The following is a 72,089-nucleotide window of genomic DNA, read 5'->3' on the forward strand; positions in this document are numbered from 1 at the left end:
TGAAATTTTTTTTTTTTAATAGAACATTCTGCCCTGAGTGGCAGAATGTTCTAATAGTCTTAGAACCCGCCGTAGCAGGCTCTACCGGCTATTAAAGTCCCTCTCCCTTGTTAAATGCCCTCGCCTTCGGCTCGGGCATTTAACGTGGAAGCGGGCCTTTAATAGCCGGTAGAGCCCGCTACGGCGGGTTCTAAGGCTATATTATGTCTGGACTTGTATTATATGATATCGGGGCTTGTAGGATATCATGTCAGGTCTTGTAGAATATCATGTTGTAGGATATCATGTTGAGTCTTATAGGATATCATGTCGGGGCTTGTAGGATATCATGTCAGGTGTTGTGGGATATTATGTCGGGTCTTATAGGATATCATGTCAGGTCTTGTAGGATATCATGTTGGGTCTTATAGGATATTATGTCGGGGCTTGTAGGATATCATGTCAGGTGTTGTGGGATATTATGTCGGGTATCGTAGGACATCATGTTGGGTATCATAATATATTATACCAGATATGCATAAGAAAGTGGAGATGGCTAGAGCTACAGAAACCTTACAAGCTGGTCACAGGTTCAAAACGTTGCTGCTTCAGACAGGTTTGTACATTAGATCCTACATTTCTATTTATGTTGAATTAGGTAGCGTTTCAACTTTTCATTTGCTCTTCAGATACCGATTGGTGTTTTTGGACACGATTACAGGTATTCTACAGATATGCACAATAAAAAGAATGTAAATGTATTTCTTTCCTATGAGGTGTATGTTGATAAACCTGTTTGTGTTGTACCTGAATTATGATGATCTATGTAAACAATGTGCCATATATATAACACAAACTTTTCAAATAAATTGAAAAAATGTAATAAAGTGTTCATTGCCTTCTTTTCGAGCAGTCACAAATGTGTAATGCCTTGCATTAATGAGAAGAGCTTGATAGCAGGGAGGCCTTAGAACTCTGAGAGCTTCATGGAAGTGAGAACTTCAGCTTTGGAAGGAGCCCAAACATGAGAAGATAAACTATGGAAGCGGAACACAGAACGTCTCACCATCAGAAAGTACAGTAGAGACAGCAGCCTGTGACTGTGTGACTCTGTGTCTATATGTGAACGAAAACCAAAAGTGTTCTTGGCCCGGCCCCGCTTTCAGGCTTTGCCACAGCACCTCGATTATGTGAATACCTTTGAGTGGAAGAGAATGAGGCGTCCCTCACATGGAATCTATAATTCACCATCCTATCCAGTAGATTTACATCTGCCTCAATCAGACATCCTACAATTTACAACAGTGCTTGTGAATTTATGATAAGAAAGGGGTATCTTACTGAGGCAGACTGGTAAATTGATGATGAGAAAATTGAAAAGTGAACTTTCGCAGTAATGAAGTGAACAGAAAATGGAAGGCCGGACTGTCTGATCACCTCGATAATCCTGACCTAAAGTTCTTTAAATTAAAGTCTTTACGTAGTTCGAATCTAATCCAATCTTTAGGAATTCTTCCAGTGATTTCAGCTCACAGATGATCATAAGTAAATCTCTTTATCAAGGCTAAAATGTATTTCAATAAACCATACTTTAGAGGAGAAGATTTGTATCATCAATCAAAGATAATAATCAATATAATGACTTCCTTATAGGTGCATAATCTGGAAATATGTTTTAGGCTTCAATCGTAGCTTGTTCTTTATAAAGGTACATCGAACATGCTAATCAAACATGTCAGTTGTGTAATAATTACTGTTCAGTTTTGCCCTTTCGCTGATGCAGAAACCAGTTGAAATTTGTCAACATACGCAGTAAAAAGATTATGTCTTACACAATTTTCTTCTGGCTAGCCAAAGTCAATACAAACTTCATGTCTGTTCTTCAGCACTTCCCACGGTTGAATATTATCTGCAATGAAGGGCCTGATTTAGAGGTTGGGGAGAGGTTACTCCGTTGCCAACATGGTGGAAATCCTGTTGCCTTTTCACAAGTGACTTAGGATATAATGGACTTGAAATACCGCAGATGAGATATCCGCCACACATGTGAGGGAGTAACCCGTCTGCCAAAACTACAAATCGGGCCCATCGTTTTTGTACGTATGTAATAGTAAATAAGATACTAGCCAAAAAAGTATCCACAAAAAATGGAGACAAAGTTTCTCCTTCTTTCTTAAACCTAGTCCAGGTAACATGCTTATCTAATGAACAATAATTTAGGGTGTGACTCTCACAAGGCTACAAGTGAGAGCACTCTCTTCCATTTCAGGTACATTTTCCCAGAGACGAGGGTGCCAAGCACACCCAGATGTTCACCAGCCTCGAAGCGCTGCAACAAGACCTTCTTGGCTCCTGCTACAAAGAAAGCCATTGTGAGCTGAAAGATGCTGGAGCAGCTTGCTTGGGTTGGAAGAGCATCAAAGGTTGTCTGACTCCATCCAAGAGAGTGAACATCTTGGTAACCGATCTCTGCACTGCCTGTGCTCGCTAGGAGAATCACGCAGTGGGATACCCCCAGGGCTGGACTCTATCCGCACTACCTGCCTCTCGAGGAAATATCTGATGAACATTTCATAATTGTACATACGCCTCTTGAACACACACATTGGGGCTGATGTGCAGATATGACTTATGGCTGGAAAAGTCACAGTCGGTAATTTAGAAGGGACAAGTCTTTCAGATGTCACAACAAATGTTGAAATACGCTTCCCTTATATCTTAAAGCATCCGCCACCCTCTTGCAGTTGAGGAAGCAGCTTAAACATGGCTGTTTTCACAAAATCTGTTTTAACACCACCATTCTGACATATAGATCAGTTTTTGTATTTACAGGTGCCTGCGCCAAGACGCCTTATGGCATTCAAGCGCTTTATAAACATATCAATATCAATTCAAATATGAAGTGAATGGCTAAAATTAGGTCAAACAGTAGATACTTTACACTTTCTGTTCACATGACTTGGCTGGTCACTGTAATCTGGTGCAGCCTCGCTGTGCTTGATGGGATGAAGTCCGAATAAAGCTTTAGTGATTCATCAATGGGCTGAGACTGGTGGATCACCACAGACAAGCTGAGCGGTGCGTGGCTGTATGTAAATGTGGTGTCATGCCTTCACTCTTGGGAGGTCCACCAACTGACCAGACACCTGCGATTCACTTCACTCCTCCTCTCAGACCCCCCGGGTATGTGCACTTGAATATCCTGGTGTTGGGTAAAGTGTAACGCCAATCTTGAAGTATCAAGGCTTCATTGGTTCATTGGAGAAACCATGCCAGATTTCATAGGTTTTATCTGTTCATTATGAAACTTTATGACAAAGACGGTAGGTCTAACCCACTTCTTGTGAAAAGCATGTGTTAAAGGCAATAGTCTTTTACGGGTGGGTTGTTATTACACTGTGCTAAAGCCTGTAGGCAGGTAATTTGTAACATAGAATTTCAAAGATTTCTGTAGCAGACAAAGGGTTTGGTGATCTACCCAAACAAACTGTGACACAAAAGATCTCCACTACAGTAATCTTTGCGAGGCTCTCTTAGGAGCGATAGTAACTTGCTTTGCCAACTGTAATCCTCTACGCATTTGTACTTTTATGCCTGTATGCAGAAGGCTCCCCTACAGAAAATGTACGCTCAATACAATGAGCTTAAGTTGGTTATGGTAAGAAGCCAATGATAACGCCTATACACCTGATTGTTTAGTATGAAAAATTATGATAAAGGCAGTACGCATGGCAGATTGACTGTGAAAAGCATATGCTTAAGTCAATAGACATTTAAAGATGGATTCTTATTACTCTGAATAAAACCGTCCTGGCAGTTCTCTGTTACATGCTGTCTTGTAGCTCACCGCAGTAGGCAGCGGTCTGGGTGTTGGTCGCCCACTCTGACAAGCACTGAGAGTATTGGGGATTTTTCTGTGATGACTGTTGTTAGGCGTTATTGGAAGGAGTTTAATGTTCAAATTGCTCACTGTAATTTTGTACATATTATATTATCAGACATCTACAGGTTTATAGTTATGTTCCGGGATTAAAACCCGCAGGTAGGTATTTTGTTGCACAAAGGTCAGATTATCTTTGTAGGGATGCATTTGGTGTTCCTCACTGCCTGTAACAAACCCTATGGGGAGAAGATTTGCACTGTGATAAGTCTTGTTAGAATATCTTCTTAGATGTCTGCCAGGATCTTGTAATAAAATCAATAGTTAAGTAACACGTACATCCATATTGACATATATGTCCACATAGATCCACAGAGGGCCTGCGGGTCCACTCCGCTCTGCCACTGCTCTGAGTGTCATTTACACTTTGCTTCCGTACATAACAGCGATCCACATGGGGAACTGGTCCAGTCTAGATCACTCATTGGCTTCCTTTCTCTCTGAACGATGGCACTGTCTGATCACGTGTGTGCATCCACCTCAAAAACTCTTTGCTTCAGTATCAGGGCTGGTTTGGTTCCTTTACCTTTCAATTGTCTCATTTTGAGGTTCCCCTTTGACTATTGTTTCTCATCTTTTTATTGTATTGTTTCTTAAGAGGATACCACAGCTCTCCAGGCAGTGCTAACGTGTTGCTTGAATGCCGCTGATTTCATGCGTGGTGTGTCGCATTCCGTTATGGGATGCGGTTGTTTTACCATTCTGCAATAATAAACACGCTGGTTCTAGGTGTGGCGGCTGTGCTTGAACTTTAAAACAACGATAGACTGTTTACAATACCTTTGCAAGATGGACCCGCTGCTGCGTTTAGTTTTATTATTGCAAACATGTGTCGGTCGTGCTTAGAAGGCTGCATGTTTTCTTTATTCTACTTGTATTCTTTTAATTTATCTTGCATAAGTTGTTGAGTTTGTGTGGCTGTTTCAAAGGGTGAATGGAAGGATGAGGAAGAGGCCGAATGGATGCATGAGTGCAAAGATGAGTGATAAAGTGCTTGGATAATGGCCTATTGGGGCATTATTTACTACGCCCCTGGTGCAGGGCTTTCCTCGCTGCCACCCTGCGCCACCAGGAAAGGGCAGCCACACAGCTTCCTGCACAAAACACCTCCTTCCTGCACAAAAGCAATCACAAGAGGTGTTTTCGTCTTTCCATGTGTGTTGCACAATGCAGCACACATAGAAAGAGGAACAAATGGGAAGAAATAAAGATATTTCTCCCCGTTGCGTCACTCTTACAACACCCCTGAGGTGGTGTAGGAATCTAACACTTCCTAGACTTGTAAACCTGGGATTGCATCAGAGTCTTTTGGGTTCCATGGGTGTTGTGTGGGAACACCCTAAGCAACACGCATGGAACGCCCCTTTCACACATGCGTGAAAGCGGTACATATTTATAAGGGCATGAAAAGCCATGCAAGGTGGCTTTGTGTGGCCTTCTAAATATGGACTGGCACACTGCTCCACTGGAACGCCCAAAAAATGACGCTCCGGTGGCCCAGTGTGCCGCTAGTGCCTCATAAATGAGGCCCTGAGTGTCTACACCCATAAGTGACACAAAAGGCACTTTCATTCCTGAGCAAGACTCATTGGCATTGCCAATGCTTGTCTATTTTGTTTGCAAGATTTATCATATTTATCACAAAGGATGAGACAATTTTTTTGCTTTCCCTCCCTGTCTATGCACAGAACCACCCTGCATGAGTGAATTCACTCCCATGACATCATACTACCTATTAAGAGCCAGTGTTGATTCTAAGGTCAGTGCTGACCTCCAGAGTGACCCACGTCCAGCTCCACTCTGCGCCTTCATCAAGCTTCCGTCTCTAATTAATGAAGGTGTGATACATGCTCGCTTGGAAAAGGAAAAGTGGACCCTGTCCCTTCGGTCACCTACTCTCCCGCCAGGGCCACCTCCCTTCTCAGGCCCGAAGGGTGGACCGCTCCTTTGGAAACAGCTTTGTTCCTTCATCAGTTCGGTATTGGCTGGTTGTACCCCTGTCCGCAGGATGGACATGTGCCAGTCAGTGCATTAGACTATCTCACGACTGACTCTGACAGAGTCAACGCTTAGATCTTAGCAGAGCTTTCTGCGGCACCGGACACTGGATCACCCCCTGCGGCTGGACGGGCTGCAGCATCTCCACCCTCCCACCACACCCTCTGAACATCTACACCACACCCCTGGGCTCTCCCTCCCACTCTGTGCTCTCCAGCTTCATACATTTGCTGATGGCTCTCATCTCTGTTCCCACTGAGCGTCTGTACAGTCAGTAATAACAGCAGTGTAGGGTGGACAGGAGGATAGTCACCCAAGCATAGGGCTAAAGGCCCAGGTGAGGCCCCCGGGGGCATTCCTCAAAACCCTGTGAACTGGGCACCAGCCTCACGCTTCTGAACCACAGATGACCTGCCTGGTGGGCAGATTACCTCTACACAGTGGATCACCTCCGTGGACTATATTGTCTCTAGGGGTGGATCATTTTTACACAGTGGATCGCCTCCGTGGGGTGGAGTTTCTGTAGGAGATAATCACCTGTCTCTGCTAGGTGGATCGCCTCTGCCAGGTAAATTGCCTCTTTTGGGGTGGATGGTGTTTGCCAGGCAGATCGCCTCTACAAGGTAGATCACCTCTGTGAGGTGGGTGGTCCTCCCCTCCTGTGTGGATTACTTCTGCGGGCTGATCTTTCCCACCCTCTGCACCGTCTGCCCTCCCTCAGAGTCTGGCTTTATTTCACATTGCCCACAGTGGGGCTAGTGAGCTCAGACTGAGTAGCTGACAGAATGACAGGGGCTAGGTGCTCCTAATCGGGAATCATTGCAAAAACCCAGGTTAAAAAGATGTATTCCATTTAATGGTTGTTTTATTACAGGATCCTGGCAGACATCTAAGAAGATATTGTAACAAGAATTATTACACTGCAGACCTTCTCCCCTTGGGGTTTGTCGAAGGCCATAACCAACGCCAAAATCATTCCCTACAAAGGAAATCTGATATATCTTGCATCAAAATACCTAACTGTGGGCTTTACTACAAAGAAATAACAATAACACATACATGCCTGTTGGTTTTAGAATATGCTTGTCTTACAAAAATGTACATAATTGCAGTTAGCAAAACAACATAAAACCCCTTTCTGTGGGGCCTGACATGAATCATCACAGTGAAATCCCCGGTACTCCCAGGGTTTACCAGAGGAACCACACAATATGATAATCCGTGAGATTACATGTAATCAAGCAATCCACTGCTAGAGGCCTACTGGCTTTATCATACGCTTTCCACAATAAATAAGCCAGGCCCCCAGGCTACCATTCTTGGCCATCCCGAAACTTGCCAACATAGCAGCTAGAGTTGGCCTGAATGGATTGCCAGACAAGGGAATATGCACCATCGGTGACATTTATAATGAAGGACGCCTCCTAACTTTTATTACACTAACTGATAAATATAAACTGGGGCGTGGAAGCTTTATAGCATTCGGAGCAGTGCGACAGACACTATGGTCCCGCTGGAATAGTGGAAACTCCGAACCAAATGTTTCCCCCAGACTGCACGAATTACAACTTCCTGCCTGGAAAATAAACAAGAACAAGCAAAGAGCAGATGGGATGCAGTGCTAGCAGAACACCTATCGCAACCCGCTTGGAATCAGGCGTTGACAATGATAAAAGAGGTATCACGCAACGCGCCTTTCCGCTACACCCAGTTTAATTATTTACACCAAACATACTTATCACCTCATCGAATAACCCGCATGTTCCCCCAATCAAAGCAAACATGCCCCAGATGCGCTACTCCCGAAGCCACCTTTTACCATATGACTTGGGAATGCCCCCCAATCCGGAAAGTATGGGGCGACATAGTAGAATTGCTTGCCGACTGGACAGCTGTTGCACTGTCCCCACCCCGGAGCTATGTTTGCTGGGTATAGGCCCAGGCCTTAAAAATCGGAAACAAACTCTAAGATGCATAGCGATGGCGCTGGTGTTGTACAGACGCCTTATAGCCATGCACTGGAAGGCCCCAGTCACGCCGGGTATCGAACAATGGCGAACGGAGCTGCAGCGTTGGGCCAAGGCCGAGGCCGGCATGCTGCAGCTCCTATCAATAAAGGGCGTTCTGTTCAAGGGTCTCGACACCTGGAACTCTTTTGTTGCAATAATAGAAAGCAAAGATGACAAACGCCCGCCCTGAACACCCTCCCAAAAAATACTAAAATCCAAGCGACAGCTGCACCGAACACCCCCAAATAGCTGCACCCCCCCAGGAATAGCGTGCAACCGCCCCTCATCAGTCTTTAAGCAAAATAACACATAGTTGAACCTAACCACAACGCAAGCCCACGTACAAGTAACAAAAAACAAAGCAGGCACGAGACGCAGAAAGACAAAGCAGCGTAGAAATACAAATAAACAAAAATAAAAATAAAATGTGGACAGGGGCACAGGGTGACTGCACTAAGTAAGTATAACCTCACAGGAGGCTACCCACCAACAATAACAGTAGCTCACTAAAAGGCCTACGACCAACCGCCCGCGCGCTTCCCCTCCTCCTCTGCCCCCACCTCCCCGTCCCACGGGCCCCATCGGCCCTCATCTCCCCCTCACAGTATCTCTTCATTATTTCTCCATCCCACCAGCTGTTTGTTAGTGCAACAGGGTGCATTAGTAAGATGCTCGGCCCGGACCGTGCTCGCCTGCCCTGGCTCGCAGCGTCACGGGATCCCCGGCAGTGGCGCTGAGGCAGGCGGAGGGCATATTAGCTCTGGCATGGTAAAACAGCCGCCTTGTGCGACGCGATGAATGCACCTCTTGCAAAATGTTATCCCCCCTGACAATTTTCATTTGTGTAACTTTGTTGTGTGATAATAATTAATAAAAACACATTTAAAAAAAAATTATAATAAGCCAGGCCCACTGCCTTTGTAATAATGTTTCATAATAAACACACCAGAGCTATGACATTGGGCCTAACATTTCCCTCCACACCAATCAAGCCTCTAGCTGTTATTATTCGCTTGTCACCATAACCAGATCAGGCATTCTGTGCAGAGCATAAGCCTTCCAGCAAAGCAACCATCAGAAATGCCCTCATGAAATGGCAAATGTATGCAAAATTACAATTGGAATAGCAAAATATGTCCACTCCTAAGAAGGTTTCCCACTGTGTGAATCTATACCCATGGTGTGTCAGAGGGGGTACCCAGCAGTAAAATCCTTCCCTACTAAGGTACTCAATGAGTTTCCATAAATCAAAAAAGTGACGCCCAGTGTCTTCAAATAAAAAATAGAAATAATCTCCCTCCACCAAGGGTACATTTTGAGAGCTTCTGTGGACTGCAATGTAGTTTTGAAAATTAAGATAGGATGAATTCAATCCCCTTATTGTATATTCTAAAAACAAGAAAGACTTGACCTAAAAAGCGAGAACAGGAGATGTCTTATGGGAGTGTGAACAGAAGCTAAAAACATGCTCTCGGTCGAGTCACTTCCACGAGGAACAAAGGTGTTTTTCAATCAAGGAACTGGATCCGAGGAAGGTACAGAAGGACGCTGAGTATAAAAGCTTGAGGTGTAATAAGAGCAGGTACTTACACAAGCCTTTTCATCCTTTAATGTAGGTGACCAATCAAATGTCAGAAACAAGTCAAATTCCCATTGTAGCCTGAAAACCTACCAGCCTGACACGCGTCTGGATATCACCCCGGCAAAAGGTTACTCAATCAAAGAAAGAAAGAAAGGCAGTAAGGCTGATCCATAAAGGCATTTAAGAGATTAGAAGCAGTACTTCAAGAGTATGTAAAGGAGTACTATAGAAGTATGTGAAATAGTATGATAAGAGTATCTGAAGTAGCACTATAGAAGTATGTGAAGTAGCACAATAAGAGTATGTGAAGTAGTACTATAGAAGTATGTGAAGTAGTACCATAAGAGTATATGAAGTAGCACTATAGAAGTATGTGAAGTAGTAAGATAAGAGTATCTGAAGTAGCACTATAGAAGTATGTGAAGTAGCACGATAAGAGTATATGAAGTAGCACTATAGAAGTATGTGGAGTAGTAAGATGAGAGTATGTGAAGTAGTACTATAGAAGTACATGAAGTAGAATTGTAAGAGTATGTGAGGTGGTATTATAAGAGTACATGGCATGTACTTTAAGTGAATATGAAGTATTTTGAGTATGTGAAGTAGTACTCTAAAATATTGTGAAGTAGTACTTAGAGAGTATCTGTAACAGTACTATAGAAGTATGTGAAGTAGTATTATAGGAGTATGTGAGGTAGTATTATAACAGTACATGAAGTGTACTTTAAAAGAATGTGAAGTGTTTTTTGAAGTGAAGTAACACTGGAAGATATTGTGAAGTAGTATTTAGAGAGAATGTGGAGTAGTATTTAGAGAGTATCTGTAACAGTACTATAGACGTATGTGAAGTAGTACGGTAAGAGTATGTGAAGTAGCAGTATAAGAGTATGTGAAGTAGAGTTCAAGACTATGGTGGTCATTACAACCCTGGCGGTCGGTGTTAAAGCGGCGGTAAGAACGCCAACAGGCCGGCGGAAAAAAAAATGGAATTACAACTGTGGCGGAAACCGCCAACATAGACAGCCACTTTAACACTCCGACCGCCACGGCGGTACAAACAAACAGCATGGCGGTCACCGCCAACAGACAGGTGGAGGACAATGTACCGCCCACAGTATCACAACCTACCAATCCGCCACCTTTTCCGGGCGGATTCACCGAGGACAAAAACACGGCGGAAACAGGACTTCGAAGGGAAAGCGCTCACCTCTACACACCCCACGAGGAATCCGGACACCATGGAACCCGAGCTCCAGATCCTGCCAGCCCTTATCTTCTTGCTCCTCTACCAGGAGCACGAACACCGGGGGCAAAGACCACAGTGAGTATTGCACCTACGACACAGGGGAGGGGGAGGGAAAAAACGGGGACACACACACGCAATACGCAACAACCCCCACCCCCACCCTCACCCACGACAACACACACACTAATACATATTGATACATTACAGTTACACCCCCCAATCCCCCCGGAAGAATGCAAAGACAAAAGGAAATGAGTGTAACCATTGTAATATATTAAAATCCAGTACGCAAAAATATTTATACACTATTAACTAATATATACACCAAGAATAGTAGTCCAGGTATTGCTCCATTGAAGTCCGTGGAACACTGGGCCCACACTGCATGGGCGAGGCCCACACAGCATGGGCGAGGCCCACACACAATCCCCGAACATGACGGAGAGAACACTGCAGAGGCATCAGATAGCAATAAAACAGGCACCTCAGGGGGAAGGGAAAGGGGGGGCAACTCAGCTGGTTGAGTGCACAACGCCAAATCCACGAGGGGGCCACATGCCCACTGTTCAATCCTGGGGAGTGCAAAGCCACAGTCTCTCAAGTCTCTACAGTGGGTGGGTTTCCCACTGTTCTATCCTGGGGAGTGCAAAGCCACAGTCTCTCAAGTCTCTATAGTGGGTGGGTTGCCCACTGTACCATCCTGGGGAGTGCAAAGCCACAGTCTCCCAAGTGGATAACAGTCTCCACTGGTTCTGGAGGGGGCCTTGTGCCCAGAGTGCGTCATCCTGCCAAGGACTGAGGTAGTGGATGCCTTACTTCACTGGTTCTGGAGGGGGCCTTGTGCCCAGAGTGCTTCATCCTGCCAAGGACTGAGGTAGTGGATGTATCTCTCCACTGGTTCTGGAGGGGGCCTTGTGCCCAGAGTGCTTCATCCTGCCAAGGACTGAGGTAGTGGATGCCTTACTCCACTGGTTCTGGAGGGGGCCTTGTGCCCAGAGTGCTTCATCCTGCTCGTGACGGACTCAGTAGCGTCAGTGCCCTTGGCGCTCATGGGCCAGCGGTGCTTGTTGCGGCGGTGTCCTTGGAAGCGGTGCTTATGGCGGCAGTGTCCTGTTCAGCGGTGCTTGTGGCTGCGGGGTCCTGTTCAGCAGTGCCTGTGGCGGCAGTGTCCTGTTCAGCGGTGCTTGTGGCGGCAGTGTCCTGTTCAGCGGTGCTTGTGGCGGCGGGGTCCTTGGCAGTGACTCAGCTGCTGGCGGTCCTGTCTGGCCCAGCAGGGCTGGTGATGGCAGTCCTTTATGGCCCAGCGGGGCTGGTGCTGGCGGTCCTGTCCTGGGAAGCTGGGCTGGTACTGGCGGTCCTGTCCTGGGCAGCTGGGCTAGTGCTGGCGGTGGCCTCCTGGGCAGCTGGGCTGGTGCTGGCGGTCCTGTCCTGGGCAGCGGGGATGATGGCGGTGGCCTCCTAGGCAGCGGGGATGATGGCGGTGGCCTCCTGGGCAGCAGGGCTGGTGCTGGCGGTGGCCTCCTGGGCAGCGGGGATGATGGCGGTGGCCTCCTGGGCAGCGGGGATGATGGCGGTCTTCTCCGCCGTGCTGCTCTTCCCAGACTTTCCTGGTTTCCTGTGTCCCTTCCCCACCTTGGAAGGTGTCGCAGCTGACTCCACACTCCCACCTGTACCCCTGGGAGCGGCTTTGGTGGCTGGAGTCTTCCCTCTCTCCCACCGGGCACTGGCCAACTTTTGATGTTTGACAGGTGGGGGACTGTCCGTGCTGTGGCTCCGTGCCACACTGGCTGCCCTGCTGCCCGGTGCACTCCAGATTCCGGTGACTACAGGCACCACTGGTCCCGGAGATGTTGTGGCTGAGGTGCTAGGTTGGGACCTGGAGAGTCGGCCCTAGGAGACTGACGGGGTGGGGGAGGTGAGGGAAAGAGGTCAAGGGTGGACAGGAAATGTTTCTTGGGAACATTGGGACGGGTAGCTGGAGGGGGTTTGGGAGTGGAGGAAGAGGTTGTGGTTGTAGGAGGTGTTCATTTGGTGACTTTGGGTGAAGGTGCATGCGCTGTAGGCTGTCGTGAGGTGGATGGCTGTTGGGTAGGTGTGTGGTTGCGTTTGTGTATCTTGGGAGGTGGTGCCACAGACACACTGGGAGAGGACACAGGGGACTTGTGAATGGTAGTGGGGGTTGTGAGTGTACGTGAGCGGGGTGTGGTGGTGTGTGTGCTGGTGATGGAAGTAGTGGCTGTAGATGTAGTTTATGCAGGTGTGAGTGTAGACGAGACTGGGAGGGAGGAGGGTGACGAGGAGGAGGGGGACACAGTGGAGGCAGTGGATGTTGGTGTGTCTGCATGTGTGTGATGCTTGCGTGAGTGCCTGTGGGATGTGTGGTGCTTATGTTTGCCTGAGCTTCCCTTGTGTGTTGACGTGTGTGCATGTTGGTCTGAAGGTGTGCTTGGGATAGGCTGAGGTAGAGGGGATTGGGTCTGGGTGGAGGAAGTTGGAGGGGGGAGGCTAGAGACAGGGACAATAGCTGCCATCAGTGCTGAGGCCGGAGTCTGAAAAGCTCGCTGAAGGGCCACCTGACCAGAATGAATGCCCCCCAGGAATGCATTTGTTTGTTGCAACTGCCTTTCTACACCCTGGATGGCATTCAAAATGGTAGACTGCCCAACAGTGAGGGGCCTGAGGAGGTCAATGGCCTCCTCACTGAGACTGGGTGGGTGACTGAGGGTGACTGGTGCAGGGGCTGAGGTGCCTGGGACGAAGGTGATGCCCACCCTTCTGGGTGAGCGGGCACGGGGCAAAGGCTGAGGGGCTGCTGGGAGGGCGGTACTGGTAGGGGGTGTGGCGGCTGTACCTGTAGATGCGGGGGGCACAGATGTGGCCGCCACCACAAGGGAGCTACCATCAGAGGACGAGTCCGTATCACTGGTGTCAGCTCCTGTCCCCGCCGTGGAGCTCCCCTCGCCCTCCGTCCCACTGGTGAATTCCGAGTCCGTAGTCTCGCCCTCCAGGGCCATGTGGGATGCAGCTCCCTCCTGCTCCGGTGCCACTGCTCCTCCGCTTGATGATGCTAATGCACACAAGAACAGGGAGACCACAAAAAGGGGCGGGACGACAGAAGAAAGACATGTTGAGTGCCTGCATTACCGCTACCGTTGGCGGACACGACAGACACAGAAGCCCCATGCACTACGCCGCACACTTGGGCTCCACTGTTCAATCCCTGGGACATGGACTACAAGGCTATGGCTGACATCTGCACACATGGATGTCACAGGAGCCTGACTAGGTGTACTTGGCACTGTACACAGATGGGGTGGGGTGCCACAGGGTCTGCCAGAACAGGGAGACCTAACTAGCACACTCGCCCTGGCCTAGGGAAACCCACAGCCCACTTCCCCCACCCAGACACCTCCACTGCGATCAAAATCAGCAGAATGAAAGTGTACTCACCCCCTTGTGGCTGCTGTGATGCCCTCAAGCGCCCATCCAACTCCGAGTACGCCACCGCCAGGATCCTGAACATCAGGGGGGTCATGGTGCGACGGGCACCCCTCCCACGTTGGGAGGCCATCCCCAGCTGGGCCTCCGCCATCTTCTTGCTCCAGCGGCGAATGTCCTCCCATCTCTTACGGCAGTGGGTGCTCCATCTGTGATAGACCCCCAGGGTCCGGACATCCTTGGCGATGGCAAGCCAAATATCCTTCTTCTGGTGGGCGCTGACCTACGTGAATTGTACAGGGGAAAAAGGAAAGTTATTACCAACTGCACCGTCACAGTCATTGGCCCCCATCCCTACCCTTGCCATGTGGCATATGCACTCACCGTCGTTTCATGCACGCCTCAATCTCCTCCCCCCCATCTTTCACCCACCCCACTCCACACAGGCATAGCCCATACAGCATGCTCCCAGTGTACTTACCTGTTTGTCTGGAGGACCGTAGAGTAGCGTGTATTGGGGGAGGACCCCATCCACGAGTTTCTCCAGCTCCTCTGATGTGAAGACAGGGGCCCTTTCCCCAGACGCACAAGCCACTGTCTCTTCCAGACTGAGGTCACAGCAGCACTTGCAGTGTAGGTCCTCTCCTATCGAAGATCAGGTATTGAGTGATTGAACAGATAGAAAATGGCGGTCACGTCCGCGCCGGTGCGTACCTTCACCGCCGGCGTACATCGTCATTGGCTCCTGGGACCCATTGGGTCCAATGTTAACCAATGCAGGATTGCGCAGCGGTCTTCGACCGCCTACCGCGACGGTGTACAACGCCAGCACAGTCACCTCACATCCCATTGTCCCACTTTACAGGTCAGGCAGCCGCCATTTCAGGGGCCCACATGTCTTAATTTTTAACTGCGTCACACATACCTAGGCCTTGCCTCAACACTCATACAGGCCAAATTTCAGATTATGATTTGTGTTCTGTGTAAACTGTGTGTACGTACCTCTAAGTTGGTTGACTCTGTGCTCGCTGTTGTCCTTCATAGGCACCGTCCGCTGGGACATGTGAGGAGATGGCGGCATCCACCGGTGTACAGACCGCTGGTGGACCTGTCGACAATGGAGGAAAGACATGTGATCATCTCCTACAGGTTTGACCGTGCCACAATACAGGAACTGTGTGCCCAGCTGGAGCCAGACCTGATGTCAGCTATCCACCATCCCACAGGAATGCCCCCTCTAGTTCAGGTGCTGTCAGTACTCCATTTCCTTGCAAGTGGGTCTTTTCAAACAACAGGGGCCATAGCATCAGGGATGTCCCAGCCTATGTTTTCCAACGTGTTGTCCGGAGTGTTGTCTGCCCTGCTGAAACACATGCGGAGCTACAGCGTTTTCCCTCAGGTGGAGGATTTGCCTACAGTGAAAGGTGACTTCTATGCCCTGGGACATATCCCCAACATCATAGGTGCCATTGATGGGACCCATGTGGCTTCGGTACCCCCTGCAGGAGTGAACAGGTGTACAGAAACCGGAAGAGTTATCATTCCATGAATGTGCAGATGGTGTGTTTGGCAGACCAGTACATCTCCCATGTGAATGCCAAATTCCCTGGCTCAGTGCATGACGCTTACATCCTGCGGAATAGCAGCATCCCTTATGTGATGGTTCAACTCCAGAGGCACTGTGTGTGGCTATTAAGTGAGCACCTGGAAGCAAGTCAGTGGGAATCGTTGTCTGGGTCTGGGGATATCCCTACAGGTTAGTGTGTGTCTAACAGTTGCCCTCGCCATTTGCAGGTAAGTCTGGTTACCCCAACCTGTCATGGCTACTGACCCCAGTTAGGAATCCCAGGACAAGGGCAGAGGAACGCTACAATGAGGCTCATGGGTGGACTCAGAGGATTATAGAGCGGACCTTCGGCCTCCTGAAGGCCAGGTTCAGGTGCCTCCATATGACAGGTGAATCCCTATTCTACTCACCAAAGAAGGTGTGCCAGATCATCGTGGCCTGCTGTATGCTTCACAACTTAGCTTTGCGACGTCAGGTGCCTTTTCTGCTAGAGGATGGTCCAGATGGCGGTGTTGTGGCAGCTGTGGAGCCTGTGGAAAGTGAAGACGAGGAAGCAGAAAAAGAGGACATCGACAACAGGAACTCTGTGATCCTGCCAAACTTCCAGTGAGACACAGGTAAGAATACAAACCTGCCTACTACATGTACTTTAACACTACTACCTCTCTACTTCCTGTCGTTTCCACCCAGTGTATGGTCACTGAGTTGTCACTTTCCCTTACGATTTCACAGATGTGGGTCCCACTATGTGACATCTGCTTTGTTTCTTCATGGACTAGAGCTGTATGACATAGGTATGTTGACATTACAATTGAAAGAGCATTTTGTCACTGTAATTGCTAATACACTATTTTGAAATCACAAACAGACTCCAGATTGTTTTGTGCTTTAAGGGTGTTTATTTCAGTGCTCAATATTGGAGGGGGTTGTAAAATGGTGAGGGGTGATGGTGGAGGAATGTCCATGGCAGAGTCCAGTCTATTAGTCTCACAGGTGCATTGCCCAAATGGGCATTGGAAGTGGAGCTGGTGCAGTTTGAGGATGGACATGGTGACAAGGTGGGACAGAAGGATGACATTCAGGGTGGTCTCATTGCTTGGCGGGGGTCTTGGCATTGTTCTCTGTCTTTGTCCTGGATCTCAGGAACCGTTTGCGGGGTGGTTCTCCCTCTGCAGGGGGTAGGGTGCTGGTGTGGTGGTCCTGTGGCGGTGCCTCCTGTCCACTAGCGCCGGCGGAGGTGGTGGGCAGTTCATCGTCCAGGCTAGTGTCAGGGGCCCCTTGTTGTGCCACAGTGTCCCTCCTGGTGTTGAGAACTTCCTTCAGCACCCCTACGATGGTGCCCAGGGTGGAATTGATGGATCTGAGTTCCTCCCTGAAGCCCAAATACTGTTCCTCCTGCAGGCGCTGGGTCTCCTGAAACTTGGCCAGTACCGTTGCCATCGTCTCCTGGGAATGGTGGTAGGCTCCCATGATGTTGGAGAGGGCCTCGTGGAGAGTGTGTTCCCTTGGCCTGTCCTCCCCCTGTCGCACAGCAGCCCTCCCAGTTCCCCTGTGTTCCTGGGCCTCCGTCCCCTGGACCGTGTGCCCACTGCCACTGCCTCCAGGTCCCTGTTGTTGTTGGGGTGGTGGGTTGGCCTGGGTTCCCTGTAGTGGTGGACACACTGCTGATTGATGTGTCCTGGGGACAGAGGTATGGGCCCGCTGGGTGGGTGCTGTGCTGGTGTTTCCAGAGGGGGAAGCTCTGTGGTGGCCTGTGACTGTGTCAGGGGAACCGACTGTCCAGAGGTCCCAGATGGGCCGGGCTGGTCATCTAGATCCAGTTGGACAGAGCTGCTGTCATCACTGTGGGCCTCTTCTGTTGGTGGTGTGGACATGTGTGGACACTCCTGTCCGGTGACGGTGGGTAGGGGTCCTGCAGGGGTATTAAAGGATGTTTATAACATCTGTGTGTGCCATGGTGTGTAATGGGTGGGTGACCGTGTACCCCAGTGCTTGCATTCCTGTGTGGGTCATTGTGTGATGGTGGTTTAGGGGGGTGTATGGGTATGTGCAGTGGCCATGCTTTGGTGATGGGTGTCCATGCTTTGTTGTTGCATGCAGGGCTTGGTGTTAGGATGTGTGGTTTGGGATGTTGGGACATTTGTGAGGAGTTGGTGTGATGGGGTGAGGGTGAGGGTGGGGGTATGAGATAGCATTCAAGTAGGGTGGAGGATGTAATAGTTAAGATTTGACTTACCAGAGTCCATTCCTCCATCTACTCCTGCGAGGCCCTCAGGATGCAGAATCGCCAAGACTTGCTCCTCCCATGTTGTTAGTTGTGGGGGAGGAGGTGGGAGTCCGCCGCCAGTCCTCTGTACCGCAAGGTGGTGTCTGGAGACAACGGAACGCACCTTCCCCCGTAGGTCGTTCCACCTCTTCCTGATGTCATCCCTATTTCTTGGGTGCTGTCCCACTGCGTTGACCCTGTCCACTATTCTGCGCCATAGCTCCATCTTCCTAGCTATGGAGGTGTGCTGCACCTGTGATCTGAATAGCTGTGGCTCTACCCGGATGATTTCCTCCACCATGACCCTGAGCTCCTCCTCAGAGAACCTGGGGTGTCTTTGCCGTGCCATTGGGTGGTGTGGGTGATACGTGGGGTGGTGTGTGTAGTGATAAGTGGGGTGTTATTTAGTGGTGTGTTGTGTGAGGTGCGTGGAAGTTATGTGGGTGATGGTATTGTGTGCCTGTGGATGCTTGGTAGTTGTTTGTAGTGTCTCTCTCTGGCCTTCTCTCGGTAATTTTGTCGTAGGGGTTTGTGAGTGATGTGGGTGTAAGTTTTATATTGTATTGAATGTGTGGGAGTGTGTATGTGTACCAGGTGTGTGTATTTGGAATTGTCCAATGTGGTAGTGTTTTGTAAATGTGTGTGTATTTTCAGCGTGGCAGTGTGTACCGCCAATGGAATACCGCGGTTGAAAGACCGCTGCGTGGATTCGTGTGTCGTGATAGTGTGGGCGTATTTCTGTTGGAGTGACGGTGGAGGTTTTGGTTTCGCCAGCTTATCACTGACCTTTGGTGTGGCGGACTTGTGTGGGTGTCTGAATTTTGGCGGATTCCGAGCAGTGGGTCATAATGACCGTGGCGGAATTCCGTTGCCGCGGCGGTGTGTTGGCGGTCTTCTGCATGGCGGTAAACGGCTTTTGCCGCCAATGTTGTAATGAGGGTCTATATGAAGTAATACTATAGAAGCATGAGAAGAAGAAATGTAAGAATATGTGAGGTAGTATTATAAGAGTACATGAAATGTACTTCAAGAGAACATGAAGTGTACTTTGAGTATGTGACGTAGTACTATAAAATATTGTGAAGTAGTACTTAAAGAGTATGTGTAACACAACTATAGATGTATGGTAAGTAGTACTATAGAAGTACCTGAAGTAGCATGATTAGAGTATGTAAACTAGGAGTTCAAAAGTATGTGAAGTAGTACTACAGAAATATGTGAAGTAGTACTACAGAAATATGTGAAGTAGTAAGGTAAGAGTATGTGAAGAAGCACGATAAGAGTATGTGAAATAGTAGTCCAAAACTATGAGAAGTAATACGATAAGAGTATGTGAAGTAGCACTATCAGAGTATATGAAGTGGTACTTTAAGAGTCTGTGAAATGTACTTTAAGAGATATGAGGTTTGCTTTATGAGTATTTAAAGTAGTACTATAAAAGATTGTGAGGTACTTCTATAGGAATAGGTGAAGTTGTACTTTGAGAGTATGTAAAGCAGAACTATAAAAGATTGTGAAGTAGCATTACAGGAATACGTGAAGTTGTACTTTGAGAGTATGTGAAGTAGAATTATAAGAGTATGTGAAGTAGAACTATAATAGTATGCGAAGTAGTAGTTCAAGACTGAATTAGTACAATAAGAGTATGTGAAATAGCACTGTGAGAGTATGTGAAGTGATACTATAAGAGTATGTGAAATGTACTTTAAGAGATATGAAGTTTGCTTTCAGAGTATGTGAAGTAGCACTATAAAAGATTGTGAAGTAGTACTATAGGAATAGGTGAAGTTGTAGTGTGATTGCATGTGAAGTGTACTTTAAGAGCATGTGAAGTAGATCTATAAGAGTATGAGAAGTAGCATTAGAAAGTATGTGAATTAGAAATTGAAGACTATGGGGGGTCATTACGACCCTGGCGGTCGGAGACCGCCAGGGGTAATGTAGCGTCCGGCCCGCCAACAGGCTGGCGGTACGGAGGCCCTTATTACGACCGCAGCTGTAGCGCCGCGGTCGCACCACCGGGGCTGGCGGTTTCCCACCGTTTTAGCCCCGGCGGTGATAATCCGCCAGGGCAGCGCTGCAAGCAGCGCTGCCCTGGGGATTATGACACCCCTACCGCCAGCCTGTTTCTGGCGGTTTGCACCGCCAGGAAGAGGCTGGCGGTAAGGGGTGTCCTGGGGGCCCCTGCACTGCATAGCAGACAGTGAAAAGCGCGACGGGTGCAACTGCACCCGTCGCACGGCCGCAACACCGCCGGCTCCTATGTTGCGGCCTCATCCCCGCCGGCCCAGCGGGAATGTCGTAATGGCGGCCGCGGGAGTGCGGCCGCATTGGCGGCTGCACCGTCGCCCGCCAATGTCGTAATTACCCCCTATGTGAAGTAGACATGTAAGAGTATGTGGATAGGCACTATGAGAGTACGTGAAGTGGTACTACAAGTGTATGTAAAATGTACTTTAAGAAATATGAAGTTTGCTTTAAGAGTATGTGAAGTAGCACTATAAAAGATCGTGAAGTATTACTATAGGAATAGGTGAAGTTGTAGTGTGAGAGAATGTAAAGTGCACTTTAAGAGTATGTGAAGTAGAACTATAAGAGTATGTGAAGTAGCATTATAAGAGTAAGTGAAGTAGTAGTTCAAGACTATGTGAAGTATTACAATAAGTAGCACTGTGAGAGTATGTGAAGTGGTACTGTAAGAGTGTATGAAATATACTTTAAGAGATATGATGTTTACTTTAAGAAAATGTGAAGTAGTGCTATAAAAGATTGTGAAGTAGTACCTTAGGAATAGGTGAAGTTGTACTGTGAGAAAATGTGAAGTGTACTTTAAGAGTATGAGAAGTAGCATTATAAGAGTATGTGAAGTAGCACTATAAGAGTATCTGAAGCAGTAGTTTATGTCTATTTGAACTAGTATGATAAGAGTATGTGAAGTAGCACTGTAAGAGTATGTGACGTGGTACTGTAAGAGTACATGAAATGTACTTTAAGAGATGTGAAGTTTGCTTTAAGAGTATGTGAAGTACAACTATAAGAGTATGTGAAGTAGCAGTGTAGGACTATGTGAATTAGTAGTTCAAGACTATGTGAAGTAGTACGATAAGAGTATGCGAAGTAGCACTATAAGAGTATGTGAAGTAGTAGTTCAAAACTATGAGAAATAGTATGATAAGAATATGTGAAGTAGCACTATGAGAGTATATGAAGTGGTACTTTAAGAGTATGTAAAATGTACTTAAGAGATATGAAGTTTGCTATTTGAGTATGTGAATTAGTACTATAAAAGATTGTGAGGTACTTTTATAGGAATAGGTGAAGTTGTAGTGTCAGAGAATGTGAAGTGTTCTTTAAAAGCATGTGAGGCAGAACTTTAAGAGTATGAGAAGTAGCGCTATGAGGGTATGTGAAGTGATACTATAAGAGTATATAAAATGTATGTTAGGAGATATGAAGTTTGCTTTAAGAGTACATGAAGTGGTACTATAAAAGTATTTTAAATGCACTTTAAGAGATATGGGCCCTCATTCTGACCTTGGCGGGCGGCGGAGGCCGCCCGCCAAAGTCCCGCCGTCAGGTTACCGTTCCGCGGTCGAAAGACCGCGGCGGTAATTCTGACTTTCCCGCTGGGCTGGCGGGCGGTCGCCTTCAGACCGCCAGCCAGCCCAGCGGGAAAGAGGCTTCCACGATGAAGCCGGCTCGGAATCGAGCCGGCGGAGTGGAAGCTGTGCGACGGGTGCAGTTGCACCCGTCGCGTATTTCACTGTCTGCGCAGCAGACAGTGAAATACATGTAGGGGCCCTCTTACGGGGGGCCCTGCAATGCCCATGCCAGTGGCATGGGCACTGCAGGGGCCCCCAGGGGCCCCGCGACCCCCCCTACCGCCATCCGGATCTCGGCGGTCCGACCGCCGGGATCTGGATGGCGGTAGGGGGGGTCGGAATCCCCGCGGCGGTGCAGCAAGCTGCGCCGCCGCGGAGGATTCAATGGGGCCGCGGTACACTGGCGGGACCCCGCCAGTGGTGCCGGTCCGACCGCGGCTTTACCGCCGCGGTCGGAATCCCCATTGGAGCACCGCCGGCCTGTCGGCGGTGCTCCCGCGGTCCTCCGCCCTGGCGGTCAAAGACCGCCAGGGTCAGAATGACCACCATGATGTTTGCTTTAAGAGTATATGAAGTAGTACTATAAAGGATTGTTAAGTAGTACTATTAGGTTATCTGAAGTAGTGCTATAAGAGTGCGTAGCACTATCAGGGTATTTGAAGCAGTAATTTAGGAGCATGTGCAGTAGTGCTGCGGGAGTATTTGAAGTAGCAGTTCAAGAGTATGTAAAGTAGTACTATAGGAGGATGTGAAGTAGTGCAATAACATTATGTGAAGTAGAGCTCTGAGGATGCATAGCACTATAAGGGTATATAAAGTAGTAGTATAATGGTATAAAGGAAGCAGTAATTTACAAACATGCACAGTAGTGCTGTAAGAGTATGTGAAGTAGACCTATAAGTATGTATGAAGTAGTATTATAAAAACTGCAACAAAGTAGCAAAGACGACTACTGCAACTCTGTAACGCTGATCCTTCCGCCTTCTCGACTGCTTTCCTGGTGGTGCATGCTGTGGGGGTAGTCTGCCTCCTCTCTGCACTAGAAGCTCCGAAGAAATCTTCCGTGGGTCGACGGAATCGTCCCCCTGCAACCGCAGGCACCAAAGAACTGCATCACCGATACCCTGGGTTTCCTCTCAGCACGACGAGCGAGGTCCCTTGAATCCAGCAACTCTGTCCAAGTGACTCCCACAGTCCAGTGACTCTTCAGTCCAAGTTTGGTGGAGGTAAATCCTTGCCTCCCCACGCCAGACTGCATTCCTGGGAACCGCAACTTTTGCAGCTACTCCGGCCTCCGTGCACTTCCGGCGGAAATCCTTTGTGCACAGTCCAGCCTGGGTCCACGGCACTCTAACCTGCATTGCACGACCTCCTAAGTTGTCCTCCGGTGACGTGGGACTCCTTTGTGCAACTTCGGGTGAGCACCATTTCACTCCACTTCGTAGTGCCTGTTCCGGCACTTCTGCGGGTGCTGCCTGCTTCTACGAGGGCTCCTTGTCTTGCTCGACGCCCCCTCTGTCCCCAGACGCAATTGGCGACATCCTGGTCCCTCCTGGGCCACAGCAGCATCCAAAAACCCTAACCACACGATTTGCAGCTAGCAAGGCTTGTTGGCGGTCTTTCTTCAGGAAAACACTTTTGCACGACTCTCCACAGCGTGGGGGATCCGTCCTCCAAAGGGGAAGTTCCTAGCCCTTGTCGTTCTTGCAGAATCTTCAGCTTCTACTGTCCAGTAGCAGCTTCTTTGCACCCACAGCTGGCATTTCCTGGGCATCTGCCCATCTCCGACTTGCTTGTGACTTTTGGACTTGGTCCCCTTGTTCCACAGGTACCCTCGTTTGGAAATCCATCGTTGTTGCATTGCTGATTTGTGTCTTTCCTGCAGAATTCCCCTATCACGACTTCTATGTCCTTTGGGGAACTTTAGTGCACTTTGCACTCACTTTTCAGGGTCTTGGGGTGGGCTATTTTTCTAACCCTAACTGTTTTCTTACAGTCCCAGCGACCCTCTACAAGGTCACATAGGTTTGGGGTCCATTCGTGGTTCGCATTCCACTTTTGGAGTATATGGTTTGTGTTACCCCTATCCCTATGTGTCCCCATTGCATCCTATTGTAAGTATGCATTGTTTGCACTGTTTTCTAATACTATTACTGCATATTTTGGTATTGTGTACATATATCTTGTGTATATTTGCTAACCTCATACTGAGGGTACTCACTGAGATACTTTTGGCATATTGTCATAAAAATAAAGTACCTTTATTTTTAGTATATCTGTGTATTGTGTTTTCTTATGATATTGTGCATATGACACTAGTAGTACTGTAGGAGCTTCACTCGTCTCCTAGTTCAGCCTAAGCTGCTCTGCTAAGCTACCATTATCTATCAGCCTATGCTGCTAGACACCCTATACACTAATAAGGGATAACTGGGCCTGGTGCAAGGTGTAAGTACCCCTTGGTACTCACTACAAGCCAGTCCAGCCTCCTACAGTACCTCAGTACCATATACTAGGGAATTATAAGGGTGTTCCAGTATGCCAATGTAAATTGGTGAAATTGGTCACTAGCCTGTTAGTGACAATTTGGAAAGTAATGAGAGAGCATAACCACTGAGGTTCTGGATAGCAGAGCCTCAGTGAGACAGTTAGTCATAACACAGGTAACACATTCAGGGCACACTTATGAGCACTGGGGCCCTGGCTGGCAGGGTCTCAGTGACACATACAACTAAAACAACATATATACAGTGAAAATATGGGGGTAACATGCCAGGCAAGATGGTACTTTCCTACACAACCCCCCCCAAACGAAGGACAATAAGACTAGCCATGACCTGATGAGTCTTCATTGTCTAAGTGGAAATATCTGGAGAGTCCATCTGCATTGGAGTGGTTACTCCCAGGTCTATGTTCCACTGTATAGTCCATTCCCTGTAGGAATATGGACCACCTCAACAATTTTGGGTTTTCACCTTTCATTTGTTTTAGCCAAAGTAGAGGTTTGTGGTCTGTCTGAACAATGAAGTGAGTGCCAAACAGGTATGGCCTCAACTTCTTCAGTGCCCAGACCACAGCAAAGGCCTCCCTCTCTATGGCAGACCAACGCTTTTCTCTAGGGGTCAACCTCCTGCTGATAAAAGCAACAGGTTGACCCTGGCCCTCAGAATTAAGTTGTGATAAGACTGCCCCTACCCCTAATTCAGATGCATCAGTTTGGACAATGAATTTTTTGGAGTAACAGGGGCTTTTCAGGACAGGTGCAGAGCACATGGCCTGCTTCAGCTCCTCAAAAGCTTTCTGACAGCTAGCTGTCCACAATACCTTTTTAGGCATTTTCTTAGATGTGAGGTGGCTGCAATGGAGCCATAGTTCTTTATGAACCTCCTGTAATACACATTGAGGCCTAAAAAGGCTCTCACCTGGGTCTGAGTTGTAGGGGGAACCCAATCTATAATAGTTTGGATTTTCCCCTGAAGTGGTGCAATCTGTTCTCCACCTACCAGGTGTCCCAGATAAACCACTTTCCCCTGCCCTATCTGGCACTTTGAAGCCTTGATAGTGAGGCCTGCCTTTTGCAGGGCCTCCAAAACTTTCCACAGGTGGACCAGGTGATCATCCCAGGTGGAGCTAAAGACAGATTTATCATCTAGATATGCTGCACTAAAAGCCTCCAGACCTTGCAGGACTGTATTCACCAACCTCTGAAAAGAGGCAGGTGCATTTTTCAACCCAAAAGGCATTACTGTGAATTGGTAGTGCCCTCCAATGGTTGAAAATGCAGTTTTTATTTTTGCATCCTCTGATAACTTGATCTGCCAATACCCTGCAGTCAAATCAAAGGTGCTTAGATACTTGGCAGATGCCAGTGTATCTATTAGCTCATCTGCCCTGGGTATAGGGTGAGCATCAGTTTTAGTTACCTGGTTGAGACCTCTGTAGTCAACACAAAATCTCATTTCCTTCTTTCCATCTTTGGAATGAGGTTTTGGTACAAGTACCACAGGAGAGGCCCATGGACTTTCAGAGTGCTCAACCACTCCCAGTTCAAGCATTTTCTGAACCTCTTGTTTTATGCAGTCCCTGACATGGTCAGGCTGCCTATAGATCTTACTTTTGACAGGCAAGCTGTCTCCAGTATCTATAGTGTGCTCACACCAAGAAGTGGTGCCTGGCACAGTGGAAAAGAGTTCAGAAAACTGACCCAGGAGATTTATGCAGTGGTCTTTCTGCTCAGCAGTAAGACAATCTGCTAAAACTACACCTTCCACTAGAGCATCTTGTTCTGTGGAAGAGAAGAGATCAGGGAGAGGGTCACTCTCTTCTTCCTGTCCCTCATCTGTTGCCATGAGCAGGGTGAGATCAGCCCTGTCATAGTAGGGTTTAAGGCGATTGACATGGAGCACCCTAAGGGGACTCCTGGCAGTGCCTAAGTCAACTAAGTAGGTGACTTCTCCCTTTTTCTCAACAATAATGTGGGGTCCACTCCATTTGTCTTGGAGTGCTCTTGGGGCCACAGGCTCCAAGACCCACACTTTCTGCCCTGGTTGGTACTGAATCAGAACAGCCTTCTGGTCATGCCATTGCTTTTGGAGCTCTTGGCTGGCCTGAAGGTTTTTACTGGCCTTTTTCATGTACTCAGCCATCCTAGATCTTAGGCCAAGTACATAGTCCAGTATGTCTTGCTTAGGAGCTTTTAAAGGTTGTTCCCAACCCTCCTTCACAAGTGTTAGAGGACCTCTCACAGGGTGTCCAAATAGGAGTTCAAAGGGGCTGAAGCCCACTCCCTTTTGGGGTACCTCCCTGTAAGCAAAAAGGAGGCAAGGTAACAGGACATCCCATCTCCTGCGGAGTTTTTCAGGGAGTCCCATTATAATTCCTTTGAGAGTTTTATTAAACCTCTCAACCAGTCCATTTGTTTGTGGATGATAAAAGGTTTTTGATGAACTTCTATGTCACACCACATTCCTTCCACATGGCCTTTAAGTAAGCAGACATGAAATTGCTTCCCCTGTCTGATACCACCTCTTTTGGGAAGCCCACCCTGGAAAAGATTCCCAGGAGGGCCTTTGCCACTGCAGGAGCTGTAGTGGTCCTTAGAGGAATTGCTTCACGATACCTGGTGGCATGGTCCACTACCACCAAGATAAACCTATTGCCTGAAGCAGTAGGAGGGTCAAGGGGGCCAACTATGTCAACCCCTACCCTTTCAAAGGGTACCCCAACCACAGGTAGTGGAATAAGGGGTGCCTTTGGAGTGCCACCTGTTTTGCCACTGGCTTGACAGGTTTCACAGGACTTACAAAATTCCTTTGTGTCCTCTGACATTCTAGGCCAATGAAACAAGGGGACAAGCCTGTCCCAAGTTTTCATTTGCCCCAAATGCCCAGCTAAGGGAATGTCGTGGGCTAGAGTTAGGAGGAACCCTCTGTATTGCTGAGGAATCACCAATCTCCTGGCAGCTCCAGGTTTTGGATCCCTTGCTTCAGTATACAAGAGGTTGTCCTCCCAGTAAACTCTGTGAGAGTCACTGACATCCCCATTTGCTTGTTTGACAGCTTGCTGTCTTAGACCCTCTAGTGTGGGACAGGTATGCTGTGCCACACTCAGCTCCTCCCTGGCAGGCCCCCCTTCACCCAAAAGCTCAGCAGTGTCTGCTTCCAGCTCCTCTGGTATAGGTTCTGCACAGGGTGGAAATTCTTCTTCCTCAGAAGTTGAATCCACTGTAGAGGGAGGGATATTAGGTAGTGTTTTACCTTTACTAACCCTAGCTTTAGGGAGCACTTGGTCCATTCTTCCAGGATCCAAGTCACCCTGTCCTTTTTGCTTTTTGGCCTGAGCCCTAGTCAAAGCAAAAATATGCCCTGGAATGCCCAGCATTACTGCATGAGCCTCCAACTCCACTTCTGCCCAAGCTGATGTCTCTAAATCATTCCCTAGTAGACAGTCTACAGGTAAATCTGAGGCAACCACAACTTTCTTTGGACCAGTAACCCCCCCCCCCAGTTGAGATTCACAACAGCCATGGGGTGGCTAAGAGTGTTGTTATGAGCATCAGTCACTTGGTACTGGTGACCAAGTAGGTGTTGTTCAGGGTAGACCACTTTCTCTATTACCATTGTAACACTGGCACCTGTGTCCCTGTAGGCCTGAACCTCAACACCATTTATTAGGGGCAGTTGCTTGTACTTATCCATGTTAAGGGGACGAGCAACCAAGGTGGCCAAATCAATGGCACCTTCAGAGACTAACACAGCCTCTGTGGTCTCCCTAACAAGACCAACCCCAACTAAATTACCAAAAGTGAGCTCAGCTACTCCCTTGGATTGGCTATTAGTAGGTTTGCTCCCACCACCACTGCTATTACTAGGGGCACTAGGTGTAGCAGTAGGGGTTGTGGTAGTGGGAGGTTTGGTGCTTTTCTTTGGACAACTGGGATCTGTTGTCCAATGGCCTTTTATTTTACATAAATAGCACCATGGTTTCTTTTCTTTGTTTTGATTTGAAGAGGATTTGGGCCCACCACCCCCACCAGAGTGTTTTTGTGGGTCTGATGAAGATTCATTTTTAGATTTGTCCCCACCCTTGTCAGAAGACTTACCATCCTTCTTCTTGCCATCCTTGTCACCCCCTGTATAAACTTTTCTGTTCACCCTTGTTCTGACCCATTTGTCTGCCTTCTTTCCCAATTCTTGGGGAGAGGTCAGATCAGAGTCTACCAGGTACTGGTGTAACAAATCAGACACACAATTATTAAGAATATGCTCTCTCAGGATTAAGTTATATAGGCTTTCATAGTCAGAAACATTACTGCCATGTAACCACCCCTCCAAGGCCTTCACTGAATGGTCAACAAAGTCTACCCAGTCTTGTGAAGACTCCTTTTTGGTTTCTCTGAACTTGATCCTGTACTGTTCAGTGGTTAAGCCATAACCATCTAGGAGTGCATTCTTAAGAACTGTAAAATTATTGGTATCACTTTCTTTAACAGTAAGCAGCCTATCCCTACCCTTTCCACTGAAAGATAGCCATAGGATAGCAGCCCACTGCCTTTGAGGGACCTCCTGTACAACACAGGCCCTCTCAAGTGCAGCAAACCACTTGTTAATGTCATCCCCTCCTTGTAAGGGGGAACTATCTTGTGCAGATTCCTAGAATCATGCTCTTTTACAGGATGACTATTTGGAATACTGCTGCTGCCACCATGGGGTCCAAACCCCAACCTCTGTCTTTCTTTTTCCAAGTCAAATGCTTCCCTGTCTAGATCCAGCTGTTGCTTTTTAAGCTTCAGCCTGGACTCTTCCACTCTCAATCTATTGAGTTCCCTTTCTAACATTCTGTCTTCAGGGAGGGTGAGTTGGGCATGCCTTGACACAGAAGAATGGTGTGAATGGACAGAGGGAGACCTGTCCCTAACAGATGGCACTCTAACATTCTGGCCTACAGAAGTAACACTCCTACTGTGATGGGAACTCACATTAGTACCAGCCATGCTAGGTGGCTTGCTAGGGGGCAGGCTGGGAAGGTTCCCTTCTAACTCTCTTACTAGGGGTGCCCCAGAGTCAGAGTGTGAACCATCAGCTAATTTCTCAACAGATGTGCCAACTAAGGTTTTATCTTGTTCAATGAGCATATTAACTAACAGTTCTCTAGAGGGATTCTTCCCTACCCCTAAACCTCTTTCAGTGCAGAGACTCCTTGCTCCTTTCCAGCTAAGGTGGTCATAAGCAAGTTTAGTCAGATCAACAGTTTGACCTTTACCAGACATTATAGAAAAGGTTTAAGGGACAGAAAAAGAAAGAAAAAGTTTCAGAACTTTTTAAAGAATAGAAAAAAAACTTTTAAAACTTTTTAAGAACTTTTTGAAAGTTTTAGAGGTACTTTTCAGCACTTAGCAGAAAGAGTAAGAGAAGAAAAGCAAAACCTTTAGGTTAGGTGTACATACACTGAACTTGTTTTGTATATTTTTCTCTTATGAAAAGTACAATATGACAAAGTGGTAAGTAGTTGCAAGTACTTATCCTACCGCTGCACAACCAATGTAGGAGGCTGGCCTGGCTTGCAGTGGGTGCCAAGGGGTACTTACACCTTGCACCAGGTCCAGGTATCCCTTATTAGTGTAGAGGGGTGTCTAGCAGCTTAGGCTGATAGAAAAGGTAGCTTAGCAGAGCAGCTTAGGCTGAACTAGGAGACGAGTGAAGCTCCTTCAGTACCACTAGTGTCATATGCACAATATCATAGGAAAACACAATACACAGATATACTAAAAATAAAGGTAATTTATTTTTATGACAATATGCCAAAAGTATCTCAGTGAATACCCTCAGTATGAGGATAGCAAATATACACAAGATATATGTACACAATACCAAAATATGCAGTAATAGCAATAGAAAACAGTGCAAATAATGTATAGTCACAATAGAATGCAATGGGGGCACATAGGGATAGGGGCAACACAAACCATATACTCTAGAAGTGGAATGCGAACCACGAATGGACCCCAAACCTATGTGACCTTGTAGAGGGTCGCTGGGACTGTAAGAAAACAATGAGGGTTAGAAAAATAGCTCACCCCAAGACCCTGAAAAGTGGGTGCAAAGTGCACCTAAGTTCCCCAAAGAGCACAGAAGTCGTGATAGGGGAATTCTGCAAGGAAGACCAACACCAGCAATGCAACAACGATGGATTTCCAGACGAGAGTACCTGTGGAACAAGGGGACCAAGTCCAAGAGTCACGATCAAGTCGGGAGTGGACAGATGCCCAGGAAATGCCAGCTGTGGGTGCAAAGAAGCTGCCACCGGATGGTAGAAGCTGTGGATTCTGCAAGAACGACAAGGGCTAGAAACGTTCCCTTTGGAGGATGGATGTCCCACGTCGTGCAGAAGCTTGCAGAGGTGTTTCCGTGCAGAAAGACTGCAAACAAGCCTTGCTAGCTGCAAGGGTTGCGGTTAGGGTTTTTGGATGCTGCTGTGGCCCAGGAGGGACCAGGATGTCGCCAATTGCGTGAGGAGACAGAGGGGGCGCCCAGCAAGACAAGGAGTCCACTCAGAAGCAAGCAGCACCCGCAGAAGTGCCGGAACAGGCACTATGAAGTGGAGTGAACCGGAGCTCACCCGAAGTCACAAAGGAAGGTCCCACGACGCCGGAGGACAACTCAGGAGGTCGTGCACTGCAGGTTAGAGTGCCAGGGACACAGGCTTGGCTGTGCACAAAGGAAATCCTGGAAGAGTGCACAGGAGCAGGAGCAGCTGCAAATCACGCGGTTCCCAGCAATGCAGTCTAGCGTGTAAAGGCAAGGACTTACCTCCACCAAACTTGGACTGAAGAGTCACTGGACTGGGGAGTCACTTGGACAGAGTTGCTGAGTTCAAGGGACCTCGCTCGTCGTGCTGAGAGGAGACCCCGAGGACCAGTGATGCAGTTCTTTGGTGCCTGCGGTTGCAGGGGGAATATTCCGTCGACCCACAGGAGATTTCTTCAGAGCTTCTAGTGCAGAGAGGAAGCAGACTACCCCCACAGCATGCACCACCAGGAAAACAGTCGAGAAGGCGGCAGGATCAGCATTACAAGGTCGCAGTAGTCGTCTTTGCTACTTTGTTGCAGTTTTGCAGGCTTCCAGCGCGGTCAGCAGTCGATTCCTTGGCAGAAGGTGAAGAGAGAGATGCAGAGGAACTCTGATGAGCTCTTGCATTCGTTATCTCAAGAATTCCCCAAAGCAGAGACCCTAAATAGCCAGAAAAGGAGGTTTGGGTACTTAGGAGAGAGGATAGGCTAGCAACACCTGGAGGAGCCTATCAGAAGGAGTCTCTGACGTCACCTGCTGGCCCTGGCCACTCAGAGCAGTCCAGTGTGCAAGCAGCACCTCTGTTTCCAAGATGGCAGAGGTCTGGAGCACACTGGAGGAGCTCTGGGCACCTCCCAGGGGAGGTGCAGGTCAGGGGAGTGGTCACTCCCCTTTCCTTTGTCCAGTTTCGTGCCAGAGCAGGGCTGGGGGATCCCTGAACCGGTGTAGACTGGCTTATGCAGAGATGGGCACCATCTGTGCCCATCAAAGCATTTCCAGAGGCTGGGGAAGGCTACTCTTCCCCAGCCTGGACACCTTATTCCAAAGGGAGAGGGTGTAACACCCTCTCTCTGAGGAAGTTCTTTGTTCTGCCTTCCTGGGCCAAGCCTAGCTGGACCCCAGGAGGGCAGAAACCTGTCTGAAGGGTTGGCAGCAGAAGCAGCTGCAGTGAAACCCCGGGAAAGGTAGTTTGGCAGTACCCGGGACTGTGCTAGAGACCCGTGGGATCATGGGATTGTGGGGCAATTCCATGATCATAGACATGTTACATGGCCATGTTCGGAGTTACCATTGTGAAGCTACACATAGGTAGTGACGTATGTATAGTGCACGCGTGTAATGGTGTCCCCGCACTCACAATGTCCGGGGAATTTGCCCTGAACAATGTGGGGGCACCTTGGCTAGTGCCAGGGTGCCCACACACTAAGTAACTTAGCACCCAACCTTTACCAGGAAAAGGTTAGAAATATAGGTGACTTATAAGTTACTTAAGTGCAGTGGTAAATGGCTGTGAAATAACGTGGACGTTATTTCACTCAGGCTGCAGTGGCAGGCCTGTGTAACAATTGTCAGAGCTCCCTATGGGTGGCACAAGAAATGCTGCAGCCCATAGGGATCTCCTGGAACCCCAATACCCTGGGTACCTCAGTACCATATACTAGGGAATTATAAGGGTGTTCCAGTATGCCAATGTAAATTGGTGAAATTGGTCACTAGCCTGTTAGTGACAATTTAGTAAGAAGTGAGAGAGCATAACCACTGAGGTTCTGGTTAGCAGAGCCTCAGTGAGACAGTTAGTCATCACACAGGGAACACATACCTATAGGTCACAAACTTATGAGCACTGGGGTCCTGACTAGCAGGGTCCCAGTGACACATAACAAACATACTGAAAACATAGGGTTTTCACTATGAGCACCGGGCCCTGGCTAGCAGGATCCCAGTGAGACAGTGAAAACACCCTGACATACACTCACAAACAGGCCAAAAGTGGGGGTAACAAAGCTAGAAAGAGGCTACTTTCTCACAGGAGGTAAGTAAACACACTATATATACATACACTAGCAATTAGAAATAGGCATAGAAAAGATTAGAAAACAGTGCAAATAGCAATAGCCAATAGTGACCCTAGGGGGAGACCAAACCATATACTAAAACAAATGGAATGCGAACACAGGACCCACACCTAGGTAAGTGGAATGTGTAGAGGGGAGCTGGGAGTACCAGAAAACCACAGAGGTAAGTAACACAGTCCCCCTCAGCGACCAGGAAAGCAGGAGTAAGTCATTGGAATTTCCCCCAAACCACCCAAAAGGAAGGAAAAGAAGACACCCAGACAAGACTGCAAGAAACCGGTGGTGGATTCCTAGGGAAAAAGATCTGTGGAGAGAGGGGACCAAGTCCAAGAGTCACAGTGGAGTCCAGGAGGTGTAGGAGCTACTACCCACCCAGCTGTACTTGCAGGAGTTGGTCAAAGGTGATGAAGAACAGGTCAGCACCGCAGCCCAGGAGCAGGAGAAGAGTTCCTGATGGATGCAGAAGATGTCCCACACTGGTGTGAAGATTGCAGACGGGTGTCAGTGCAGGAATCCCACCAACAAGCGTTGGTAAAGGCAAACTCGCAGTTAGCGGAAAAGTGTTGCTGCCGGGGACCAGCAAGGCCCAGGAGGACCCAACCCAGGAGGGGAAGTCACAAGGGACCCTCAGTGTTGCAGAGAGTCCACAGGATTGGAGGCAGCACCCACAGGAGCCCCACAGGATGGGGACACAGAAGTTGCAGAAGGAGCCCATGCAGCAATACAGAAAGGGATCCCATGCCTCAGGAGAACCATTCAGAGGGCTGTGCGTCACAGAATGGGAGTGCTAGGGGCTGAAACTACACGTTGCCTGAAGATCCCTTGGAGGAGATGCAAGCAAGCCTTGGCAGCTGCAAGAGATGCGGTGCGGGGGTGCTGTCCTGCATGGGAAGGCAAAGGCTTACCTCCACTAAAGTTGGACAGTTGGCAGAGAGGACCAAGAGGACTTCTCTGGACCACCACCTGTGATGCAGGATCCATGCAGCTCAGCATGAGAGGAGACCCATGCAGCCGGTCGTCGTTGCAGCAGGTGCCTGTGGCTGCAGGAGAGTGACTCACTCCAAGGGAGATTCCTTCTTCTTCTTGTGCAGGCTGAAGAGTTAGTGTCTTCTGCGGATGCACAGCCAGGGACATAAAAGCTGTCAGGAGCCGTGGAAACAAAGTTGCATAAGAGTCTTTTTCGTGGGATGCAGCGTTGTCAGTTCCTGGAGCATCAAGTCGCAGTTCCAGTGGCCAGAAGTCGAAGTGGAGGTTGCAGAGGAATCCTGCCGGAGCCTTGCAAGCTCAATCTGAGGACCCACCCAGGAGAGAGACCCTAAATAGCCCTGAAAGGGGAATTGGTCACCTAACCAGGTAAGCACCTATCAGGAGGGGGCTCTGACATCACTTGCCTGGCCTGATCATTCAGATGCTCCCAGAGTATCCTGTCAACCTTCGAAACAAGATGGCAGAACCCAGGGACCCTCTGAAGGAGCTCTGGGCACCCCCCTCTGGAGTGGTGATGGACAGGGGAGTGGTCACTCCCCCTTCCATTGTCCAGTTTCACGCCAGAGGAGGGACTGGGGGTCCCTGAACCGGTGTAGACTGGTTTATGCACAGAGGGCACCAAATGTGCCCTTCAAAGCATGCCAGTGGGTGGAGAGGCTACCCCTCCCAACCTACGTAACACCTATTTCCAAAGGGAGAGGGTGTAAGCCACCTCTCTCAATGGAAATCCTTTGTTCTGCCTTCCTGGACTTGAGCTGTTCAAGCAGCAGGAGGGCACAAACCTGTCTGAGGGGTGGCAGCAGCTTGGGCTGTCTGGAAGACCGTACAAGGCTGGTAGGAGCAATGCTGGGGGTCCTCTAAGGAGCCCCAGAGTGCATGGAGTCATACTTCCGATACTGGCAGCAGTATTGGGGTATGATTCTGACATGTTTGATATCAAACATGCCTAGGTTCAGAGTTACCGTTATGTAGCTGGACATAGGTAGTGACCTATGTCCAGTACAAGCATTAAATTGCTTCCCTGTACTCATGAAGTCCAGGAAAATGGAAGTGGAGTTTGTGGGGGCACCTCTGCTAGTGTAGGGGTGTCCTCACACACAGGTACTTGCACCCTGCCCTCTGGGTTAGGAGGGCCTGCCATAGGAGTGACTTACAGTGACCTGGTGCAGTGACTTGTAATGAAAAGAGCACATGCACCCTTCCATGCAGGCTGCAGTGGCAGGCCTGCAGAACCCTTCGCATGGGCTCCCTATGGGTAGCACAATACATGCTGCAGCCCATGGGTAACCTCTGGTGTCCCAATGCCCTAGGTACCTGGGCACAATATACTAGGGACTTACATGGGGGCACCAGTATGCCAAATGTGGGGAGTAAGTAACCAAGTTACCAAGTTAGAAGGGAGACAGCATAACCACTGGGGTCCTGGATAGTAGGATCCCAGTGAACACAGTCAAACACACTGACAACAGTGAGAACAATGAGGTAACCATGCCAAGAAGAGGGCACTTTCCTACATGTGTTCTCTGCATTCCTTCTATTTCTGAGTATCGCTTCCTCCCCCTCCCACGTCGGCTTTAATCTCTTACTGTAATCCTGCACTTGGCTGACACCTCATTTCATAGTTCATAAACTCTCCTTTTTAAAGCTGTGTCCCTGTAATCCAACATTGCCTAATCTCCACCAGCCCATCTGTCTCACCAACAATTCACCTGAAACCACACACCCTGCTAATGATCACACCTAAATGGTGTTAATATAATCTATCACAAAGTAACTGGAGTAAATGCATGCATTGTTTTCTTGAGAGCAGATGACTAATTGGAATTACCAACAATAACAAGTTGGTTAACAACTAACCGTTTGTATTCTAGAGTGTTGTGCTACTTGCAATAAAGTGCTTCAACGCCTTCTCAGGGTTAGTAAGCGCTATATAAATACAATTACAATTGCAAAATATTGCTAAAGATGAAGAGATTTGGAGTAGTCCATATTCACCTCGGGAACTGAGATGGACGCGTCCCACTGAGCCTTACGAGGAGGAAATGGTGGGGTTCATTTGTGTCCTGTGCTGGGTGGGATCCAAGGTGATTTCCAAGGTCTTTGCCATTGCGGAAGGTTTGTTGCTGAAGTCCACACTCCCATAGTCGAGCAGATGTCCGCCACATGTGTGACGGAGCACCAGGGCGGGACTGGGACCGAACATAGGCACCAAATAAAAGTGCCCCCTTTAGAGAATTAGATACCTAACAATGGACCATGTTTACTAATGGGGCAGTTCTGAACTTATGAAGCCGTGCTGTATACTGTTTTGCACTGTATTGAAGACTGCACGGACAATGTTTTGTTTTAATATCAGTGAAACCAATCCAAAAAGGCCACTGGACCATGAAAAAGGCCCACACACTGTCCTGTCCCCAGCCCACCGGGCACTGCCAGGTTGCCCTGCAGGCCAGTCTGACTCTACCAGGAGCACTCGCCGGCCAAGCTCTGAATCAGGCCCTTTGTTAGTGCCAAACCGGGCAATCGGTCATTTAAAGGTTAAGATTAGCATGAATGAAGGGGGTGGGTGGATAAGGGGGGTTGAATGTAATATCCCTAAGGGGGCGAGTTCTGTTTTAGTTGAAAACTGTTGCAGAATTTTATATTAGATCATAAGGAGGCAAATGATACTCGAGGCGCTGCCCTCTGTGAAATAGTGCAGACACTAACTGGGCTTGTAGCGCCGCATGGGACAAGCTTCAAACCGCTAGAATAACAGAATTTAAGATTAAGCATCTCAAACCTAACTAAAATGTGATGGAAATGTGTGAGTTAATAGTAGGGATTCACTGAATATGAATCATATGTGTAGGAAAATGGCCCTTGTTGCAGTTACCCTCTGCCCCCCACACACTTTTTGCCTGATATTGATGCTGACTTGCCTGAGAGTGTGCTGGGACCCTGCTAACCAGGCCCCAGCACCAGTGCTCTTTCACTAAAAATGTACCATTGTTTCCACAATTGGCACACCCCTGACACACGGATAAGTCCCTTGTAAAAGGTACCAGTGGTACGACGGCCCTGTGACCAGGGAAGGTCCCTAAGGCCTGCAGCATGTGTTGTGCCACCCTAAGGGACCCCTCACCTAACACATGCACACTGCCATTGCAGATTGTGTGTTGGTGGGGAGAAAAAGGCAAAGTCGGCATGGCATCCCTCTCAGGGTGCCATGTGCACAAAATACTGCCTGTGGCATAGGTAAGTCACCCCTCTAGCAGGCCTTACAGCCCTAAGGCAGGGTGCACTATACCACAGGTGAGGGCATAGCTGCATGAGCAATATGCCCCTACAGTGTCTAAGTCCATTCTTAGACATTGTAAGTACAGTGTTGCCATGTTAAGTATATGGTCTGGGAGTTTGTCAAAACAAACTCCACAGTACCATAATGGCTATACTCAATACTCAGAATAATAAACCCACACTGATACCAGTGTTGGATTTATTACAAAATGCACACAGAGTGCATCTTAGAGATGCCCCCTGTATTTTACCCAATCCTCTAGTGTAGGACTGACTGGTCTGTGCCAGCCTGCCACTACCAGACGAGTTTCCGACCCCCTGGGGTGAGAGCCTTTGTGCTCTCTGAGGCCAGAAACAAAGCCTGCACTGGGTCGAGGTGCTTCACACCTCCCCCCTGCAGGAACTATAACACCTAGCAGTGAGCCTCAAAGGCTCAGGCTTCATGCTACAATGCCCCAGGGAACTCCAGCTAGTGGAGATGCCCACCCCCGGACATCCCCCCACTTTTGGTGGCAAGTCCAGGGAGATAATGAGGAAAAACAAGGAGGAGTCACCCCCTCAGCCAGGTCCACCCATAAGAGAGCTGAAGTGACCCCTTCCTTTGAAAATCCTCCATCTTGTTTTGGAGGATTTAGCCTCCAATAGGGATAGGTATGTGCTCCCCTCCCCAAAGGGAGATAGTACAAGGAGGGTGTAGCTACCCTCTAGGACAGTAGCCATTGCCTACTACCCTGTGATCCTAACACACCCCTAAATTCAGTATTTAGGGGCGACCCTGAACCCAGGATTTCAGATTTATTGATGACCTAAACAAGAAGGACTGCTGACCTGAAAGCCTCGCAGAGAAGACGGAGACGACAACTGACTTTGCCCCGGCCCTACCAGCTTGTCTCCAGACTCAAAGAACCTGCACAGCAACACATCCAGCGGGACCAGCAACCTCTGAGGACTCAGAGGACTGACCTGTACCAAGAAAGGACTAAGAAACTCCTGTGGACAGCGGCTCTGTCCAAACAACAAGGAAGAAACCATCTTTAAAGGGACTCTTGTCTCCCTCCTGAAGCGTGAGTCCCGAACACTCTGCACCTGTCGCCCCCGGCTTGTGTTCAGAAGGATCAACACTGCAGTGAGGACCCCCAGGCGACTCCCACGATGTGGCCACCCTGAGAGGACCTCCCTGCACCCCCACGGTGAAGTGTGCAGAGAGAATCCAGAGGCACCCCTGACTGCGACTGCCCGGTAACAAAGAACCCGATGCCTGGAAGAAGCACTGCACCCGTAGCCCCCAGGCCCGAGAGGAATGAACTACCGGTGCAGGAGTGACCAGCAGACGGCCCTCATCCTTGCCCAGTCGGTGGCTGGCCTGAGAAGCCCCCCTGTGCCCTGCCTGCATCACCAAAGTGACCCCGGGTCCCTCCATTGATTTCAACACAAAACCCAACACCTACTCTGCACACTGCACCCGGCTGCCCCAGTGCCGCTGAGGGTGTATTTTGTGGGCCTGTTTGTGACCCCGCCAGTGCTCTACAAAACACCCCTGGTCTGCTCCCCGAGGACGCAGGTACTTACCTGCTAGCAGAGTGAAACAGGAGCACCCCTAGTCTCCATAGGCGCCTATGTAATTTGGGCCCCTTTTTGACCTCTGCACCTGACCGGTCCTGTGTTGCTGGTGCTGAGGGTTAGGGGTTCTCTTGAACCCCCAACAGTGAGCTGCCTATGCCCCGGAGATTGAACTTGTAAGTGCTTTACTTACCTGATAAACTAACTTGTACTTACCTCCCCCAGGAACTGTTGATTTTGCAGTGTCCACTTTTAAAATAGCTTATTGCCATTTTCTGCTAAACTGTGTACATTATTGTTTTGATTGAAAGTTCTATACTTACATATGCCAAGTACGTTACAATGTATGTATTTACTTGAATTCTGAATCTTGTGGTTCTAAAATAAATTAAGAAAATATATTTTTCTATATAAAAACTATTGTCCTGGAGTTAAGTCTTTGAGTGTGTGTTCTCATTTATTGCCTGTGTGTGTACAACAAATGCTTAACACTACCCTCTCATAAGCCTACTTCTCGACCACACTACCACAAAATAGAGCATTAGTATTATCTAATTGTGCCACTATCAACCTCTAAGGGGAACCCATGGACTCTGTGCACACTATCTCTCATTTTGAGATAGTATATACAGAGCCAACTTCCTACACTTTGCATATCAGTGCAACCCACCCCAGGCTGAGAAATCCACAATACTCCCTCCACACAAGTCCCATTAAACTACTTCCTCAATGCTAATTGTTACAACCTCCACAATACACTCTCCATCCCAAGCCCCATCAAACTTCCACCTCAATGCTCATTGTTACAACCTCAGCACTTCACCTTCCAGCCCAAGTCCCATCAAACTACTCCCTCAACGCACAATCCTACTGCCTCAGCACTAGACCTTCTAGCCCAAGTACCATCGAACTATACCCTCAACTCTCAAAGCTGCAACCTCAACACTACAGACTCCGGCCCAAGTCCCATCAAACTATAACCTCATCACTCAAACCTACAAATAGAATGCTACAGCCTCAAGCCCAAGCCCTAAATCAAACTACTCCCTCAACGCACAATCCTACCACCTCAACACTACACCCTCCAGCCCAAGTCCCATAGAGCTACTCCCTCAATGCACAATCCTACTACCTCAACACTACACCCTCCAGCCCAAGTCCCATCAAACTACTCCCTCAACGCACAATCCTACTACCTCAACACTACACCCTCCAGCCCAAGTCCCCTCAAACTACTCCCTCAACACACAATCCTACTACCTCAACACTACACCCTCCAGCCCAAGTCCCATCGAACTACTCCCTCAATGCATAATCCTACTACCTCATCACTAGACTCCAGCTCAAGTCCCATCAAACTATGCCCTCAATGGACAATCCTACTACCTCAACACTACACCCTGCAGCCCAAGTCCCATCGAACTACTCCCTCAACGCACAACCCTACTACCTCAACAGTACACCCTCCAGCCCAAGTCCCCTCGAACTACTCCCTCAAAGCACAATCCTACTGCCTCAACACTACACCCTCCAGCTCAAGTCCCATTGAACTACTCCAGCAACACACAATCTTACTACCTCAGCACTACACCCTCCAGCCAAAGTCCCATTGAACTACTCCCTAAACACACAATCCTACTATCTCAACACTACACCCTCCAGCCCAAGTCCCACTGAACTACTCCCTCAACACACAATCCTACTTTTTCAGCACTACACCCTCCAGCCCAAGTCCCATCAAACTACTTCCTCAACACACAATCCTACTACCTCAACACTACACCCTCCAGCCCATGTCCCATCAAAATACTCCCTCAATGTTCATTGTTACAACCTCAGCACTACACCCTCCCCCCCTATCCCATCAAACTTCTCTCTCAACGCACAATCCTATTACCTCAACAATACAGACTCCGGCCCAAGTCCCAACGAACTACGGTCTCAACATACAATCCTACTACCTCAACACTACACACTCCAGCCCAAGCCCCATCAAACTACTCCCTCAATGCTCATTGTTACAACCTCAGCACTACACCCTCCACTCCTATCCCATCAAACTTCTCTCTCAACGCACAATGCTATTATCTCAACAATACAGACTCCAGCCCAAGTCCCATCAAATTACACCCTCAACACACAATCCTACTACCTCAGCACTACTCCCTCCAGCCCAAGTCCCCTCGAACTACTCCCTCAACGCAAAATCCTACTACCTCAGCACTACACCCTCCAGCCCAAGTCCCATCAAACTACACCCTCAACACACAATCCTACTACCTCAGCACTACTCCCTCCAGCCCAAGTCCTATCGAACTACTCCCTCAACGCACAATCCTACTACCTCAAGGCTACAGCCTGCAGGGGGTCTTCTCTCGCCCCTCGGCTCTGGTATACAGGCCGGATCCTACTCCTGGACCTGACTGAAATCTTCAGCCTCACCTGTCACATCTAGGCCGAAGAAAGCCAGATGATGTGATGGGGACACCTGGGCAGAGATCCATGCTTCCTAGCAGCGACCATTGGGACCTTTGGAACCACCCGGATCTTAACTCACACAAGACCAAGCTTCTCACCCTAGAGCATGAGCTAAGCATCACCCCATCACCCTCTGGCCACGGAAGCATGGACCTCCTCCGGCCCCTTCATCAGAAGTGAGGAACCCAGGAGTGATCTGGGACCGGTCTCTTCCTTGCACTGCAGGTAAATCTAGCACCTACATGTTCCTTCCACACCTTGATTACCCTGCGGCACACCTCCCAGCACCTTAGGTCCATGCACACCATGCACCCCCCCATCCTGGTGCTATCGCACCTCGTCCTGACATCAGACTGTACCTCAGGGTCCTTCTCTTCCTTCCCTGCAGACTCTGGAGAATCCAACCTGTAGACATCAGGCAACTTCTACACCTCAGTATCCATAATCATATAATCCACCGTTCGAGCTGTCGACCAGCTGCCAAGGGAAGCGCATCTCTCCGCGGCGTCTATGGGGCTATCCATGATCTCAGCATCCGACCGGCCAAACTCAACCAGCTGCCAAAGGAAGGTAGGTCTCTCCGCAGTGTTTATGGGGCTATCCATGATCTCAGCATCCGACCGGTCAAACTCAACCAGATGCCTATGGAAGGTAGGTCTCTCCGCAGTGTCTATGGGGCTATCCATGATCTCAGCATCAGACCGGTCAAACTCTACCAGCTGCCAATGGAAGGTAGGTCTCTCCGTGGTGCCTACGGGGCTATCCATGACCTCAGCATCCGACCGGCCAAACTCAACCAGCTGCCAATGGAAGGTAGATCTCTCCGCAGTGTCTACGGGGCAAGGGAAGGTAGGTCTCTCCATGGCATCTATGGGGCTATCCATGATCTCAGCATCCGACCAGCCAAACTCAACCAGCTGCCAAGAGAAGCTACATCTCTCCGCAGTGTCTATGGGGCAATCCATGATCTCAGCATCCGACCGGCCAAACTTAACCAGCTGCCAAGGGAAGGTAGATCTCTCCGCAGTGTCTATGGGGCAAGGGAAGTTAGGTCTCTCCGTGGCATCTATGGGGCTATCCATGATCTCAGCATCCGACCGGCCAAACTCAACCAGCTGCCAAGGGAAGCTACATCTCTCCGCCGTGTCTACTGGGCTATCCAAGATCTCAGCATCCGACTGGTCAAACTCAACCAGCTGCCAAGGGAAGGTACATCTCTCCGCAGTGTCTACGGGGCTATCCATGATCTCAGCATCCGACCGGTCAAACTCAACCAGATGCCAAGGGAAGGTGCATCTCTCCGCAGTGTCTATGGGGCTATCCATGATCTCAGCATCCGACCGGCCAAACTCAACCAGCTGCCAAAGGAAGGTGCATCTCTAAGCGGTGTCTACGGGGCTATCCATGATCTCAGCATCCGACCGGCCAAACTCAACTAGCTGCCAAGGGAAGGTGCATCTCTCCGCAGTGTCTATGGGGCTATCCATGATCTCAGCATCCGACCGGTCAAACTCAACCAGATGCCTATTGAAGGTAGGTCTCTCCACAGTGTTTATGGGGCTATCCATGATCTCAGCATCCGACCGGTCGAACTCAACCAGATGCCTATGGAAGGTAGGTCTCTCCGCAGTGTGTCTATGGGGCTATCCATGATCTCAGCATCAGACCGGTCAAACTCTACCAGCTGCCAATGGAAGGTAGGTCTCTCCGTGGTGCCTACGGGGCTATCCATGACCTCAGCATCCGACCGGCCAAACTCAACCAGCTGCCAAAGGAAGGTAGATCTCTCCGCAGTGTCTACGGGGCAAGGGAAGGTAGGTCTCTCCGTGGCATCTATGGGGCTATCCATGATCTCTGCATCCGACCAGCCAAACTCAACCAGCTGCCAATGGAAGGTAGATCTCTCCGCAGTGTCTATGGGGCTATCCATGACCTCAGCATCCGACCGGCCAAACTCAACCAGCTGCCAAGAGAAGCTACATCTCTCCGCAGTGTCTATGGGGCAAAAGAAGGTAGGTCTCTCCGTGGCATCTATGGGGCTATCCATGATCTCAGCATCCGACCGGCCAAACTCAACCAGCTGCCAAGGGAAGCTACATCTCTCCGCAGTGTCTACTGGGCTATCCAAGATCTCAGCATCCGACTGGTCAAACTCAACCAGCTGCCAAGGAAGGTACATCTCTCCGCAGTGTCTACGGGGCTATCCATGATCTCAGCATCCGACCGGTCAAAATCAACCAGATGCCAAGGGAAGGTGCATCTCTCCGCAGTGTTTACGGGGCTATCCATGATCTCAGCATCCGACCGGTCAAACTCAACCAGCTGCCTATGGAACGTACATCTCTCCGCAGTGTCTACGGGGCTAACCATGACCTCAGCATCCGACCTGTCAAGCTCTACCAGCTGCCAATGGAACGTACATCTCTCCGCAGTGTCTACGGGGCTATCCATGAGCTCAGCATCCGATCGGCCAAACTCAACCAGCTGCCAAGGGAAGGTAGATCTCTCCGCAGTGTCTACGGGGCTATCTATGTCCTCAGCATCCGACCGGCTAAACTCAACCAGCTGCCAAGGGAAGGTAGATCTCTCCGCAGTGTCTATGGGGCTATCCATGACCTCAGCATCCGACCGGCTAAACTCAACCGGCTGCCAAGGGAAGGTAGATCTCTCTGCAGTGTCTACGGGGCTAACCATGACCTCAGCATCTGACCTGTCAAGCTCTACCAGCTGCCAATGGAACGTACATCTCTCCGCAGTGTCTACGGGGCTATCCATGAGCTCAGCATCCGATCGGCCAAACTCAACCAGCTGCCAAGGGAAGGTAGAGCTCTCCGCAGTGTCTACGGGGCTATCTATGACCTCAGCATCCGACCGGCTAAACTCAACCAGCTGCCAAGGGAAGGTAGATCTCTCCGCAGTGTCTATGGGGCTATCCATGATCTCACCATCCGACCGGCCAAACTCAACCAGCTGCCAATGGAAGGTAGGTCTCTCCACGGTGTCTATGGGGAAAGGGAAGGTAGGTCTCTCCACGGTGTCTATGGGGCTATCCATGATCTCAGCATCCGACCGGCCAAACTCTACCAGCTGCCAATAGAAGGTACATCTCTCCGCAGTGTCTACAGGGCTATCTGTGATCTCAACACCCGACCTGTCAAACTCAACCAGCTGCCAATGGAAGGTAGATCTCTCTGCAGTGTCTACGGGGCTATCCATGATCTCAGCCTCTGACCGGTCAAACTCAACCAGCTGCCTATGGAAGGTAGGTCTCTCCGCAGTGTCTACGGGGCAAGGAAAGGTAGGTCTCTCCGTGGCGTCTATGGGGCTATCCATGATCTCAGCATCCGACCGGTCAAACTCAACCCGGTGCCAATGGAAGGTAGGTCTCTCCGCGGTGTCTACGGGGCTATCTGAAAAAGACGCCATCCAGGTTTTCTCTTCCAAAGGTTTATTTTCAGTAAGTAAGACTGTACCAACCCTGGCAGCTCCTGCAGCAACTGTCACTGCTGTCACTGCTCACAATCTTTCCACTCCCTGCATTCCGTCCTGTTGTTTGGACACCGTTACATGTCAAACATTCCACCACATAACCCAACACTATCCATGATCTCAGCATCCGACCTATCAAACTCTATACCAGCTGCCAATGGAAGGTACATCTCTCAGAGGTGTCTACGGCGCTATCCATGATCTCAGCATCCGACCAGTCACACTCAACCCCCTGCCAATGGAAGGTGCATCTCTCCGCAGTGTCTATGGGGCTATCCTTGAGCTCAGCATCCGACCGGTCAAACTCAACCAGCTGCCAAGGGAAGCTACATCTCTCTGCAGTGTCTACGGGGGCTATCCATGATCTCAGCATCCGACCTGTCAAACTCAACCAGCTGCCAAGGGAAGGTAGGTCTCTCCACGGTGTCTATGGGGCTATCCATGATCTCAGCATCTGACCGGTCAAACTCTACCAGCTGCCAATGGAAGGTAGGTCTCTCCGTGGTGTCTACGGGGCTATCCATGATCTCAGCATCCGACCAGTCACACTCAACCCCCTGCCAATGGAAGGTGCATCTCTCCGCAGTGTCTATGGGGCTATCCTTGATCTCAGTATCCAACCAGTCAAACTCAACAACCTGCCAATGGAAGGTGCATCTCTCCGCAGTGTCTACAGGGCTATCCATGATCTCAGCATCCGACTGGTCAAACTCTACCAGCTCCTCTTGAAGGTAGGTCTCTCCATGCTCTACTTGGCCATCCTTGATGACAGCGTATGGTCATTCGAGCTCACTACCGACTCGTCTTCAAGGCACCTCTCTCGTCATTGTCCACCAGGTCATCCATGACTGGTCTCAGATTCTTACACTTGAACTTTGCAGCTGTGACAAACAAGCACCTTCATGTCCTGATGGGCCCTGCTCCTGACCATTCCAGCATTCAGGAAGTCCTGGTTTGGTGGCCCGCACTTCTCTGTGCTGGCCACAACCTCTGGAACCCACTTCCAGGGGAGTCCAATCCTCCAGGAGCGCACTGAAGGCCTGGCCCTCTCCTCAGGCACTTGTTGGATGAGCAGGAGATGGTATTTGTACACCTCTGAAACTCTACAAGCCTCACACCTCTCTGCATCCCTGTCAACCTGCTACGGGGTCACTGACATGACTGGGGCATGGCTCCGAATATCACCCGCGACCACAGGGAATGACTCCGAATCTCACCCGCAACCACCGGAGTATGGCTTCTGAATCTCACCCACAGCCACCAGGGCATGGCTCCTAATTTCACCCACAGCCACAGAGACAAGGCTTCATATCTCACCCACAACCACAGCGAGAGGGCTCCGATTCTCACCCACACCCGCCAGGGCACGGCTCCGAATCTCACCCCCCACATCACACCCTGTCACCCCGCCACCCACCAGGCATGTTCAGTATGGGGCAGACTCTGACCCGACCCCCCAGGAGGGCTTCGGGGTTCACAACAGTGCTGTGACTCTCCGTACATGTTTTTGTAATATAAAACCCCACAGTGCCTGGGTCGGGTGACCTCTGGGGTACACTCCTCAGGTGTCACGCAGGATGAGTGAGTATGTGCTTTTCTTGCTGGGTTCCCTGGTGTTTTATTTGGACACAGCCCCTCAACCCCCCACAACCTCTTTGACGAGACGTTCCGCCCCCCATGGATACCCTGGTCCCCTGGTCCGGGTCACTCACTTGTGCACACCCTGAGCACACACACACCCGCTGAAGGGGGCACACAAGAGGGGCACACCCCTTAACTTGAGAAGTAGAGGTTTGTGTTATGTGTGGCAAGGAAGTGATCCCCTCTCTGAGGGAGACACTAAAGAGGGGATCATGGCACAAAACTCTACTCTCTGAGATCAGTGAGACAACATGGTGCCCACTGCCAGTCGGCCCTCTTCCTGGGTATGTACCCCTCGAGACTCCACCAATGCTACCACCTCTGCCAGGGTCTGTACCCCTCTAGACGTCCACCCAGTGCTACCACCCCTTCTAGGGTCTGTACCCCTGGAGACCTCCACCCAGTGCCAGCCACCTCTTCCTGGGACTGTAACCCTTGAGACCCACCCAGTGCCAGCCACCTCTTCCTGGGACTGTAACCCTTGAGACCCACCCAGTGCCAGCCACCTCTGCCAGGGTCTGTACCCCTGGAGACCCCACCCAGTGCCACCACCTCTGCCAGGGTCTGTGCCCCTGGAGACCTCCACCCAGTGCCAGCCACATCTTCCTGGGACTGTAACCCTTGAGACCCCACCCAGTGCCAGCCACCTCTGCCAGGATCCGTACACCTGGAGACCTCCACCCAGTGCCAGCCACTTCTGCCAGGGTCTGTACCCCTGGAGCCACCACCCAGTGCCAGCCATGTCTGCCAAGGTCTGTGCACCTGGAGACCTCCACCCACTGCCAGCCTCCTCTGCTAGGGTCTGTATCCCTGGAGACCTCCACCCCAGTGCCAGCCGCTACCTGTCCCTGGGTCTTTACCCCTTGAGACCCCACCCAGTGCCACCACCTCTGCCAGGGTCTGTACACCTGGAGACCTCCACCCAGTGCACAGCCACCTCTGCCAGGGTCTGTACCCCTCGAGACCCCATCCAGTGCCACCACCTCTGCCAGGGTCTGTACCCAAGGAGACCTCCACCCGGTGCCAGCCACCTCCTCCTGAGTCTGTACCCGTTGAGATCCCACAAATGCTACCACCTCTGCCTGGGTCTGTCCCCTTTGAGAATTCCACCCAGTGCTACCACCCCTTCTAGGGTCTGTACCCCTGGAGACCCCAACCAAGTGCCACCACCTCTGCCAGGGTTTATACCCCTGGAGACCTCCACCCAATGCCAGCCACCTGTCCCTGGGTCTGGACCCCTGGAGACCTCCACCCAGTGCCAGCCACCTCTGCCAGGGTCTGTACCCCTCGAGACCCCACTAAGTGCCACCACCTCCTCCTGGGTCTGTACCCCCTCAAGTCCCCCACTTCCTGAGTCTGGGCGTCTGGGCATCTAACTCATCTAGGGTCAGATGTACGACATTCCTATTTTGCCTTTCCTTAATATCGAATCCTAAGAAATTGCTATTTAGGAAATGCAAAATGGAATGTGCAAAAACAGAGATTTCCACTAAAGATTCATACTGAGTAGGAAATCGCTATTTAGGAAACGATACACCATTTGTCCCTCGGTACGAATGGTTTTGCATTTCCAAATTCGCGATATGCTAGTAGGAAATCAAAAATTAGGAAATGTAAAACTAAGGGTACTAATGGACCCACACCCCCCCTGATGAACCCCAATAAACAGTGGTGCACATGTAAAGCGCTCAAATCCCCTAATGGCATGTGCGCGCTACATGGCACTTTACAAAATGCATTTTGGTTGCATTTGTTAAAATCGCACATGGTTACCATCGACTTGAAGTCAATGGTGATAGCATTTCGTAAATGCCCATTTCGCATTTAAGAAATGCTTTGTACATGTGCTAAGGAAATCGTAAATAGGAAATCCCTATTTGTGTTTTCCTATTTAGGGACTGACAAAATGCGATTTCTACTGGGTATAAATCGCATTTCGTGGTTTCCTATCTGCCATCTGGAAAAGCAAGTTAGCATTTCTTAACAGGCTGAAATAGTGATTCGGGCCAGATGTATCATTTTATCCAATAGTGATTACCTAATTGTGATTTTCTGCGAATCGCAATTAAGTAATTGCTATTGGAATGTATGAAACTCCTGGAGCAAGGCTCGCAAATGGACCTACCTCATTAATATTCATGAGGTAGGTCACAATTTGTGACCCATTGCGAATGGCTACAATCACAGGCATGGTGGCCTGCTGGGCTCAGCAGACCACCATGTCTGTGATTGCTTTTTAATAAAGCAATTTTTTTTTTTTTAAATGCAGCCCGTTTTCCTTAAAGGAAAACAGGATGTGTTTAAAAATTAAAAATGAAAAGTTTTCTTCTAATTTTTTAAGAGTCAGCAGTGGTCCGTGGGACCACTGCCTGCTCTTAAAAAAATTTTTCGCATGCATTCACAAAGGGGAAGGGGTCCCTGGAGGACCCCTTCCTCTTTGCAAATGGGTTTGGTGACTGCGATTGTTTTGCGACCGCATTCACAGTCACAAAACAATCATACATACCTTTGCGATTCGGTATTAGGAAGGGACGTCCTTGACACCCCCTTCCTAATACCGAATCGGTATGTAGTCGCAATTCCGATTTGCGATTCGGTAACAAGTTACCGAATCGCAAATTGGATTTGTTACATACCATAATGCAGTTTTTGCGATCACAAACGGGGATCGTAAAACACTTTGATACATCTGGCCCTTGGTACGTTAAGAAATATGTTAAATCTCTTCGTACATCTGGCCCCAAGTTATTAAACCTAAGGACATGGCAATGGTATTGGTTACTTCTTCCAGGCTCCCTGTGTGACTTCTAGCCGCTAGGAAACCCTGCCTACACCATCCTTGATACATAGAGCAGAAAAGAATCGATTCTCGAAGACCTTGCGACTCCCCCTCGCTGCCGAGAGGTTGAACACCTGAGGGTCTGAGACCAGAAATGATATAGACAGGATAGCAGACCCCCAGCCCACTCGAGACAGCTAGGTATAGGCTTTCTTGCCACAAATGAAATGTGCGTGGTCTCTGTGACATTGAAGTTTGTGAAAGGCAATGCCATTGGAAGGACAGGATTCACTCTGAACCTCTATCCAAAAGTGTTATATTCACTCTGTCCCGCAAAGAACATCAGTTAGTGGTTTTTTGATGCTCTCTGAACTGAGGGCCTGAGTTAGAACTAGATGTATGGAATACTCCGCCACAAACATGATGGACATCCCGTGGCCCTATTGCGAGTTCCGTAGCATATATAATGGAGTCGTAATACGGCAGATGTCACACAGTGCGGAGTAACCCCCTGCGCCAAGCTCTAAATCAGGCCCTTACTCCCTTCCAGGGAACGCTGGAGGAGTAGCGTCAGGTTTATGGAGACCTGTGAGATTACTGGACTCTGCAAGGCCCCAAAAGTCTCAAGGGAAGTGCCGGAGCCTTCTGGAAGTCTGTGCGCATGATAGAACAGATCAAGGCAAGTCAGCTTTGCCTGAGGGGCGCTCCAATCAAACACACTCCCCTGGAATGTCACCGGGCAAGTGCCTGCAGACCCAGCAAGAAGAAAGATTCATCGCTTGGTGGTTTGTCTCAACCAGCAGCGGGTAGGAGTTGTGATCCTACACAGAGCGGTGCCTCCACTCAAGGACAGGTGCAGGACAGTTAGGTTCCTTGATAACTCCCCATTCCACTGCAGTGGACTGTCCCACCAGAGCCAGGGTCCCCAGAGCCACGGTCTGTCCCACCAAAAGCCAGGGTCTGTCCCACCAGAGCCAAGGTCCCACCAGAGCCAGGGTCTGTCCCACCAGAGCCAGGGCCTGTCCACCCAAGAGCCAGGGTCCCCAGAGCCAGGGCCTGTCCCACCAGAGCCAGGGTCGGTCCCACCAAGAGCCAGGGCCTGTCCCACCAAAAGCCAGGGTCTGTCCCACCAGAGCCAGGGTCTGTCCCACCAAGAGCCAGGGTCTGTCCCAACAAGAGCCAGGGCCTGTCCCACCAAGAGCCAGGGTCCCACCAGAGCCAGGGTCTGTCCCACCAGAGCCAGGGCCTGTCCCACCAAGAGCCAGGGTCCCACCAGAGCCAGGGTCTGTCCCACCAAGAGCCAGGGTCTGTCCCACCAGAGCCACGGTCTGTCCCACCAAAAGCCAGGGTCTGTCCCACCAGAGCCAAGGTCCCACCAGAGCCAGGGTCTGTCCCACCAGAGCCAGGGCCTGTCCACCCAAGAGCCAGGGTCCCCAGAGCCAGGGCCTGTCCCACCAGAGCCAGGGTCGGTCCCACCAAGAGCCAGGGCCTGTCCCACCAAAAGCCAGGGTCTGTCCCACCAGAGCCAGGGTCTGTCCCACCAAGAGCCAGGGTCTGTCCCAACAAGAGCCAGGGCCTGTCCCACCAAGAGCCAGGGTCCCACCAGAGCCAGGGTCTGTCCCACCAGAGCCAGGGCCTGTCCCACCAAGAGCCAGGGTCCCACCAAGAGCCAGGGTCTGTCCCACCAAGAGCCAGGGTCTGTCCCACCAAGAGCCAGGGCCTGTCCCACCAAGAGCCAGGATCCCCAGAGCCAGGGCCTGTCCCACCAGAGCCAGGGTCGGTCCCACCAAGAGCCAGGGCCTGTCCCACCAAAAGCCAGGGTCTGTCCCACCAGAGCCAAGGTCCCACCAGAGCCAGGGTCTGTCCCACCAAGAGCCAGGGTCTGTCCCACCAAGAGCCAGGGCCTGTCCCACCAAGAGCCAGGGTCCCACCAGAGCCAGGGTCTGTCCCACCAAGAGCCAGGATCTGTCCCACCAAGAGCCAGGGTCTTTCCCACCAGAGCCAGGGTCTGTCCCACCAAAAGCCAGGGTCTGTCCCACCAGAGCCAAGGTCCCACCAGAGCCAGGGTCTGTCCCACCAGAGCCAGGGCCTGTCCCACCAAGAGCCAGGGTCCCACCAGAGCCAGGGTCTGTCCCACCAGAGCCAGGGCCTGTCCCGCCAAGAGCCATGGTCCCCAGAGCCAGGGCCTGTCCCACCAAGAGCCAGGGTCCCACCAGAGCCAGGGTCTGTCCCACCAGAGCCAGGGCCTGTCCCACCAAGAGCCAGGGTCCCACCAGAGCCAGGGTCTGTCCCACCAAGAGCCAGGGTCCCACCAGAGCCAGGGTCTGTCCCACCAGAGCCAGGGCCTGTCCCACCAAGAGCCAGGGTCCCCAGAGCCAGGGCCTGTCCCACCAGAGCCAGGGTCTGTCCCACCGGAGCCAGGGTCCCCAGAGCCAGGGTCTGTCCCACCAAGAGCCAGGGTCTGTCCCAGGGCCTGTCCCACCAGAGCCAGGGTCTGTCCCACCAAGAGCCAGGGTCCCACCAGAGCCAGGGTCTGTCCCACTAAGAGCTAGGGTCCCACCAGAGCCAGGGTCTGTCCCACCAGAGCCAGGGTCTGTCCCACCAAAAGCCAGGGTCTGTCCCACCAGAGCCAAGGTCCCACCAGAGCCAGGGTCTGTCCCACCAGAGCCAGGGCCTGTCCACCCAAGAGCCAGGGTCCCCAGAGCCAGGGCCTGTCCCACCAGAGCCAGGGTCGGTCCCACCAAGAGCCAGGGCCTGTCCCACCAAAAGCCAGGGTCTGTCCCACCAGAGCCAGGGTCTGTCCCACCAAGAGCCAGGGTCTGTCCCAACAAGAGCCAGGGCCTGTCCCACCAAGAGCCAGGGTCCCACCAGAGCCAGGGTCTGTCCCACCAGAGCCAGGGCCTGTCCCACCAAGAGCCAGGGTCCCACCAAGAGCCAGGGTCTGTCCCACCAAGAGCCAGGGTCTGTCCCACCAGAGCCAGGGCCTGTCCCACCAAGAGCCAGGATCCCCAGAGCCAGGGCCTGTCCCACCAGAGCCAGGGTCGGTCCCACCAAGAGCCAGGGCCTGTCCCACCAAAAGCCAGGGTCTGTCCCACCAGAGCCAAGGTCCCACCAGAGCCAGGGTCTGTCCCACCAAGAGCCAGGGTCTGTCCCACCAAGAGCCAGGGCCTGTCCCACCAAGAGCCAGGGTCCCACCAGAGCCAGGGTCTGTCCCACCAAGAGCCAGGATCTGTCCCACCAAGAGCCAGGGTCTTTCCCACCAGAGCCAGGGTCTGTCCCACCAAAAGCCAGGGTCTGTCCCACCAGAGCCAAGGTCCCACCAGAGCCAGGGTCTGTCCCACCAGAGCCAGGGCCTGTCCCACCAAGAGCCAGGGTCCCACCAGAGCCAGGGTCTGTCCCACCAGAGCCAGGGCCTGTCCCGCCAAGAGCCATGGTCCCCAGAGCCAGGGCCTGTCCCACCAAGAGCCAGGGTCCCACCAGAGCCAGGGTCTGTCCCACCAGAGCCAGGGCCTGTCCCACCAAGAGCCAGGGTCCCACCAGAGCCAGGGTCTGTCCCACCAAGAGCCAGGGTCCCACCAGAGCCAGGGTCTGTCCCACCAGAGCCAGGGCCTGTCCCACCAAGAGCCAGGGTCCCCAGAGCCAGGGCCTGTCCCACCAGAGCCAGGGTCTGTCCCACCGGAGCCAGGGTCCCCAGAGCCAGGGTCTGTCCCACCAAGAGCCAGGGTCTGTCCCAGGGCCTGTCCCACCAGAGCCAGGGTCTGTCCCACCAAGAGCCAGGGTCCCACCAGAGCCAGGGTCTGTCCCACTAAGAGCCAGGGTCCCACCAGAGCCAGGGTCTGTCCCACCAGAGCCAGGGTCTGTCCCAGAGCCTGTCCCACCAGAGCCAGGGTCTGTCCCACCAGAGCCAGGGTCTGTCCCACCAAAAGCCAGGGTCTGTCCCACCAGAGCCAAGGTCCCACCAGAGCCAGGGTCTGTCCCACCAGAGCCAGGGCCTGTCCCACCAAGAGCCAGGGTCCCCAGAGCAGGGCCTGTCCCACCAGAGCCAGGGTCGGTCCCACCAAGAGCCAGGGCCTGTCCCACCAAAAGCCAGGGTCTGTCCCACCAGAGCCAGGGTCTGTCCCACCAAGAGCCAGGGTCTGTCCCACCAAGAGCCAGGGTCTGTCCCACCAAGAGCCAGGGCCTGTCCCACCAAGAGCCAGGGTCCCACCAGAGCCAGGGTCTGTCCCACCAGAGCCAGGGCCTGTCCCACCAAGAGCCAGGGTCCCACCAAGAGCCAGGGTCCCACCAGAGCCAGGGTCTGTCCCACCAAGAGCCAGGGTCTGTCCCACCAGAGCCAGGGCCTGTCCCACCAAGAGCCAGGGTCCCCAGAGCCAGGGCCTGTCCCACCAGAGCCAGGGTCGGTCCCACCAAGAGCCAGGGCCTGTCCCACCAAAAGCCAGGGTCTGTCCCACCAGAGCCAAGGTCCCACCAGAGCCAGGGTCTGTCCCACCAAGAGCCAGGGTCTGTCCCACCAAGAGCCAGGGCCTGTCCCACCAAGAGCCAGGGTCCCACCAGAGCCAGGGTCTGTCCCACCAAGAGCCAGGATCTGTCCCACAAAGAGCCAGGGTCTTTCCCAACAGAGCCAGGGTCTTTCCCACCAGAGCCAGGGTCTGTCCCACCAAAAGCCAGGGTCTGTCCCACCAGAGCCAAGGTCCCACTAGAGCCAGGGTCTGTCCCACCAGAGCCAGGGCCTGTCCCACCAAGAGCCAGGGTGCCACCAGAGCCAGGGTCTGTCCCACCAGAGCCAGGGCCTGTCCCGCCAAGAGCCATGGTCCCCAGAGCCAGGGCCTGTCCCATCAAGAGCCAGGGTCTCACCAGAGCCAGGGTCTGTCCCACCAGAGCCAGGGCCTGTCCCACCAAGAGCCAGGGTCCCACCAGAGCCAGGGTCTGTCCCACCAAGAGCCAGGGTCCCACCAGAGCCAGGGTCTGTCCCACCAGAGCCAGGGCCTGTCCCACCAAGAGCCAGGGTCCCCAGAGCCAGGGCCTGTCCCACCAGAGCCAGGGTCTGTTCCACCGGAGCCAGGGTCCCCAGAGCCAGGGTCTGTCCCACCAAGAGCCAGGGTCTGTCCCAGGGCCTGTCCCACCAGAGCCAGGGTCTGTCCCACCAAGAGCCAGGGTCCCACCAGAGCCAGGGTCTGTCCCACTAAGAGCCAGGGTCCCACCAGAGCCAGGGTCTGTCCCACCAGAGCCAGGGTCTGTCCCAGAGCCTGTCCCACCAGAGCCAGGGTCTGTCCCACCAGAGCCAGGGTCTGTCCCACCAAGAGCCAGGGTCCCACCCGAGCCAGGGTCTGTCCCCCCAGAGCCAGGGTCCCCAGAGCCAGGGTCTGTCCCACCAAGATCCAGGGTGTGTCCCACCAGAGCGTGGGTCTGTCCCACCAGAGCCAGGGCCTGTCCCACCAAGAGCAAAGGGTCCCACTAGAGTGTGGGTCGGTCCCACCAAGAGCAAAGGGTCCCACCAGAGCGTGGGTCGGTCCCACCAGAGCCAGGGTCTGTCCCACCAGAGCCAGGGTCCCCAGAGCCAGGGTGTTTCCCACCAAGAGCCAGGGTCCCCAGAGCCAGGGTGTGTCCCACCAAGAGCCAGGGTCCCCAGAGCCAGGGTCTGTCCCACCAGAGCCAGGGTGTGTCCCACCAGAGCGTGGGTCCGTCCCACCAAGAGCAAAGGGTCCCACCAGAGCGTGGGTCTGTCCCACCAGAGCCAGGGTCCCCAGAGCCAGGGTGTGTCCCACCAAGAGCCAGGGTCCCCAGAGCCAGGGTGTGTCCCACCAAGTGCCAGGGTTCCGCCAGAGCCAGGGTGTGTCCCACCAACAGCCAGGGTCTGTCCCACCAGAGCCAGGGTCCCCAGAGCCAGGGTCCCCAGAGCCAGGGTCTGTCCCACCAGAGCCAGGGTCCCCAGAGCCAGGGTCTGTCCCACCAGAGCCAGGGTCTGTCCCACCAAGAGCCAGGGTCCCACCAGAGCCAGGGTCCCCAGAGCCAGGGCCTGTCCCACCAAGAGCCAGGGTCCCCAGAGCCAGGGTCTGTCCCACCAAGATCCAGGGTGTGTCCCACCAGAGCGTGGGTCTGTCCCACCAGAGCCAGGGCCTGTCCCACCAAGAGCAAAGGGTCCCACTAGAGCGTGGGTCGGTCCCACCAAGAGCAAAGGGTCCCACCAGAGCGTGGGTCGGTCCCACCAGAGCCAGGGTCTGTCCCACCAGAGCCAGGGTCCCAGAGCCAGGGTGTGTCCCACCAAGAGCCAGGGTCCCCAGAGCCAGGGTGTGTCCCACCAAGAGCCAGGGTCCCCAGAGCCAGGGTCTGTCCCACCAGAGCCAGGGTGTGTCCCACCAGAGCATGGGTCTGTCCCACCAAGAGCAAAGGGTCCCACCAGAGCGTGGGTCTGTCCCACCAGAGCCAGGGTCCCCAGAGCCAGGGTGTGTCCCACCAAGATCCAGGGTCCCCAGAGCCAGGGTGTGTCCCACCAAGAGCCAGGGTTCCGCCAGAGCCAGGGTGTGTCCCACCAACAGCCAGGGTCTGTCCCACCAGAGCCAGGGTCCCCAGAGCCAGGGTCTGTCCCACCAGAGCCAGGGTCTGTCCCACCAAGAGCCAGGGTCCCCAGAGCCAGGGTCTGTCCCACCAGAGCCAGGGTGTGTCCCACCAGAGCATGGGTCTGTCCCACCAAGAGCAAAGGGTCCCACCAGAGCGTGGGTCTGTCCCACCAGAGCCAGGGTCCCCAGAGCCAGGGTGTGTCCCACCAAGATCCAGGGTCCCCAGAGCCAGGGTGTGTCCCACCAAGAGCCAGGGTTCCGCCAGAGCCAGGGTGTGTCCCACCAACAGCCAGGGTCTGTCCCACCAGAGCCAGGGTCCCCAGAGCCAGGGTCTGTCCCACCAGAGCCAGGGTCTGTCCCACCAAGAGCCAGGGTCCCACCAGAGCCAGGGTCTGTCCCACCAGAGCCAGGGTCCCCAGAGCCAGGGTCTGTCCCACCAGAGCCAGGGTCTGTCCCACCAAGAGCCAGGGTCTGTCCCACCAGAGCCAGGGTCTGTCCCACCAAGAGCTAGGGTCTGTCCCACCAGAGCCAGGGTCCCTAGAGCCAGGGTCTGTCCCACCAGAGCCAGGGTCTGTCCCACCAGAGCCAGGGTCCCCAGAGCCAGGGTCGGTCCCACGAGAGCCAGGGTCTGTCCCACCAAGAGCCAGGGTCTGTCCCACCAGAGCCAGGGTCTGTCCCACCAAGAGCTAGGGTCTGTCCCACCAGAGCCAGGGTCCCCAGAGCCAGGGTCTGTCCTACCAAGAGCCAGGGTCCCCAGAGCCAGGGTCTGTCCCACCAAGAGCCAGGGCCTGTCCCACCAGAGCCAGGGTCCTACCAGAGCCAGGGTCTGTCCCGCCAGGGCCTGTCCCACCAGAGCCAGGGTCCTACCAGAGCCAGGGTCTGTCCCACCAAGAGCCAGGGTCTGTCCCACCAGAGCCAGGGTCTGTCCCACCAAGAGCCAGGGTCCCACCAGAGCCAGGGCCTGTCCCACCAGAGCCAGGGTCCCCAGAGCCAGGGTCTGTCCCACCAAGAGCCAGGGCCTGTCCCACCAGAGCCAGGGTCCTACCAGAGCCAGGGCCTGCCCCACCAAGAGCCAGGGCTTGTCCCACCACCAAGAGAGCCAGGGTCTGGGTAGTAACAGAGATAGCAGGCCAGGGCCATGGAGAGACCCTGTTTCCAGGACACAGCTGCTCATCTGTGGCAGAGGTGGTAACAGTGAGGGGAGATGGGTGTGTCATTGTGCAGGTGTAGAGGTGTAGGCGAGGAGGGTAGGCACTGGACATTCGACTCAAATGCAGGGCAACAAGAGCAGTTCTGGCAGGAAGGCCCATCCCTGGACTTGACACATGTCCATAGATGGGCACCGGTGGTGAGCAGCTGTGCGAAATCTGCGTAGTTTGCTTTCGCATAACTATACGAAATAAGAGCAAAATTACATAAATTATGCATAATTACACAAAATGCATATCCATCACTTCATACTATATTTCAGGTCAAAATGCATCTTTGTGTCAATTTTTGGCACGAGGATGGATTTAAACTAAGCAACGAAAACAACAGCCACGTGTGGTCTGTTGTTCACGTGATGAATTGCGCATTTCACTGTAAATATTTATTGTGAATGGTGTGTAATTAGGCGAAGTGGCATTCTGGCATAACTTTCAGCGATATCATGTACGCGTAATGTGACATTTCCAAAATTACGCGCATTACGCAGGCATGATTTTAATTTCGCCCAGGCCCAGTGGTGAGGTGACTCGGGGAGGTGCTGCACGCTTACACATGGAGGAACGGACCCATGACGCTGATCCACGACACTTGACAGCTGTGTCCGTGATGAGCGGCTCCACGCAGGGGCCATGCCAGCGAGGCTGTGGAGCAGACTTCCTCTGGTGGTCCCAGGCGCAGATCCTACCCCGGGATGGAAGGAATGGCAGGCGTCAACCACACTCTCAGGTGAGGCAGCGTGGACCTAAGAATGGAGCCTGTAGAAGCAGCGCACGTGCTTTCCGCAGTATCGGGGGACAGCGTCATTACTGAACTGTGGGGCTAATGGAGCAGCTCAGACGGGGTACTAACGGGGACCCCATCACAGGGGTCACTGTGGGCTTTTGGTTTGGTGAGGAGACGGGGTGCTAAAGGGGACACCGTGACAGGGGTCACTCTGGCTTTTGGTTTGGTGAGGAGACGGGGTGCAAACAGGGGTGCTAACGGGAACCCCATCACAGGGGCCACTCTGGCTTTTGGTTTGGTGAGGAGACGGGGTGCTAACGGGGACACCCTCACATGGGTCACTGTGGCTTTTGGTTTGGTGAGGAGACGGGGTGCTAACGGGGACCCCATCACAGGGGTCAGTTCATTTTAACTGTGCTTCTGAACACGTTTTCACCAACTGAGTGTACCTTTACCCTCCCCCCCCCACTTCACTGGCTAACTCGGCGATGAGCGAAGTCGAAGCACTGATCAGTCTCCAGAGCTTTGCAAGCCTCCTGCACTACAGATGAAATGAAGTGACTTCCTTTGTAGCTCGTTAGGTAACTCAGAATCATGAAGCGGGGAATGAAGTCCCTAGGTAAGCGAATGAAGTCTTTAGGTAAGGGAATGACGTCCCTCAGTGAGGCTTTGAAGCTACGATGGCATCTGCTCCTGCCCAGGGACCAGGCTCCATCTGTCCAGAAACCATGGAGAGAATGACCAGACATCAGGATATGAAGCGGTTGTAGGCTTACGGATAAAGCCCAAGTGGAGGTGACCAATGGAGCCCCAGGAAGGAGGGTGAGCAGCAGGGGTACCAGAATTCAGGGACTGATTATGACAATGATTATGAGCCATTGAGGAAGAGAAAGCGTGCCTACCAACAGGATGCAGCAGGATGTATCGTGCCATCCTTACCAACCCGGGAGCTCCATGAAACAGCCATGCTAGGCTGGGTGTACACATGTTGGTGCGACCAGATGCCCTGAGCTACCTCCACATTCCTTCTGGTTCCTTCCACTTCTGTGCTTGATCCAGTGGTGCTTCTCATTCTCAGTGGCTTGTCCCTGCAACAGAGACTAATCTATTAGGAAGGACACTGAAGGGAAGTCAGTCTGAGCAACAGACACAGCTGCGTCGTTGGTTTAGGACAAGGCCGCTTCTCTAGCAGGAGATTCAGCATTGCCTCGGGACACCTTACCACGTGGACACCGGTGGGCAGCACGTTTCACTAGAGCAATCCTTTGCGGCAACACTAAAGTGTTCAGCACGGTTCTGTTCACACAAGCCATTCTTAATGCTGGTACCTGCTGATGCGAAGAATCACCGCTGCCCAGAGTCACTTGCCAGTCCAAGCACATACTTTGCGGCCTGTTAGTCACAAGCTGTCTTTTCTCAGTCAGTTTGCAGGCTCGTGTGAGGGCACTGAGTTCAGCAGCCTGAGCATACTTCCAGGCAGCAGCTTCTGACATCTAGAGGAGTCAGGACAGCTTTAGGCAGTGCGACTGGTGTGGCTGCACCGGGTGATGAACTGGATGGCGGCGCTGACTTCAAGGAGGGGAGCTGTGTTTAGTAATAACTTATGAAACTTGCGATTTAAAAGCCAGCACATCATTTCTTAGGCATGAACCACACACTGAATACAAAACCACAGTTTGGCGTGGGAGCCTTTGTTACATCAATATGGGGCTCTAGCACATGCTCAGTTACAACAAGACATCATGAGGTTGTCCTTCCTGACTGGAGGGCATCAGAGGTTGGATTTGGAGGAAGGCGACGGATGAGAGTGATATGAGACACAGACACCCACAAAGCTGCACATTGAAACAGTCTTGGACTAGAAAGGTGTTGTTTTAGTGGTGAGGAGGAAAGCTGCAAAAACATGGGACACAGCGACTATCAAAGTGGAGCTTCATGCAATATTTTCAGATGGTGAGACACACAGCAGACATGGAGGGAACCCTGGCACGACTGGGTGCAGACCAGAAGAGTTGTAGGCTATGGGCTCTCTCTGATGCCCCAGATTTGGTACCAGCACCTGTGGGCTGAACCACGGCGTCCATGACAGATACGGAGTGAGGGTTTAGCGTAATCAGGGTGTCTCTAGGACACAATCTTGCAGGGGCTTCGCTGCTCTGGTGCAGCTCAGAATCCATTGTCTACAGTGCCAGGCATTCCAAGAAAGTTTGTACCTGGGAGACAGTCACTGGACGGCGAACCTTACAGATGGCTTCAATGCGCTCGTGTGACAAGCAGCAACCCCGCTGAACATTATTACCCAAAGTACCAAACGCAGGTGAGGTAAAACCGCAGGTTCTCCCATGAAACCTACTCCCTTTTCCTTAGCCAACTCAGTGAGCAGCTAGCGGGAGTCGGCCTGGCAGGGATGTAAAGTAACAGATGCCAACGATAGGTCCTCAACATATGGGACCGAGGTAGAGTCCCAGGAAAAACGCCAAAATGTCCAAATCTTTCTTTAAAGCGCGGTAAAAACTGACAGGAGTTCTGTAAATCCTTAAGGAAAACTCTGCCACCAAAGTTGAGATCCCTTGAATGACAACGCGAGGAGCAACTGACTGTCTTCGAGCGTGGGGATGGAGAAGGGGGCGGACGAAGACCAATCACAGTAAACCACTGGGCATTGCAGGGATACAGGAAAGGATGGAAGCCGGGTTGGGGACCACAGAAGATCTAGGGATAAACACATCCTTAACGGTCCTAAGATTGTGGATAAACTCTGGACATGGAGGTCTTTCCTGCTTTTTATTTATAGAGAGAATCAGGGTGAAATATTAGCTAACAATCAGTACCAAATTCCATGTTGTATTAGGTCAGCGATGATGGGATGAGTTCCTGCTCAACCTCGGCCTTTAAGGGGTACCGAGGAAGCGTACACATTAGCTTTTGTGGGTTGGTCTTCACGGGCTCCATTGACAAGATGAACCTCACATTGTAGGTCTCTGTGGATCACAATTAATAGGGCACCTGATAAAGGAAATTGGTTAGGTCATATGTGAATTAAGTAGTGTTTGCACCAGATAATTTGTGCTTTCACAAAGCAGTGATAACACTTCATTCTTGCGGTGCTGGAGTACATTGAGGTAGACTCCATCGGTGTACAGGACACAGTGCAGTTCAGTTTGCAGAAGATGCCTGACCCAGTAAAGTGGCTGATGATGTAGGGCTCAGTAAGAAAGCATGTTAAGCTGTGATGGGGCCAAGGATGATGGAGACCAGGTTGGAATTTGATGGGAGCGTGCAGAACTGAAATACTGACTGCGTCTATGGACAAGCCTGAGAGGAAATGATAAGAATTCTGAAGTTTTATAGGCAGTGAGGCTGGCACCAGTGTCAAAAAGGGAGGTGGCATATTTACTAATTATTATTTCATCAAACTACATACCTTTCTAATCTACAGGAATCAGGGTACACAGAGCATACTCAGAAGCTCTCAGGCGCTCATAAATTTCAGGATAAGAATTCTGTGTGATTTGGTTAAATTGTTCAGGTCTGCAAGACCAGGTGCCTTTGATACAGCATTAGAGCGATCTCTATTCCAATGACCCAATTTACCACAGCAAAGCATGACCTTCCCGCCCACGTACTTGTCCTACTTTCCCTCCTGTGACTCCCCATTTGTCCATCCCCCCGGGACTCTCTGTCCTTTCCCCTTCACACTCTGCTGCATGTTTTGTCCCTCCAGAAACATCAGTTTAGATTCAACATTCTCTTTCTTTCTTTCCTACGAGGGCATACAGTGATTGCCGACCATCACTAACTCTGCTAGTTTGTTGGCTTCCCATCAGTTGACTTCGCACATTTAAATAGAATGGTCGTAGATTATGTGCTCAGGGAGGACAAAGAAGGGTACGATAGGGTCTGAATGTTGTATGATCTTCTCAACACCTCTCTCGGTGTCCAAGAACAGGTAGACTCCATTAAGGAAATGCAAGGCGGCTTTGAATTCAGTCAGAGTAACATCTGGTCTTGGTGGTGGGAGTACTCAGGAATTGGGAATTAATATTTGTAGTGGTAATTGAATTTGTTGCTCTTCTAACAATTGACATTCTGATTAAACTGAGTATGTGTATCATCCAAGGTCCTTTTTTTTTTTTTTTTTTAAACAATATTTTATTATCATTTTATTTTCGTACATTGATAATATAACTTTAATTTGTACATTAGACCGTGTCAATCATTACCAACAGATGTTGTATAGTTCCAATCTGTGGACAGTGTCTGTACGAGCGTATTCATGGTCTATGTAACTTCTTAACAGATATTCTCAAGAACTATTTACATGATGATGGTGTGAGAAAGTAGCCTCTTTCTAGCCTTGTTACCCCCACTTTTGGCCTGTTTGTGAGTGTATGTCAGGGTGTTTTCACTGTCTCACTGGGATCCTGCCAGCCAGGGCCCAGTGCTCATAGTGAAAACCCTATGTTTTCAGTATGTTTGTTATGTGTCACTGGGACCCTGCTAGCCAGGACCCCAGTGCTCATAAGTTTGTGACCTATATGTATGTGTTCCCTGTGTGGTGCCTAACTGTCTCACTGAGGCTCTGCTAACCAGAACCTCAGTGGTTATGCTCTCTCTGTACAAATTGTCACTAACAGGCTAGTGACCAATTTCACCAATTCACATTGGCATACTGGAACACCCTTATAATTCCCTAGTATATGGTACTGAGGTACCCAGGGTATTGGGGTTCCAGAAGAGCCCTATGGGCTGCAGCATTTCTTGTGCCACCCATAGGGAGATCTGACAATTCTTACACAGGCCTGCCACTGCAGCCTGAGTGAAATAACGTCCACGTTATTTCACAGCCATTTTACACTGCACTTAAGTAACTTATAAGTCACCTATATGTCTAACCTTTACCTGGTAAAGGTTGGGTGCTAAGTTACTTAGTGTGTGGGCACCCTGGCACTAGCCAAGGTGCTCCCACATTGTTCAGGGCAAATTCCCCGGACTTTGTGAGTGCGGGGACACCATTACACGCGTGCACTATACATAGGTCACTACCTATGTATAGCTTCACAATGGTAACTCCGAATATGGCCATGTAACATGTCTATGATCATGGAATTGCCCCCTCAATACCATCCTGGCATTGTTGGCACAATCCCATGATCCCAAGGGTCTCTAGCACAGACCCGGGTACTGCCAAACTGCCTTTTCAGGGGTTTCACTGCAGCTGCTGCTGCTGCCAACCCCTCAGACAGGTTTCTGCCCTCCTGGGGTCCAGCCAGGCTTGGCCCAGGAAGGCAGAACAAAGGACTTCCTCAGAGAGAGGGTGTTACACCCTCTCCCTTTGGAAAAAGGTGTTAAGGCAGGGGAGGAGTAGCCTGCCCCAGCCTCTGGAAATGCTTTCATGGGCACAGATGGTGCCCATTTCTGCATAAGCCAGTCTACACCGGTTCAGGGACCCCTCAGCCCTGCTCTGGCGCGAAACTGGACAAAGGAAAGGAGAGTGACCACTCCCCTGACCTGCACCTCCCCTGGGAGATGCCCAGAGCTCCTCCAGTGTGCTCCAGACCTCTGCCATCTTGGAAACAGAGGTGCTGCTGGCACACTGGACTGCTCTGAGTGGCCAGGGCCAGCAGGTGACGTCAGAGACTCCTTCTGAAAGGCTCCTTCAGGTGTTGCTAGCCTATCCTCTCTCCTAAGTAGCCAAACCCTCTTTTCTGGCTATTTAGGGTCTCTGCTCTGGGGAATTCTTTAGATAACGAATGCAAGAGCTCATTAGAGTTCCTCTGCATCTCTCTCTTCACCTTCTGCCAAGGAATCGACTGCTGACCGCGCTGGAAGCCTGCAAAACTGCAACAAAGTAGCAAAGACGACTACTGCAACACTGTAACGCTGATCCTGCCGCCTTCTCGACTGTTTTCCTGGTGGTGCATGCTGTGGGGGTAGTCTGCCTCCTCTCTGCACTAGAACCTCTGAAGAAATCTCCTGTGGGTCGACGGAATCTTCCCCCTGCAACCGCAGGCACCAAAGAACTGCATCACCGGTCCTCTGGGTCTCCTCTCAGCATGACAAGCGAGGTCCCTTGAATTCAGCAACTCTGTCCAAGTGACTCCCACAGTCCAGTGACTCTTCAGTCCAAGTTTGGTGGAGGTAAGTCCTTGCCTCCCCTCGCCAGACTGCATTGCTGGGAACCGCGTGTTTTGCAGCTACTCCGGCTCCTGTGCACTTTTCCAGGATTTCCTTTGTGCACAGCCAAGCCTGGGTCCACGGCACTCTAACCTGCATTGCACGACCTCCTGAGTTGTCCTCCGGCGGCGTGGGACTCTCTTGTGCAACTTCGGGTGAGCACCGTTTCACTCCATTTCGTAGTGCCTGTTCCGGCACTTCTGCGGGTGCTGCCTGCTTCTGAGAGGGCTCCTTGTCTTGCTGGATGCCCCCTCTGTCCCCTCACGCAATTGACGATATCCTGGTCCCTCCTGGGCCACAGCAGCATCCAAAAACCCTAACCGCAAGCTTTGCAGCTAGCAAGGCTTGTTTGCAGTCTTTCTGCGGGAAAACACTTCTGCACAACTCTTCACGACGTGGGACATACCTCCTCCAAAGGGGAAGTTTCTAGCCCTTGTTGTTCTTGCAGAATCCTCAGCTTCTACCATCCAGTGGCAGCTTCTTTGCACCCACAGCTGGCATTTCCTGGGCATCTGCCCACTCCCGACTTGATCGTGACTTTTGGACTTGGTCCCCTTGTTCCACAGGTACTCTCGTCTGGAAATCCATCATTGTTGCATTGCTGGTGTTGGTCTTTCCTGCAGAATTCCCCTATCACGACTTCTGTGCTCTTTGGAGAACTTCAGTGCACTTTGCACTCACTTTTCAGGGTCTTGGGGTGGGCTATTTTTGTAACCCTCACTGTTTTCTTACAGTCCCAGCAACCCTCTACAAGGTCACATAGGTTTGGGGTCCATTCGTGGTTCGCATTCCACTTCTAGAGTATATGGTTTGTGTTGCCCCTATCCCTATGTGCCCCCATTGCATCCTATTGTAACTATACATTGTTTGCACTGTTTTCTATTGCTATACTGCATATTTTTGGTATTGTGTACATATATCTTGTGTATATTTGCTATCCTCATACTGAGGGTACTCACTGAGATACTTTGGCATATTGTCATAAAAATAAAGTACCTTTATTTTTAGTATAACTGTGTATTGTGTTTTCTTATGATATTGTGCAAGTGACACTAGTGGTACTGTAGGAGCTTCACTCGTCTCCTAGTTCAGCCTAAGCTGCTCTGCTAAGCTACCATTTTCTATCAGCCTAAGCTGCTAGACACCCCTATACACTAATAAGGGATACCTGGGCCTGGTGCAAGGTGTAAGTACCCCTTGGTACTCACTACAAGTCAGTCCAGCCTCCTACAGATGGTTACTTTGAGGTGAATGTTCATAGTAGGGTGGGTTAAAGACTAGTCATCTGGGATTGCAGTTCTCCTGTTAAGTTTAAACTTTAACTGTCTACTCAGAGGTTATTTGGTCAGTTGTGTGGGCGCACGGTATGGCTCCTGATCAGTCTTGTGCAGTGTCTATTACCCCCAGGTGGTTGCTGCTCTCCTCGGCTGCATTACACTTGGTGCTAGGTCCCATCGAACTTCCCCTCCAGGCCATAGTGCGTGATTATGTATTCTTGTCCACTTAATTATTCCTGGCAGGATGATGTCTCAGCTAATCTCCGTGTGTTTCCTCGTCACTATCTCGAGATTCCCATCTATCTAATATTCCCTCCCACAAGGGGGCAATGGGTTTCTGGCACAGTCCACTCATTTCTTCGCGCTCCAGGACCTGGAGTTCTGCTCTGGCCCATTTCGTGACTTCACGCCGCCACACCTCCAGTGGGGGGGAACTAGTAGCCTTCCAGTTTAGTGTTATTTGCCTCCTATAGAGTGCCAGTGCCAGATCCAGAAACCGGGTAGTTACTGTACCCAGCGCCAGTCCCGAGCGCAGTCCCAGCAGGCACAGCGATGGGGTCTGTGCCAGTTTGACACCCAGTGATTTCTCAAGTTCACCCAGTATCTCCTCCCAGGACTGCCGGACGCCGGTCCAAGTCTGCATCCAGCTCTTTGCATCTGGGGCATAATCTGGGGTCGACCCCATAGATGATGATTGTTTAGTCTATGCGGCGTGAGATATGTTCTGTGTAAATAGTTAAATTGTATATATCTCAAACGTGTGTTCCTAGTTACTGTCCTAGGGTATGCCATGGCTTTCTTCCACTCAGCCTCTGTCAGGGTACTGTCCAGTGCCTTTTCCCATCTCTCACGTAGCGCTTGGAGGGGGGTCAGAGTGCACTCGTTTTGGGCCCTGTACAGTTTAGCGACCAGGTGGGTATCCTCGCCCATGGTCAGGAGGATATGCAGAATATTATGTGTCTCTGGTTCTGCATTGATCGTTCCCCAGTGTATTTTAATACGGTGAGTCAGGTGCTGGTAAGTTAAGAACTGTCCAGTCAGTACTTTGTTCCTTTCAACTAGGTCCGTGAATGATCTTAGTACTCCTCCCTGAAAAAAAATCTCAGAGAGTCCCAACCCCTTTACTCGCCCATGTCCCTAGGCCACTGCTAGTCTTTGACCCGTCTGATGGGTCAAACACCAGCCATTCTAATGGAAGAGCCGGGGAATATGCTGCCCCTATTCCCACTCTACGTGAGCATCGCTTCCAGCATTCTAACGCAGTTTTCAGTAATGTACTCTCTACCTTGCGTTTCCCTGCCCGGGCGAGCATGAGTGCAAGCATCCAGTTTCCGCCTCTCCCCCGCTAGCAGTGAATCCCTCCATGCATCCTCTCCCCGCAAGCCATCGAGCCACGCACTGTAACTGACAGGCCAAGTAATAGGATTCGAAATCTGGTACCCCGAGGCCCCCCATGATCGCTGGCCTGCAGAGGACAGGGAGCGAGGCACGTCTGCGGCCTCCATCCCATATAAGCTCTCTGAGTAGGGTGTTTAACTCGTGGAACCAAGTTGAGGGAATCACCACTGGTAGGTTAGTAAAGAAATAAAGGAGGCGTGGGAGCATTATCATTTTTTACAGGGATATCCTAGCCGAGATGGTCAGTTTCAGGGATCTCCATAATCCCACTGAAGAGCAGAGCGCTCGGAGTGCCTTACCTATATTACCCTCCCGTAAGTCTCTTAGGTCGTGGAACACCTGAATGCCCAGATATTTAAAAGTGTGTGGAGCCCACACAACATCCGGAGGGCATGTCGATGGGCGCACTCTGCCCGCTTCCAGTGGGAAGACAAAGGTCTTACTTCTATTTAATCTGAGCCCCGAAAGTGTTCCGAAATTGTCCAACGCCTCTAATGCCCAGGGCAGGCCTGTCTCGCCCTCCCTCAAGTATATTAGGACATCATCTGCGTAGAGTGAGATGATATTTTCAGTCTGTTCTAGCACTATCCCTCTGCCCAATCCGGCGGAACGGAATTGGGCGGCCAGGGGCTCAATAGCCAGGGCAAATAATAAAGGGGACAAAGGACATCCGTGTCTAGTGCCCCTGTAAACTGGGTATGCCTCCGAGATCGACTTTCCGGTCTTCACTCTCGCAAGGGGGGATGCATATAACAGATCCACCCAGCGCACCAAGTTTGTTCCCAGCCCCATTCGGAGCATCACTGTCCGTAGAAAATCCCATCTTAGGGAGTCAAATGCCTTCTCGAAGTCTATTGCCAGGAGGGTTGCCCCTGGGGGCTTCTCAGTGTGTGGCATGTGCAAAATGGAAAACAGGCGCCTCAGATTCAAGGATGTGTTCCGTGCTGGGATAAACCCATTTTGATCTTGGTGTATCAAATTAGGGATATGATGAAGGATCCGATTGGCCATAAATTTACTGAGGATTTTGAAGTGACAGTTTAGCATTGACAATGGGCGGAAGTCGGTCACCGAGAGCTCACCTGTGTCTCGTTTAGGCAGGGGGATTACCAGGGCCTCCCTCATAGAGCCGGGAAGCATACCCTGTTGGAATGCCTCTGTGAATATTTCTACCAGTCTGGGAGCTAGCAGTGTAGAGTACTATTTGTAGAAGTCTATCGGTAGCCCATCGGTACCTGGGGTTTTCCCGGCCGCTAACTGTGATATGGCTTCTTGCATTTCTTCCAGCGACACCGGTCCCTGTCGCTATCTGTCAGTGTGGATGATGGTAATGGGTGTATATATGCCTGGACCTGTTCTAACTCGATTGGATCTGGTTGCCTGTATAGCAAGGTATAGTACTCTAGGAAGGCCTCATTAACTTCTTTAGGTGAGTGGTGAATCTTCCCCTTCATGTCACGCACATTTACTATAGGCGCCCCTTCGCTTCCAGGTCTCACCAGCCAGGCCAGCATTCTCCCAGATCTACCCTCTTCTGCTTGCACTGAGGCCCAATATCTTCGTGCGCTATGTAATCTCAGCTGTTCTTCAATTCGGGAATGTGAGGACCTCGCCTCTTTTAATCTGTCACCTCCTGTTTCTGTACCATTACTGTTCCTTTCTACTTCATGGATGGTCTTTTCTAACTCAACCAGTTCCCTTTCTAGTGTGAGTTGGATTCCAGCCGTCTGGCTCATGCAATGGCCTCTCACTGCCACCTTAAGGGTTTCCCATTCTATGCCTCTAGATGATGCTGATCTAGCGTTAAGAGTGACATGTTCTGTGATATGGGAGCGGAGTGACTCTCTGTATGCCTGGTCCTCCAGGGCAGACGGACGTAGTCTCCACAATGGGATGGGGGGGTCTATCCTCAGTTGCCTTCCATGCCAGTAATAAGGGGTTATGATCGGACAGGGTGCGTTCTAAGTATTCCGTGTGAGTTACATTTTGTGTAGCCTGTGCAGAGCATAGGATCCTGTCTATCCTAGTGTGTAGGCGGTGTAGGCTAGAGTAGTATGAATAGTCCCTGTCTGTCGGGTGTTGGGCGCGCCACGCATCTGTCAGTCCCCAACTCAGCATCCATTCTCGGGAATGGGTGGCTATTTTATATGTTATCGCCCCCTTAAGTGGCGGGGTGGAGCGGTCCATGTCCACGTATACCACACTGTTGAAATCTCCTCCGATGAATAATTCCTCCCCATTTCTACGTGTAAGATGTCCAGACAATTGCTGTAAAAAGGGGATTTGGTCCTGATTAGGGGCGTAAATGCTATATAGGGTGGTTGGGACTCCGTGAAGGAGGCCCCCCACTATCACAAATCTTCCCTCATGGTCAATATTGGTGGACGTAACCTCAAAAGGAACCCCCGCTCTTATCCACACTAGTGCTCCCGTGGCATAGGCTGAATATTTGGTAGCGAAGATCTGACCCCTCCATCTGCGCGTCAGTTTATCTATCTCAGTAGCTGTAAGATGGGTTTCGTGCAATAGGCCGACATGCACCCCCCTCCGCTATAAGTACGAGAGCACACAATGTCTCTTAGAGGGTGAACCCAGACCCCTAACGTTCCAGGTCAGGAATGAATAACTAGCCATGTCGGTGTGTGGTGAGCCGCATTATTCTCCCCTTCCTTCCTGTGTCTGAGTTCCTCACCCACCTCATTAAGCTTAATGTGGGTAAATCATAACCCCAGTGTCACCATCAATAAACTAAGTTGTAAACACCAACGCCCCAATCCCGGGACACCTCTCAAACTACAGGTTGCCCAGTTAACATTGCAACAGTGCAGTAATAATAACAAGTCAGTTTGAGTTCTCGCCATTCCAAATGAATGGCCGAGAAACCGGTTAAGGGGGTGGCTGTGAGGTCATCGAGGCATCTTCAACAATGCATCCTTATCCTCCAGGGGCAGCCGGGAGGATACCTAGGCCAGTTCATCCGATGTTTGGGGAGTCACTCTAGTGGCGTCACCGGGATAGCTGGAGCCTCCTTCTGAAGAGACCGACGCTATGTCCGAGTCTTTTGCACGATTGACTAGTGAGGGCGCGCTCCCGCACACAGAGGCCGCCACATCCAGGGCCTCCATCTTTGCTAACTCTCTCTGGGCCCTGGTTGGCCCCATGGGTAGCCGATCTCTATTGCACTGTCTCTTCCTTCCTCTGTGGGCGGCTCGTCCGGTCTGGCCATGTCGGTCCGCCGTTAGGCCCTTCGACTCCAACCATTCCCATGCTTCCTCTTGCGATTGTAGGAACACCATTTTGCCGTCCAGGACCACTCGTAGTTTGGCCGGGAAGAGGAGCGAGTACTGGATCCCGCCTCGCGGAGGGCTTTTTTCACAGTTAAGAATGAAGCACTTTTCAACTGGACTTCCAAGGTGAAGTCTGGGAATAGCGTCACCGCGCCATTTTCAACCTCAAAGGGTCCAGCTTCTCTGACTCTGCAGAGCAGACAGTCCCTGTCTCTATAATGCATTAACTTCTCTACCACCACCCGTGGTGGTCTCCCCCGTGCCAGAGGTCTTGAGGGGACTCGGTGTGCTCTCTCCAGGGAAAAAAAGGCCGTAAGGTGGTCCGGCGCCACGCCTGTGTGTAGCCATCCTTCAAGGAATTTCACCATGTCGGAACCCTCCACTCCCTCCGGAAGGCCCACCACCCAAATGTTGTTCCTGCGGTTCCTGCCTTCTGCATCTTCCACGCGGCGTTCTAGGCGGTGTACACGGTCTGTCAGCTGTAGGACTGACGCTGTGAGGTTTTCGTGCTTTGGAGTGAGTTCTGATATTGTTGCCTCTGTAGCTTTCACTCTGTCTGCCAGCTTGGTGTGGCCTGCCCTCAGTAACCCCAGCTCCACTGCCACTTAGTTGATGTCCTGTCGTAAAGTTATTTTTGTGTCTTCAATGGCCCCTAGGATCTTCTCTAGGGTTGCCTGAACCGTTGGTTGCGCGAAATCTCCCATGGTCTCTTTCTGTTGTGTACTTATAGGATTACGATGCAATGTCTTGCTTCTGGTCTTACCCTTGGGAGACATTCGGGACTCGTGTTACTGTGAGCTAGATGTCGAACAGGGCGGTGACCCACTCACCGACTGGGAATGGGTGTATTCATGCTCCCGTCGGGCCCAGTTTATCTGATCTGCGGCCACCGGACCGGTTGCCAGGATGTGCAAGCCTAGTTCCAGTTGGTGTGCTCAGCAGGTAGGGTCCATATTAGGATATAGGTTGCGGGTATTGTCTACATTAACTTCTGGCAACTAAGGGCCAGATGTAAAATGACTTTTGCGAGTCGCAAACGGCGAAAAACGCCGTTTGCGAGGCGCAAAAGCCTCTCTGCTATGCAGAAATGCATTTTGCGAGTCGGATCCGACTCGCAAAATGCATTTCCAACTCGCAAATAGGAAGGGGTGTTCCCTTCCTATTTGCGACTCGCAATGCTATGCAATTTCATTTGTGACTGCAAAAGCGGTCGCAAATGAAATCGCAGTTACCATCCACTTGAAGTGGATGGTAACCCAGTCGCAAACGGGAAGGGGTCCCCATGGGACCCGTTCCCCTTTGTGAATGGAAAAAAAATATTTTTTCAGAGCAGGCAGTGGTCCTATGGACCACTGCCTGCTCTGAAAAAAACGAAACTAAAGGTTTCGGTTTTTTTTTTCCAAGTGCAGCTCGTTTTCCTTTAAGGAAAACGGGCTGCAGATGGAAAAAAAAAAACTGCTTTATTAAAAAGCAGTCACGGACATGGTGGTCTGCTGACTCCAGCAGGCCACCATCCACGTGAGTGCCCATACTCGCAATGGGGTCGCAAACTGCGACCCACCTCATTAATATTAATGAGGTGGGTCTTTGCGACCCCATTGCGAGTTGCAGAAGGTGTCTGAGACACCTTTCTGCATAGCAAATTGCGACTTGCAATTTGCGAGTCGCACGGACTCGCAAATTGCAAGTCGCAATTTGCAAGCTACCTACATCTGGCCCTAGATTCACTACAGTTCTCCTCGTGGACTTGCCCCTCCTAGCGTCCGGGGGCCCTCAGTGTGTCTGACACCAACCGAATCATCTGCATCCCCACTCTGGTCCTAGAGCGTCTGGCGACCAACTCCCATCCGAGTCCCGCAAACTGGTCCTCCCTCGATCGCCCTGGCCCAGCTCTTCCTGCCTGTTACCTTAGTGTATTTGAGAGCTGAAGCGATCTCCCATTCCGATGCAGCGATGGTGTAGTCTTTCCTCCAGGATACGGTCTATCCCCTCGGATAAGCTTGCGCCGTGTCCCTCCGTTGGGCAGGGGAACAGCTTTCCAGCCTCCAATTGTCAGGACCACCGCTGGCCGGTCTCGGACTCGGAAGGGGCGGGCCCTCAAGGCCCAGGCCACCGGGGCCCTCCAGCGTCGAGTCCACATCGGGGCCCGTTCGCGGCGCCCTCCAGCACGCCTCCTCCTCCTGCGGCCCTCATATTAGACCCCGCCGGGGCCTTCCTGGCTGGCGTCCCTCCGGCGGTCAAGGCAGCCGGGTCGTCGCTCCCCCGGGAGCAACCAGTGGAGCTCCACGTCTCCGCTACAGCAGGCAGCACGTAGCCTCAGCCTCACCCAGACTCACTCACTGGCGCCCGGCTCTCTTCACGTCTGCCCAACGCTGCTTGTGCATCGTATCTCCGGTCCGGCCTAGCCCGGGTCCTCGTACGCGGCGGGTCTCGGGCGCCTGGATTCGTCCCTGACGCTTCTCCTCTCGATCCAGTGAT

The sequence above is a fragment of the Pleurodeles waltl genome, chromosome 3_2 (assembly GCF_031143425.1).
Source record: "Pleurodeles waltl isolate 20211129_DDA chromosome 3_2, aPleWal1.hap1.20221129, whole genome shotgun sequence".
Taxonomy (NCBI): Eukaryota; Metazoa; Chordata; class Amphibia; order Caudata; family Salamandridae; genus Pleurodeles; species Pleurodeles waltl.